A 61381-nucleotide genomic window follows, 5' to 3' on the forward strand; every position below is an offset into this window, starting at 1 on the left:
GCGGATGTGTGAAGCCGCCTCCACAATGAGCATTTCTTGCTCTTGAAGGAGCGCCCTCTTCCTGTCTTCCAGACCGCGAATGCGGTCCCGGATCAATTGCATCATTCTTCCTACGGCCTCCGGATCGAGAGCAGGCGGATGCTCCCAGAACAGACCGAGCATTTGCTCCCGTTGGAGCTTCTCGTTTTCTACACTTTCTATTGATTGTTGAATTTCAGCAAGTCTTCCAGCGATATCCATGGCTAAAGCTCTTTCTTGCCGACTTCTAAGTCACCGTCTCCCTTTGCAAAATAGAGACTGAAAGAAGCTTCTATTTATAGACGTTGGAGACCCTTAACCCTTTCTTATTATTAGTAAGAATTCTTGTCTTAGTTCCGTAACATGGTTCACCCCCGGCTTTTCATGAACCACTAGATTTTAGTGCGCTGAATAATTCTCCCCGTACGGATTGGAGTACGAAAGGCCCACCCCAAAGAGCGAATAGTCCTTTGTTTTTCGCGGGTATCGCCACGCGGCTTAATCCCGATCACTCCCTCAGGAATAGGCCGCAATAATAGAGCGAATCCATCAGAGAGTACTCCACCACGAGCTGACAAAGCACGCTCAGCCAATCGTCAATCTCCAGCCCAAAGCTGACCAGTACAACCATGTGTCACACCCCGTGGGCTTTGTCGTACCCTGCCTACTCGTCTTTAACTGGCCTATTTGTACTGATGAAACTCCCATCGGCCAATCTTCAATCTCTTAGAGCATATACGGATTGTAGATCATCCAAATGGAGACTCCTTTCTCTATGAAGCTCTTGTTTGATAGAACTCTGAGGTTCTGTGGTTAGGAGGTAGATCTTGTGCGAGCTAATGAATTCAAAGATGCGTATCCAACGTGCTCGTTATGAAACATTTATAATCATTTTTTTCTACTTTATTAGGAATGCTTTTATTTAGCAAAATTCATCTATTATTTCTTTAAAAATAGATTTCCGGTTATAGGAATCCCCTTAAACAGAAGAAAAGACCGGTTTATTCATCTGCACCGGAAAGCAGGAAACATAACTCCTCATTACTACTTATTCTGTGGTTTCGACTTCTCTTTCACAGGCACAGTTTCATCGAGGTATGAAAGGATTGAACCAGAGCCGAGGTTTCTCGAGCCTTGTTAACTTCCAACTCCTTCTTAATGCTTTGAAGTCGGCCAATCCGCTCTTAGAGTTAGAGAAGATTCGGTCTTTGCCATTTTTGATCCGCACGCTTTGGTGGACTAGGACTCTTTTCACGCTAGTTCTGTGATCCGAGGAAACTAGTGTTGTTAGCCTTTACCTTTGGGTAAATATTATACCTTAATTTCTTTCTTGGATGGGACGAAGGGATGGGAAATAGGAAAGGACTGCTCTTAGTTCGGTTCGGTCTTTAGGTTTCAGTTTTCGTTGGTACCTATGACTCGTGCCCTTGTGCCTCGATTTGCTATGTAGCACATGATGCGGTTTCGATTTACTTCGTGTCGAGTTACTACGTACCTAGTTCTATTCGATACTGGTAGCAAATACTACCGTCTTGGGTTCAGTGAATAGGTAAATTAGGTTAGTCTTATTCCCTAGCTGAGTAAATAGGCCGATCGAAGTAAAAGGAAGCCTCCCATGTGGCGCACCCTCAGACCAATAGAAGGGGATTTCGAACTAAGCTAACGAAGGTGATTCGCTCCAAGCCGAAAGAAAGCGCTCAAGGGATTATGTCGAGATCAGGTTGTGACAGTGGAACAATCCATGCAGCAAATCTATTTGTGATGGTCAAATAAAGAAATTCAAAAATTGGCTCCGATACAAGAGATCGGCCCCGAAGCAAGGTATGGTANTTATGGGTGTCACAAATAAGAACAACGTACCTCAGGCAAGGCCGAAAGGCCAACGGGAAAGACCATCCAATCATCTTTTGATAATACATATAATCTTCCAAACAATACTGCCTACAAGGAGCATAATCTTTTTTCTTTTAATAAAGACACTTCTCAGCACATACAGATTTCTGCCGATCCTTCAACCAGTACTGCTTCTCATGATTCTCAGTTAAGGGTTTCTTCTTCTCATCAGGTAATAGTAGATGCCTTTTACTCATCTCTGGCTGCTAACAATTCCCATTTTTATAATTATGGTATTAAGGCTATTTTTCCTATTATCTCTCAGCCTGATCATGAACTCATAAACAAGATGGAGTCTAATATATCCCTTGTTTGACTGAAATCCAAAGATGATGCCAACGTTCCAAAGAAACAAGCTGCTCAGCAGACTAAGGGAGACTTATCGGACTCTGAACCTATGAGAGAAGCAAACACTTCTTTGCAGGAATTTTTTACCATGTGTAAGGAATTCTCTCAAGTGTTATCTACAGCTTCGATATTCAAGAACACTGACTGTGCCCAGAAATCTAAAGCTTCTAAATCCTACAAGGAGCAGCCAGATACATCTGTCAAAGTACAAGAATCGAACTTGAAGAGCTCCAGAAGGGTTACTAGAGCGTTGGCTCATTCTTCTCATCTTCCATTGTTAGCTATGAATAATACACTTTTGTGTAATTTCAGAGGCATAGGCAACATCAAATCGAGAAGGAGGGTTGCCGTTGCCAAGCTTGTAAAGATGTATAATAAATCGTTGATTGCTATTCTTGAACCTCTTCACCATGCTAATAAGCTTCAAAAATTCTCCAACAGAATTGGTTTCCACTTTTCATTGGCAAATCAAGAGGCAGATGACAATGGCTCTGCTCTGTTGGAATCTTGAAGTGAATCTAGTGCTTGTCGACGCGATTGAACAGTGTATCACAGTCGACATCAGCTTCCTTAATTCTGATCTGGTAAGGCTTACCATTGTTTATGCAAAGTGCTCCATTCGGGAGAGACGGCTTCTTTGGAAAAAACTTCAATTACTGTCCTAAGACATACAAGGTCCATGGATGGTTTCGGGTGATTTTAACGCGATTTCAGATGTGTCTGAAAAACTTGGTAGCAGACGGTTCGGACGATGGTTGTGTCCTGAACCCAGTCAGCGGCACATCTCCTATCTCCTAGAGAAGCGGCTCAACAACTGCGAGCCGCTAGTTTCCTGGAGAACGGCGGTACCATGGGCGGGTTTCTGATACTCTGGAGCAAAAAGCAGAGGCAAAAGAAGTAAAGGCACGACCGAGACGGAACCGATCATAAGTTCCAGGTGGGAGATCGACTGTGGTTAAAGTTGCCTAAGGAAGGGTACCAACCGCAAGCTTAAACCATTGCGGGACCATTCACTCTGCAAGAGAAGGTCAGGGAGAATGCATTCAAACTAGAACTGCCCGACACCCCTCAATGTTGATCAGCTGAGATTGAAAGAGCCCTCCATCTTGGATGAGGCGGCTGAAACTGAGGTTGAGTTGGAGATCGACGACCTCATTCCTAATCGACGGTGTTAACCGAAGACCGGCCAAACTAAAGAGAGCCCGAAGAAGAGGGAAAAAAGCTCTCTCTACAGAGTGGGGTGGGAAATGTTCTCGCCACAGAAGCCAAGTGGTTCACGGCTGAACGAACAGGTACGGAAGGAGTTAAAACAGACAATGAAGTCAAAGTCGTGTTGGGCTGCGAGAAAAGGGAGGTTCGGAGGGTCTACCGCGTCCAGTCTATTCCGAAGGTGCAAGATAGGTTCCCGATCAACAAGAGGCTCGAGAGACCTCGCCCAATAGAGATTTCAACTACATTGAGCCCAGGGGAGAGTTTCTAGTTTCCCGACAGGTCGATTACAACCACCTAGTCTGAATCCTATATGCTATAAATTGTATATTTTAAAAGGCATCGATTTACTCGCCTTCCCGGATCGTCGCCGGGTTAAGCACTTAAGCTAAGGCATAGGGCGTAGCGAGTAAAAGAGGCAAAGTCAAGCAATCAGGAGCATAGCGGATAATCTGTGCAAGAAGTGACTTACCCTTTTGAAAGCAATGGAAGATCCTGAAATTTAGACTTTCTTTTATAGATGCTTGACACCTCCAATTGCTCATTTTCGGATGACTGTCCCATTCCATTACTGCTAAATAAAGATAAGCTTAAGTTCGTCCCCCCTACTATATAGGGGTTAAGTATGCTGTTAGCAAGGAGGCCAACATTCATAAGAACTCAAGGGAATGTTCCATTTCCATTATCATTATCGCATATGTGATGGGCGGCAGGCCAGATTTGAAGGCCTTGACTGAAAGATTGCTTCGTGTCTGGTAGCCATGGAGCTTTTTACTCACTCCAAAGGCTTTTTCACAATAAGGTTCCAGTTGGTGGGGGAGAGAGACCGGGTCCTAAACTCGGGCCCTTGGTTTGTTGGTGGTAGACCCGTTATCATCAAATCAAAGTCGTTGGGATTCACAAATAGAAGGAGCCCCTCCAAGAGATCCCGAAATTGATAAGATTCTCTGGGCTGGGTGGGGAACACTGGTGTGATGATGAGTTAAGCAGCATTGAAAGCTTGGTTGGCTCCCCTCTTTACATGGACGAACAGACACTCCTCAAGAAAGGGTCAATATCTCTATAGGGTGTGAGGAATGATAGGTGCAGAATCCAGATTAGTGGATTCGGTAAAGATACTGCGGGATAATGGAAAAGAGTTTTAGCAAGAGGTTTGCAATGAATGGCGTCCTCCCCATTGCATGGGGTGCAAGGTCTTTTGACACTCTGATAAAGCTTGTGAAATGCACAAAAGGGATTGAAGCTTACCCAACCAAGGGGCGTAGCAAGAAGCATCCAATATCATTGAGATTCCGGTGGATGTAGACCCGATAGGGGGAAGGGGCACAAGCGACTCGCCCTCAGTCTCTTACTGGCGCTGATTAGGGGTTGAACCGGTCAATTATTGCTAACAGTACTCCGGTCCCAACCAGTCATGCTATTCACCGCAAGGAAATGCAGGTCCTGTTCAGGTTAATGAAGAGGCCCGTAGGCAAAAAGAGATCGACGACCCAATGCCAACCATTACTCTTTGATGGTCCTGATCCTTTAGAGAAGGCCTATGTGTAAATCAAGACCTATCCTTGCGGAAAAGCCCCTCTATTGAGCAGCTGCAAATGGTTTCTTTTCAATCCTCGGGGGAGGAAAGGGTAGAGATTGGTGACAGGAGGTTAGTTTCTGCTTCAGCCGAGATAAATAGAGTTCAAGATTCATGCTGGGGATTTTTATGACTCAAAGCGCGACAGTGGGGGTAAGAGTTCTTCGCTTAAAAAAATTCCAATACACATGGTAGCTTTTTACCCGTATAAAAACTGAAGACCTCTAAGAGCAAAGAAGACTCAGTGAAGGCAACTGCTGGTGGGTCATGATGAATGTGGGTGCTTGGAATATAAAAGGGGCCTCAATAAGGAGGTGAAGTGGAGAGAGATTTGTTGAGTCATTCAGAAGCACAGCATTGGTTTGCTGGGCCTATTGGAGACGAAAGTCCGTGCTGATAACTCCGCGAACAGGCTTGTTCCCGGTTGGGATGCCCTTTTCTAATGAGATGTGATCTGTCTTGGGCTTTTCAGCGCCTCATCTGAGGAGGAAAGATTTGCTGCTTTCTTAGAAAAGGAGTTACCTAGCTAGTGGAGGGAGGGGAGTCTTCCTTTTCACTAGTGCTGCGGCTATTCAAAACCACTCTTCCTACGCACGTGCGTGCATCTCTTCTCATTGCTGAGTTTCCATCTCTTGCCGATTCTGATCAGGAGGCTAAGAATCGTTTAGCTGACTGACCACTCAGACTTGTATGCTCGGAGGGATGATGTCTGTTCTGCCCTTTTGCCTAACATCGCCCACGGGACGTCCAGGCAAAAAGGGATTGTATTAGTGCTTTTGATGCCGAAGCGAAGCTATCTCGTCTCAGGGAATTTTGCTCTTTCTTGGGGTTGAATGTGAGTTTCATTCATTCTTATCACCTTAGGAAATGAGCACAAAGGAATAGAGGAGGGAGGATAGTTGATGGAAGCAGAATAAAGTGAAAATTCTAGTTTTTCAGAAACCATTTATTGGGCCTGGCCATTTTGAGAGTCTCATCCAGGACAGGAAATGCAATGATGACCAATAGTACAGAGGCAAATGCCAGGTAGAGTCCTTATGCCCGGGCCTCTTGGAGGCCGGGTGGGGAGAAAGTGGCCGTCGCACTGATAGGACTGTAATCTATCTTTCCTGTCCTTGAGGAACTGTTTAAAGAACTTTTTTTGGCAAGAGAAGCTTCAAGGTCTTCGGCAACGAGTTCAACTGCTGACCCAAGTGGAGATCAAAGAGCTGCATCTCATTCTTCGTTATTTTCCGAAGAAAGGGAAGAATTAATACAAATACAGATTAAACTAATGATATTAAGCATAACAGACATTTTTGTGTTCTTGGAGATAATTACATTTTGGTTGGGTTTTTGATATAAGGAAAAAGGAAGAAAGTCAGTTACGGTAGACAAAAAATCTTTCTTCTTTTTGAAGCCACCCAATTACAAAATCCTCCAATTCTCAACTTAAAGGAGAATAGAAGAAATCATACTTTCATACAATATCTTACTTGAATTCTATGTAATGATCATTAAATTGAGTTGAATTCTATGTCTATATGTATCAACATCCTACTACCCGTTTATTCTATAGATATATATATATATTTGGACTGGAGTTGACAAACAACCAATACCAATTTTATTCTTTCTTAGTTTAGATTATAAATGGAAATGGGGCGTGGCCAAGTGGTAAGGCAACGGGTTTTGGTCCCGCTATTCGGAGGTTCGAATCCTTCCGCCCCAGAGGGTTTTTATGCTATTCACTTTATGACAAGATTTTATTATTGAAATATTATTCAACCCTATCCCTATGTTAAACAAAATACATATAAATAAATAAACATATAAAATGAGGAAATATTTAACTTATATGGTATGTGGTATGTATGTATCGTTCTATTTCAATGCAAATGAATTTTATATTTTTATTTTCGTAATCAGATGAAAAGAATAAAGATTCAAATCTTTATCTTTACTTATATCATTTTTTGATCCACTTGCGAAAAAAAATTGGATTATTTCTTCTTTAGCTTTGATCTATTTTAAAATTAAATCAGTGATGAGTCAAGGAAAGACTTATCGGATTAAACATGCTGCTTATTGGCGAATTTCCTTCAAAGAAGATAGTATTTCTAAATAGGAAACTTTTTCAATTATAGATATTTTTTTTATAAATACTTTATTTTTATTAATATTAATGATTTCTTTTCAGTTGAATCTTTGGTATTGAAAAAGTAGGAAATAGGATAATCTATCCTATTTAGTCACTTGAAGATGCAGAGTCAATAAGTAATTCGTTTATATATAGTTATAATTATATACTTTCTATTATTTTGTATTATATAGATTATGTATGTTAAAATGTATGTTAAAATAGATTTATGGATGTTAAAGATATTGTCTTGCTAAAACTTTTTCATAAAAATCGTTCCACATACAGATATCACATCATATTCTTATTTTAAAATAAGAATATAAAAAGTCTAGATTACGATGTTTATGTACAACTGAACCAATGACTATTCATGATTCCATAATTGAATCAATTCCATACTGGTTCCAAATTAGAGGAATGTGATGGTAAAACTTCGTTTGAAACGATGTGGTAGAAAGCAACGTGCGACTTGAAGGACTCGATCCGTTGTGGATTTTTAGATCCACCATCTTATTTTCGATTTATCGAGGAATGAAGATGCTCTTGGCTCGACATCGTTTGTTCTGTTACACCTGAATCCTTTGTTTTTTTGTTGGGTTGTAAATAGTCTACGATGGAGCTCGAGTCGAAAAGTCGAAAGGATTAATTCATTTCTGGGGGGCAAGGATCTAGGGTTAATGCCAATCAATCAATTGGAACAACTTCGTAAACGTATCTTCTATGATATAATAATAATATAGAAATCAAAAGGATCCAATCCAATTTCAACAAGTTTTGTTTTTAAATTGGAAACTTGTTGTAATTGATCAAACTTTTTCGATTCAAAATGTATTACGCGGGAATCAACTGTCCATCGGATTCTTTGATAGAAAGAAATCAAATTTCAAATATTTCCAATTCAAAGGTATGTTGCTGCCATTTTGAAAGTATTAAGAAGCACCGAAGGAATGTCTAAACCCAATGATTTAAAATAAAGATTAAAGGATCCAAGAACAAGTAAACCCATTTTAATTGTCTCGATAGTCTCAATAACTGGATCATCCAAATCTAAGTTTAAACGAGACAAAAAAGCGGGTAAAGACAACTCAATAAATGAAATTGACTAAAGAGAAGAATTTACTTTTGAGTTATTTGAGAGTTATTCAACTTGAGTTATGAGTACGAATGGTTTCTTTTAAATTTTCAGGAAGGACAAAAAACGAATGAAATTAAAGTCTAATTGATTTTCTAGGTTCATTCGAATCAAATCATTTTTTCTCGAGCCGTACGAGGATAAAACTTCCTATACGGTTCTAGGGGGGGTATTGTTCATCTACATCTATCCCAATGAGCCGTCTATCGAATCGTTGCAATTGATGTTCGATCCCGAAGAGAAGGAAAAGATCTTAGAAAAGTGGGGTTTTATGATCCAATGAAGAATCAAACTTATTTAAATGTTCCTGCTATTCTATACTTCCTTGAAAGGGGTGCTCAACCTACAGGAACTGTTCAGAATCTTTTAAAGAAAGCAGAAGTTTTTAAAGAACTTCCGTCTAATTAAACAAAATTCTTTTAAATTTAAAGAAATACCAAGGGGGGGTAGCGACTTATATATAACTTTGTATAATTTTTCTTTACTAGTTTTCCCCCCTTCTTGCTCGATTCGTATCTATTTATCATTCCTTCCGTCGAATCCGATGGTGGTGGTCTAGAACGACAAAACGTTAGTTTATTGATTAAAAAATCANAAAGAATGATACTAGGTTAATAGAATGGTCGGGGATAGAGGATCAAGATACTGTGTCATTTCTCTTAACGCCTTCACTCCTCAGACCAACCAATCCAGAAACCACTCTCTGATAGAGGCCATTGGCATATCCGTCTTGTTCCCAACCGTGAGGAGGGATGAAGGAGTGAAAAAGAGAGGAAGAGGCTGGCCCAACCAATTACGATAGAAGAGGAATTCCCACTATAGAATAAAAGAGAAGCGATAGCCGCTCAAACAAAAGAAAGTGAGGGGTGCGAAGTGCGTGCAGAAAGCAGTGATTCATGGGAGGGAACAGCTTCAATAGCTTTGGCTGTGAAAACTCTCGGTCTTGGAGCATCAGTGTCATCAGTTCACCCAAGATCGGCAGGACAAAAAACTACTAGGTTTGTGCCAGAAAAGCGTCTTGCGTGACAATCAATGGAAAGAGTTTCAAAAGAAAGAGATTCATCAGCTATGGAATCTGACAGGTATCGGTATTGAACAGAGGGGGCTGTTCACAAAGCATCTCGTGGTGCGCTCCGATCCGAGGAGAAAAAGTCTCGGGCTTAGAGGTTTGGATGGTCCCCACTAAGGCTTGCCTACTGCTTTGTTACCAGAGCTGGATTGATTCAATCTTTTCCCAGTGCTAATGCTCCTACTACTCCCCTTCTGCTGCTAGTCTGACTCCCATGGATGGTTATGGTGGTTCCCCAGCTGCTGCTCCTACTCCTTTGGCTGGGTTTTAGAGAGAGCGTGAGATAGTTGGTAGCTAGTCTAACTTCCTTTTATCTGAAAGCGATGACAGGATGTAAGGTATAGTAAGGAGAGTTTTTTGAGAATGTCTGGTTCTTCCGCGAATAGACTCTTAGGCTAAGAAGAATAGGTTTTGATCCCACCTTTGAAATTGAAAGAGTGGCTCAATACAGCAACTCGAGTTTTCAAGCTGAACTGCCTTCTGTAATGAGCTTGAATCGTTCGTTGACTCGAAGTCTTATTAGCGACTTTGTGAATCGCGAGGGATTGCTCTTTTCAACTAGTCTTAGAGTGGGAGATTGAAAAGGCGGATTCGTCCTTATTTAGTAAAAGTAAAGGCTCAACCCAAGCCTTACAGGGGAAGGATCAAAGAGGTAGTTCAAGTTCAACTCTGCGGGTCAAGTCAGCATCAAAGAAAGCGGATTGAAAGAACTGTTATTCTTATTACAGCTTGAAGCGAAGGAAAAAGCTTCTCATTTCAACTCAGACAGTGAGGGGGAGGGGGGCTCTCTCTCCCTTCCTTCTACGCCTGTGGTTCTTGCACAAGCTAGCCCAATAATTGGACAGGTGCCAGGTACTAGCAATACGAGGAGAGGACTTTGAGGTTGGGCTTCAGAACATAGATGGATTCTTTAGATAAGTCATTCTTTACCTTTCCGCCCTAAGCCTTCGATCTAAATGCAGGAGTCTCGGTTGTATTCTGTTCTTCAAGAATCGTTTTGATTCGAATTATCGTATTTTAAATGACCGATCGGTCCGGTTTACTTTTTTCACCAAAAACGAGGGGGCATGAGAGCCCAAGAGAGAGAGGGGCGTAGGGATCTTATATTTCTCTTTTTCTTTGCTTTGGCCTAGGCTTTTATCATGTACCCGCATAGGAGTTGATTACGATTCTATAGGCTTCTGCGCCCAATAAAAGAATTCTCTCTCCGGTCTTACCATCAGCGGGAACATCCGCCAGAGCGAGCTAAAAATGGGCATTTCCGGCCAGTGAATAGTTTAGGAGTCGGAGTTTCAGACTCGGCAAAGGCATCCGCCTATCTAGGAACTTAAGGAGCTTAAGTAAAAGAGTGAACCCCGAAAGAGGTTGGTAAGGCCTAGAGCTTATCAGAGTTTGACCGAATAGCGGACTTAGCTTCAAAGCTTGAAGTGAAGGCTTTACCTTCAATCAATGCCGGAGAAGTTTCGACATCGGAAGCTAATTAGCGCGTAGGCAGCGCTGCGCCGTCTCTTGTAGCCTTTTATAGAGAGAATTTTAGTGTTGACTAATCCAAAAAGGAAGTAACCAATCGACCAGACCAATCTTTCTGTGGAGGCGGCGAAGGGCAGGTAAGGCTTTGAAGCCAAGCAAGCAGCTATAGGAAAGAAGTTGAAGCTATAATGTAGAAAGAAAGAGAAAAACAGGTGCCATCCTTCTTTGAGGTCAAGAGAGCAGGCACAGCACAAGGTTTGGAACCCTCTCCCTGACAAGTCCCTTTTTAATCCGCTCGCTAACCTGCCTACTTAATTCTTCATGCTCCGATGGACTCATCCGAGTTGCAGCTTGATTCAGAAGAACAAATCCTGGGATTAGATCGATCTGATGTTGAATGTCACATCTTGTCAAAAAAAACCCCGTATTTTTCATTAAAAAAGAGAGATTTAAGCATTCACAAACTAGTTGCTATGAGGACTTCCTTACTCAACTAGAATAGAGACAGTAAAGCTACCATCCCACAGGTAAGATTGAAGACATCTCTTCCCTCTTCGAGCCAACCATTCACTTCCTCTAACGAGCGAGTAAACAAAGTTCACCACTTACTACGTTCTTTCAGAACCTTAGATTCCATGAAATCAAATTATGATCCTCAGGAGCAAGAAGATGCTCCCAAGCGACCCTGGGGATCCAATAGAGCTCACTATNACATCCAACAGGTAAGATTGAAGACATCTCTTCCCTCTTCGAGCCAACCATTCACTTCCTCTAACGAGCGAGTAAACAAAGTTCACCACTTACTACGTTCTTTCAGAACCTTAGATTCAATGAAATCAAATTATGATCCTCAGGAGCAAGAAGATGCTCCCAAGCGACCCTGGGGATCTAATAGAGCTCACTATCCGCCGTTATCCCTTTCCATTCCTACCCTATTCTCCATTATTATTAGGCAGTCGCCATCACAATCAGAGTTCAGTTCCTCCTTCTCGCAATTAGAATCTAACTCGGAACCGTAAATCTCAACTGGAAGACTATATGACATGGAAGAGTCACTGCCTAGGCGGACAATAATCTCCTTATTGTGCTCCTATATCTTCCTACTGATCTTTTTAGCGCACTGACGGTGATATGCCTTGAACTTTTGGAAATGATACGCCACGACTGGAAAGGGGCTTGCTAAAGCCCATAGGCCTGTGCAGACGTGAGGAATGTATTCTTTCTTTCTCAGGTGGGGCGGAAAGACTCCGAAGTTGCCGATAATCGTCCGCTATTAGATAGATGCGGCTTATCCGGTGTTAGCGGAATAACCGCTGTTTGAGAGATAACTAGTAGAATCAAGACAAAAGCGAGACAGGAAGGAAAGCACAGCACAGTAAGAACTAGCGTAGCGGGACATGACAGCGGTTGGGGAGAGGGAAAAGCTATCAGACACCAATCCAATGAACAGACAAAGCGGCTTGGCCGAAGGGTCAGGAAGAGAAAACGACTATACTTTCTGAGTTAGAACATTAGGAACCTTACACCCATATGAAAGAAAGCAGCCAAAACAGTAGAGAAGATCAGAGACGGGTTTAGCGAGAAAAGTCTTTAGCTCACACCTATGCCTTCCTTGCTTGCTTTCCCTTCCAGTCGAATAGAAACTATTAAAGCAAAGGCAAGCAATAGCTCGCTGGTCGCTATTACTTCATTCGTTCGTTTCGTACACTTTATTTAGTGCTCGCTCCGGTACACTGTTGGGTTGGTTCCTCCTGCTTCGCCTTCGGGGACAGAAAGAATGCCCGCAGCTCCAACTTTGACAAGCTAGCGAAAAGGAAAGGTGGTCCTGCCTTAGGCGCATCTGTTTCCGAATGATATCATTCACCAGACCTCCCGTAGGGACTTGAATACTCCTTTATGGGTGGTAATCGGTAGATAAAAAAAAAGAAACATTGGTCCAAGAGGAGGAGATCACGGGATATGGTTTTGTTGGTTCATACCAGGGGAATTCTCTAAGCAGATCGTACTTCATCTGTCGAAATGCTTTCCGTAGCTCATGCTGTACAACCATCTGTACTTCTTATCCGGGCTTGTCGAGGTGGGTGGGCATAGTTGAACATAGCATTTGCCGGAAAAGGCGGGAGGAGCAATGGAAGTTTCATTCCTGACAATCTCATGCTGATCCGTCGATCTTGGAAAGCCAACTAGAGGCTCAACGCCCTCTGTTGTATTCAGAGCGGTCTCCCTCTCTTTTTCTTTTTAAGGTAAGGTAAAGGGCCAGGCATGGTGGGGTAGGAGCATCCAAAGATGCATATGAATCTAGAACCAGGGCTAAGTTTGGTAAGTAATCTTGAACAAAAGAAACAGCATACACAGAGGGCCGGAATCATTCCCTCCTGACGACTAAAAGACTACAATAGAGCTTTCAGCTAGCTTTTTTTCATGGGCTAGGTTGGAAGGCTCAACTTTAAAAATGCTCGAGACGCTCGAAAGAAGTCCACGTTGATCACGTTTTTCAGGAGAGAGGCGCATTAATCACGCTTTGAAGGAGGGAAGTAGTGGAGTAGGAGAGGTAAAGATGGACGATAGATAACAAAGGATGATAAAACTATCGTCCGTTCCTATCCTAGTAGCTAGATTGTTGCTGTCTTCTCTTTGGCAGTGGGATGGGGCAACTGTGAGGATTGCCCATTAACTTCCTTACCTGCACTGGTAGTTTAGTAAGGACTTCTTAGCTTGTTCTATTCCCTAGCAGCCCTTCTCATCGCGGGAGTTGGGCTGGGGCGTTAACTAAGTACTAAAGCTGCTGGAGCGGCTGCCTTCGTTGATTAAAGTAAAGGAACAGGGGTCTAGCGCTTTTGTTTTGTGGGAATACCCGCCTTTTCATTTTGAATAAGGATATCAATGACTAAAGTATCTTCCCACGGGCGCCCGAAAGAAAAAGAAAGAGAGTTAGATCCGAGAGTGAATTAGAGACATTATCTCACCGATGAAAGAAAAGAGGTCACTTGTTTAAGTCACAATCGTAGAGACCGAGAAGAGTTTGCAGTGAAAATTATCCGTCTGATCGTACACCTTATTTTGATAGTAAATAACCCAAGCACTTGCACTGGCACGAAATATTGGCCTCGAGCACTCTTCACTCAACTAAGACTTTCCCTTTCTCGGGATTAGGTGGTATGGGTAGGATTTTTGAAAAGAAAATTGATCCAAGGATTGTTCATACACCCTTGCTACTTCCTGGTCGGCTATGACAACATCGTCGCCAAGAACCGTGTATTTAGTAAACTTCTCACCTGTTCTGCACACCGCCATATCAATATATGGTGGGTAAGTGCGAAGAGAGGCTATGAGGACAAATAGCCTAGTGGTTGACTAGCCACGGTCTCCATATGGCTCCCTTTGGGAAGGGAAGAGGACTAGCTGTTTAACTAATTTGTTTCCACATTCTCAACATCTGGTTGATGCAATCCTTGACTAGATCTTTCACTAAAAAGTGATTCGATCAATGAGATTGATATATTCAAATCTTTCATTGAAAGACAGAATCCAGAGATGGGCATACTATATTATACAGTGGATTCATTACATTCCGCCTGAAGGAGATACCCGACTTCTTTGGCTTTCGTTTAGCCAACTAGTGAATCCCTGAGAAGGGGGGGCTCTCGTGCTTCACTGGATAAAAGTACTAGTCTACCGCTTTCAATACAGCGAGACTTCGCCGATTGAGAATATACTTTGAATAGATAGTAAGAATAAGGCATTTTTACTCTCTATGTAGTGGGCTTGGAAGGAAGCAGAATATCCTTCGGTTTACCAGATGGTTAGTAGGCGGTATAGGTTAATTTGAAGGGAAAGGGTATAGGAATTCTCTTAAACAGAAGAAAAGTCCCTTTCATTGGTAGTAAGCCATGTTAGGAGGGGAAATGGGTATATAACTCGAATCGATAGGATCAAAGGGCTTTTTTCCCCATGAGCTAGAATATCAAAGAAAGAAGGTTGGGCTTTGGCTAGAATAAAACTGAAACTCCAACTTATCAAACCCCAAGGACTGCAACTCCATCAAAGGCGGAAGCAATTGAAAGGAAAGCTACTCTTGCAACTCAAACCTCAAGGAAGGCAGGAGGTTGCAGAGTAATGGAAGACAGAAGGATTGGAACTTGATTAGATGGGATTGTTTCCTTTAGCACCCCAACAGACTCAGGGATGAAAAAAAAAAAGAAACATCATTACTTGCTGCGGGAGAGCAGTTAGATTAACTCAAAAAGGAAAAGGGATTAGGCGCTTACTGATAGGAGTAAGATGCTTGAGACGGATACGATTTCACTCAACTCATCAGTATTATTCCTTAGGGTGAAAAACTCGAATCACCATTCCATCAAACAGGAATGAAAGACTTGGCCGACAGACTGGATGAAAGGAAGCAAAGAGGAATTGAATTCCGCCCTCAAGGAGGATTGATTCCCTCAGGGCACTTCTCTCTCTTACAAAACGTTAACAGCTGAGTCAACAAGACTTGTCTTCTCTCCCTCTCCTACTCTTTCACTTAGCTACGAAACTATGCCCCTCTCGAAAGAAAAAGAGATTTTCCTCCAATAGCTGAAATAGCTGCGCTTTTTCCTAGTCCGACAACAAGGCATTCTTCAACACTTCAACATAAGACATTCCCCGCTCAGTCTTCTCTAAGAGCTAGCGAAGCAATTGCGACTCTACCTATTGAATTGCTTTTCCTCAGCTCACTTCGCTACCGTTAGGGGAAGCGGTACTTCCTTTCTCAAATCAAGTTCAAGCGGACAACTTGCCAAAAACTGTCTTTATTGCCCCGGGGCTTGGGTACGAAAGAAAGTAGGTGCGGTTGGTGTTAAGAGGGACAACGGGCCTAGTTTAATGCGATCTTCTATTTCGAAAGTTAGAATTTTCTACTCTTAATAGAGAGCGCAGTTCCAGCAGAGGCCTAATCAGACCGAGAGTCTGGACTTATGCCCGGACCAGTTTAAGTTCCAGGCCCTGCTCCTAAAGCCTTTGCAGCATTTAAAATGCCTACCTCTGGGCAGGAGGTGTCCTAATTTCCTTCGCTAGCTACTTGCTTTGCAACCTTTCTCGGTGAAGCAGAGTGAGCAGCTTTTTTCTTTGCTACTGCTGCCATACCACAAAGAAGTCCAATAGCTGCGCTTACTTATTCCTTAAACCCTGAAAAGAGCATATGCATCCCGGGATTCTCTCACTCTCAGAAGTGGATTCCTCTGCAAGTTGACTACGACTACGGCTATGAAAAGCTTATCGAAAGAGGAGGAAAGAGCGTAAGGGCGAAGTCTTTGAAGCCATCTCCTTGGCCTTCAAAGTACTTCTTTCTACTTCCGTCGAATCTAATTGGCCTGGCCTATCTGGTTCTATAGATTATACTGCCAAGCTCAAAGCTTAAAGGCAAAGATCACATTCAAGCTAAAGGCAAAAAAGTGGCTAATCTTAAAAGCTCCTCTTTATAGACACATAGGCGATCCAAGAATTAGAATCAAATAAATCTCTCCTTCGAATTCGTGAAAACAGAAAGAGAAGTACTTGCTATTTCTTTCTCCCTCTCGCCACGTGAAAGCTAGCCTTCCTCCATCCCAGTCGCATTCGATCTAGAATTATTCCCCAGTGATGTCACCCTCGGCGGAACTACCTTCATTTCATTCCAGCTTCACTAAAAATGGGCTATGCCTCGAACTCTCAACACTGGCCAGGGGGTTTAAGATCTTCTCCGCATCAAGGAAAAGAGCAGTTGTTGAAGACAGCACGGCAATGCGCAATCTCTAAACAAGACCATAAAAACTAGATCACAAAGATCAGTCTAACTAATCGGCCTAAGGAGTGTGCTAGCACTATCAGTATTAAAGACGAAAAAGTCGGGCGGGCTAAGGACTCTTTCTTTACCCTCGATTCTTAGCATCTCAAAGAGAATATCCTCTGGCAAAGAGTTCCACATCTGAAACTCCATCTCTTGAAATGAATGCTATCTTTCTAAATACCATCTTGCCTTTCCTAATCCTCATGGAATGAATTACCCTAAGCAGTTGGAGTGTCCTGTGATTAAGAGGCATTTTACAACCAGTTTTAAATCAAGCTGGGAAGTGAAATAGACAAGGAGAAGAACGACAAATACAATTGCACCAAAATAGTTGCTCTGTCATCCTTCCGTAATATAAATCTTCTATGGAAAGATGGGATGATACGAGGGTAACCGCTCCTAGTGAGAGACACTGGCACTGGTAGCAATTCGGGTTTCACCTTATCGCCAGCATAGGCCTTCTGTAAAGAGGCCGCACACTGCTTTAAATACAAAGCAAGGTGCAACCACCCTAATTTCCAACCTAGCCCCTCCGGTCTTGCCAATGAGCTTGTCAACCGAGTCTCAGTGCTATCACTTGGATATTGAAAGAATCTACTCTCTTTAAAGAGATTCAGTACTTGCTTCCGGGGAACAAGACCCTACTTCGTCCTAAGGCTCTTCCATCTATCCTAAACTATTGCCCCTGTCCTGTCTCTGTAATCGATCGAAGGAATTCTTTTAAAGATCTACGTTGGACCAGGGATTCATTCTGATTCTCCCGTTCTGATGCATACCGCGGTAACAAAGAAAGGTCCCTCTTGGAAAGTTGCAAAGAAAGGTAACCGAAAATCCTTCTGCCGTATCACCTCTAAAGGCAATACGTGATGGTCGTGTTCCTTTAAATTGAAAATGAAAGAGAAGGCCGGTTAGAAAGCCATGCTAGCCGTTTACGGCCGGCTAAAACTAAAAAAGGTGGGCAAGGCATTTCACCTCTTCCTTCCCCAGGTTACTGGACTGGTATTTCTCATAGCGGTGCTGTAGACCTTGCTATGCTATGGGGGTTCGTAGTTATGGCTTCCAAAAGAAAAGAGCCACGGACTTGTAAAGGTGAAGCTTTCTGAGTTCTATTTCCAGTCTGGAAAAACAACAGACTGAACGCAAAGCAGCCAATCGAAACCATCATTAAAATGATACCAGTTTCGTAGTTTGGCAGCTAGCTGTTCTCTTCGTTCTCTTAACTCGATCAGATGCTGCTCTAGTTCATTCCACTGGATATCCTGTGGAATTGCCTGAGCATTATGTGGTTCTACGATATTTTACCCAATATTTACATGAGCAGCATGTGGTTGTGCCAGGTTAGGTAGGGAAGATGCCTCCCCCTGGGAGCGATAATTTGTATCGATCACGATAGTGGGCTGGTCAACCGATTGCTCTCTCTCATTAAGAAAACCCTCGTTTACTGAGGGTATGTTTTCTAATAACGACGAATGTACCGACGGACACGATGTCGAAGGGGGAGACAACGGAATCCCTGAGGAACCAGCTCCAACAGAAACCCTGTGGGGTGTTGTTGACTTACATCCATAAACATCGGCCCGTTGCATGCGACGAAGGAGAAGCTCCTATTATATAGCCATTCAACTATAACCTTTAAAAAAGAAAAGATAATTGGATATTGCAAATAGTTAGTTATAATAAAAACATATATATGTATATATTTATACATAAATAGCTTATAAGTGTATTTTAGTTCTATATATATAATGGATAATAAACTATTTCTATTTTTTAGAAAAAAGTATCTTGGAATTTTTTCATTACTGTTACTAGATAAATACCTACAAAAGTGAAAATTTCTTCCTACATGGTAGAATAATGAGATAGAAACTGGAGTCTTTTCGTAAGGTGCGGAGTCTTCTTCTTTTATAAGAATTCATTCCGAAGAAAGTAAGGCGGGCGGGAGAACTTACTCCGCTGTTGGTGGTTGAGTCGGTAGCTGCGATTGCTCAAGTGGAATCCGTTTAGTTTGCTGCTAAAGTATATAAAGAAGTAGTAGTTCCCGGTTTAGGACCATGAATCAAATAAGAAAGGATATTTTCCTGACTTCCATAGGGAGGAAGCAAGTCTAGAGAGAAGCAGAAAAGAACATAAAGAAGGTAGTGCCAGACTTCTGAAATGTCATCGATCGCTGGACCAGCTATTTCATCTTTCATTTCTGGTCTCTTGTCTTTCCAGCAAAAGAAAGGAATTTCGTTTACGAATATAAAAGTATGTTCTCACGAATCACTAATTCGAAATATCGTAAGAGAAGAACTGCTTGGCAAGTCAAGTAGTACGGGTTCACCAGGTTCTACTACTGCAAGGACAACGATCCTCAGAGAGGAGACACGCCATTTATGATTCCAGCCTAGAAGACTAGTAAAAGGAAGGATCAAGAATGTTATATATTTCAGGAGCTAGATTAGTTGCCGATAAACAAGTAAGAATTGCCTCAACAAAAATTTATGGAATTGGACTTAAAAAAGCCATTCAGGTTCGTTATCGATTAGGTATCAGTGGGAACATAAAGATAAAAGAATTAACTAAGTATCAGATCGACCAAATTGAACAAATGATAGGTCAAGATCATGTTGTTCATTGGGAATTGAAGAGGGGAGAACGAGCAGACATCGAACGATTCATTTCTATTTCTTGTTATCGTGGAATTCGTCATCAAGATGGATCGCCCTTACGCGGTCAACGAACTCATACTAATGCTAGGACTTGTCGCAAGCAAATTCGGAAATGAAAGAAGTTTACCGAAAGCCCTTGGTACTTGTCTGATCAATGACACTGATAGCTTCAATAGTTCACTGAAATTTTTTGTTTTGGTATTTCGCTGCTTACTAATCCAGTATACGTATAGTAGGCCTCCTTCGCCACGACATTAGTCGCTTAGCCCTTCGCCCGCGTCTCTAGGCATGAGTGATAGCTTATGACTGGTATATGGATCTCTCTATGTAGTGGTCGGCTTTCTAGAAGCTTCGCTAGAAGCGACTAGTCTCTTCCCGAATGCTTCGTGACTTTAGTTTAGTATAGTCTAGTTTGTTTTTGCCGCCAACGTATGCTACTAGGAGAGTAAGCAAGCTAGCTTGCTTGCATTCTAGAAACGGTAGCTTCCTGCCTGCTTCAATTTATGTGAATGATCGTGACAACTCTTCAAATCCTATTCGTCATAAAGATATAGAAACCAGGGAAAGGGGCTGCTCCTCACAAGAATACACGGAATAGATAGACGCTAAACGATTCCAATCTTAAGGTAAGGAGTTGTTTCAAGCATAGACACCTTCTCCACCCACAATTGGACTCAACAATCTCTTTTATCATAAGAAAGGGAAGAGAGGACTTAGGGTTTCAGTGTGCCAAATCCCATCCCTTCTGCCATAGAGTAGAGTACCCGTATCCTGTCTTTCTGGCATATCTCTCTTTTTGTTTTGTGCCTAGACATCTGATAATGGATGCCCATTCCCGGGATTTCTGCTTGAATAGAATAGCGAACTTTCTTTATGAGGTGTGGTCTATCCGAATAGCTAGAAGCAGAGCGATAAGAAGAAAAGCGGTGGGTTTCCAAGAACCGGAGATGGTGTTCTATATATACGGAACAGCACGAACAATCCTTGACCTTTCGATTGAGGGTCTTCTTTTTATAGTGTTCTTACTCTTAGGATAGAGCTTCAGTGTCCGAGCCCAATCTCTTCCTCTTATTTATTTCTTCCTTAGTTAAGAATTGAGATGATATAGGAAAGAAAGAGTTGACTGAAAGAGCTTTCTCTCGGACTGAGTTAGATGGGGCTTCCTCTCTCAGACTTTCCTCCTCCTCCGTCCTCTCTTTTTGTTTTCCCTTGTCCGGCTTTCATACCAGAGTGGATAGCCCTAGGGACTTTCTTTATAGGCCTTACGGGAGATATTTGATCAAATTGCTTATTGATTTCCGGTGTTATATCTATTCATCAAAACAAGAAAAACCGTTATTCCTTCCTCGCTTGATGCGCCGATCTTAGTCCACTTTAACGCACGAGCAAAAGCAGAAACCGAGATTACCATAGATAGGCCGATCCAAGGGGGCATCTTTCAGCTTTATATCCATATAATATAAAGGAAGGCAAATGCAGCTTTCAGTTCAATCCAGTCTTGTTGGTGAAAGGCGAAAAAGGGGAAAGGTTCTTTCCGGAGAAGCGGGAAAGTCGGTGAACGCAGCACCAGCTGAGTGACTCCACCTAAAAGAAGAAATTTCGGGACCCTAGAATGATAGATAGATCTATATAGATGGAACGGACGGGGAAGTGATTATTCGAAAGTGGTATTGTTGCTCCTTTTCGGGGGTAGACTCTGCGGACACAATAGCTCGAACCTCCAGAACTGGAGAAGGCTTCGCCACCTTCGAAGTCCCCATTTGCTCAAGAGAAGCTCCCTCCTAAAAAACGAGAGGTTGTATTGACGCAGAGATATATAAAATCCTCGGGAGGAGCACATCTAAGATATCTGGGGAATTGCAACTGCAGAAGGTGCTACCGTCTCTTCAGAAGCTTGAGATTGAGCAGTTTGTTTGGAGCCTGTGCCCTGGGGTGGGGCTATCAAGGTCGTTTTAATAGACGACAAGGAATTGACTCGAACGAAGTGTTAAGGTGGATGGAATTGAGAAGAGCCCTCGAAAATTCATGACAATCCAGGCGGTCGACAACAGCTCGGTCTAGAGGTAGCTGGGTAAGTTAATGGAGTTCGTCGCTTTTCTCACTGCACCGATGGTCCTAATGGCTTAAACCGCTCTGACCATTTTTTTCCTATCAATCATTGGATCGAGAATGGAATGGGCACATTCTGGGATGGGAGTCCCTTCCATTTCTGTACAAACAATGGTTTTTTGAAAAGATGAATTTGCACTAATAAACTCTTTTTTTTCGTAAAATACGAGATAATCAGTCTTAGAAGTCTCAAATCCCCTCTCTCCTTGCCTTGTCCAATAGGCTGTTTCCAGGATAGGCTTACTACAGCTCGTGACAACCACAAAGCCTGTGCCCTACTTGCTTCCTCTTTATTGAAGGCGGAGTCATCCCATTAACTCCACTGAATTTGGGGCTCTCCCCCGCCATGACTCTGATTCTTATCGCACGAACTCAATCTTCTCCAACTCCCCGGCATTCTTTGGAGTCGATCTGCTAACATTGATGCCAACCCACTAGAGGGCGTAGAACTTTCTCTGGATTTGCCGTCTCCGTAAGCAATGGAGGGAAGGACTTTAGATTACTCCTAGAGCGCTTTGAAAATCCCAGATACTGCATTCTAGATCGAAGCTTCTGCCAAAGAAATTAGTGATCACTAGCTCGAAACTCTATAGACGATTAAGAGAAAACATCCTAGTAAGCGACAACATCCCATTCAGTGGTAACCACCGATGGCGCGGAGGAGTCTTCTGTTAGTTTCCTTTCATCGTCTTATGTTATGAATTGTCTTCTAAAACTGAGACTGTGGAATCATTTTCAACAAATTATGTCCCGGAATCAGAGGGTGTAGTCCTTTTTGGTTTCATCATCGGAAATCGCAAGATTGGGTCGAGCGGCAAGTCAACTTGGTGCTGTCAAGGCGGTTGAGAAGTTTCGTAACGGAATGGCTAGAAAGAGAAGGGTTCTTTTCCGGGCGATGAATCAATCTTTTTTCCTTCAAGTTTAGTGAAAAACTCTCCTCGACGAATTTGTAGAGATGCTGGCGTGCCTCCTGCCAATGGGAATGACTTAGATAACGACAATCACTTTCTTAGTGATGGAAGACAAGTATCACTGCCCACGTCGATGGTTACTACGCTAGTAGGTCGCCACCCAAACGCTATAGGCAGGTCCTGGTTGGTCGATGACGCATGGCTTCACGGCTTTGACAAGGAGTTTGTTCGGTGAGATTGATTGGTATTGCCAATCCACTTCGGACAGGGGAAATCTGCGAAGAAGCTACCCTATCAGGACAACAAGCAGTCAGTGAGTGAGCGCACTGCTTTGTCCCAGGGAGAAAGTGAGAGCGCACCGTTCACTCCGAAGTACCCTATGAACTGCTCATTCAGACAGGGACCTTCATATACTATTGTAGGGTTGATAAAGCGGGAAAGTGGGATTGACAAAGAGCACACGGTCTTTGTGTCCAGGCGGTTGCAGTCAGGAACCTATAAATCAGAGACACGCAATAAGTGACACAAACATTTGGATTTTGCGCTAGAAATGAGCGAATCATAAACATAAATAGTAAGTAACAAGCAACAACGGCACAATATACTTACATTATCTTTTTTAAAAGCAGGATATTCTTGACTAGCATGCATTTCTTGCATGCAATTCTTTATTAGCTATCATCACTGATTGACGATTTACATGTTTCATATCGATATCTAAATAACATAATCTTTGAACATCTAATTCTCTAAGACGAGCGCATTTGCTCAAAAAGTGTAAACGCTTCACGTTCGTATTCATTTAATGGATCTTTTGACCATAAGATAAGCTCGCAAGGATAAATTCCTTGCCTTAAGTAATAAAAATGATGTAAATGTTCTTTCCATACCTTATCAAATGTAGTAAGGATAATCCGTTTAGATGCATCTTTCATCAAATCTTCACCATAATTCTATTCTTTGGAGAGGCGGAGGAAGCGAAGAGATGATTGACAAGAGAGTGACTTGTTAACGATTTGCTATAGTTTACCCTTTTCCCTTTTTTCTTGGAAAATGGCTCAGTGGGAGGAGCGCTTGGGTATGCAAGAAGAAGGGTGGATGGTTATATTGAATCTTGTCAGTAATTGTCTTCAGGAAGCAAGCAACCTACTGATACCTACTCACTAGCATTCTTCCCTTCCTTTCGTTTAGTTACTACCAGAACTGATCGGGTACTTTCACTTGCAACACAAGGATCTAGTGCGGACATCAGAAAGAAACTGCAGGCAAAACACAAGTGGCTGGGTCTTTCGCTTCCTCCCATAGCGGTTAGAGATCTCTGCCTTTATCATCCATAGTTTTCCCCGCCCTTGGCTTCATAGCTGTGAAATACCGAATCAAAGGTTTTTTGTCGGTCCGCCCATTCTTGTCTTCGAAGTCAGTGGATAGTACTTGCGTGGCTTTCATTCATGCTATTCTCGCTCTTACTCCCCATTCCGCCCTTCTTCGGCAACATTTTTCCACCAACTAAGGAGGCCGGGTCACTATAGATTCTTATATTATATAAAGGGTACACGACCCAGGCATCCTCCACTTAATGCTGATACTCTAGACAAACCCATCCCGTGGCACTAGTGATAGCCCTGATCGGCGCATTCATCAAATAAGTCAATCACAATGGAAAGAAGTGGTAGATGTGCAAGCTTTCTCTTCCGCATAAGTCCTTCTTCTGCAGAACATTGCTATACAAGAAAGGGAGCGGAGCGTAGTTGAAAGCACATCAGGGAGTTTGAGAAAAACTTCTATCATCCAGGGGACATCCTTTGTTATCCAGATTAACTTGTTCTAGTCTAATGAAAGAAAGAAGATAAGCCACTGATTATTCAGTAAGCAAAGCAACCTCTACTCGTGCACGGGATTCGTAGTAAGGTCAAGGACAGGGCTGGTGCGCAGATATTGGTTGGATGATGGATTGCTGTATGCCTGAGATGCCCAGACCTTGCGTCTTCCTAGTGGTGGGGGACTGCGGCAAGATTTTTTGAGGGAGACACATTACCCTCAACGGGCTGGACATCCGGGAATTGAACGAATGCTGGCATTGTTGACAATCTTGTCTTACTGGACTCGGCTCATTCCCTTCCTTTCCTATTATCCGACTTGAATGTAAAGGTAGGACTGGATGTCCTACTTACAACCCTACTCTGGGCAGATTGTTAGGATTGCTGGCCTTCCCACGGCTAATCTTTTCACTTCTCCACCTTGTTGACATCTGAGATTGAAGATGATGTCAACAGTTAGCCAAGAAGGTTTATGGCAAACTGGAAGGAGGGATAAATGATCTACCTTAGGTAATGCTCTGCTTTCAGTGGGAACCGGTGGAGATTGAGATGAAGGTCTTGTAGTCTCCGGATTGGTTGGAGGAGAGCTAGTAGATCAGATACCTTCGCCAAGCCTGAAGAAAGGAGCAACTTAGATACCTCTTTGGTCACTATATTCCTGGTTTGCTAAAAGGGTCCTTGGGCCCAATCAATCTCTATACTCTTGATGCAATGGACTCCCCAAAGCCACTAAACCCCTCTCTTCCTAATCTTAAAAAAAAAACTCTTGGCTTAACAAACATTCTTGTCCCAAAGCGCTTTCACGAAGCATATGAAATTGTAGATCAAAAAAGGTATGGCGATTGGGCCTCTTATTCATTCAGAGATGGTCCTTACTCAGCGGGACTCGTCGGCACCAGACTTTAGGGAAGAGGGTCTGGGGGAAAGATCTGTTGGGGTATTCGTACTCTCTATTGTTGGAGGGGTCTCCCGTGTGACCAATGTCACAAAGGCGATGATGCGAACACGGTTGTTCAAGCCCCAAGGAAAGCATGGGACCCTTTAGAGCTGCCGGATGGACCAATCACGAGGGGACGTCTGAAGAGGTTCAAAGAAGCATTGACTGGGTTTATGAGCAAAGAAGGCGGATTGACAAGCGAGATACCGAGTGATGAAAGGTTCGTGATGCATGGGGATCATGTGAACATTATTCAAGCATCCATGCAAAACGGAGCGCAAATCTGGACAGAAGATCTCGCGCACATGCGTGAAGACAGGGCGCGCATATGCGCGAGCTCGCGCACATGCGCCGCGAAGGGGCGCGCATCTGCGCGAGAAGTACTGGACAGCGAAGAGTTTAAAAGTGGGCTTCGCGCATATGCGGCAGATTAGGGCGCGCATATGCGCGACATGGGCAGAGACTTGCGCGCATATGCGCGAGTCGGGGCGCGCATATGCGCGCGACACAGATTTTTTCCTAAGTTAGTGTTTTAATTATTTTGGCAACTAGATTTCATATCTTGATTATGTAAACATATTGGACGAATTTTGGGAACATTATTCAGATCATTATTCATTGAATATCAAAAACTTTTGAGAACTTTTCTCTCAACTTTCAAGGCTTTTGCTTTGTAAACAAAAAAAATCAAACTTATCAAAGTTTTAACTTTGTGGCGTTTGTCAATCGTTTTGTGCGGATTGTCATTGACTGGTTCTTTGAAGGTTCGTTCTAAATTTCGATTGTTTTCATCGTGATTCTTTATTACTAAACCTCGTAGTTTAGGGGTGAAAATCACACCATACTTGATTCAAAAGATCGGGACACAACAACGAATTCCTTGTTCGTTTTTAAATTGAGGGCGCGATTCAATGTTAATCGTGTTTGCTTTTTATTCGTACTTGGATTCATATCATTTGGTATCAGAGCTTTTGGTTAATTGAATTCAAGTAAGTTTATCCTTCGTTCTATTTATCAGATCTAATTATCCTTTAGTTCTGCTTTCAAATCTGTTTGGTTCTATCATTCTTCGTCGTTCGTGAATCTGTGATACACGAAATTTTGTGTCTTATTTATTTTTCTTTGAATTTTCGGAATTCTTAGAGNATTTTCTTTGGAGTGAACGGTGAGTATTTGTTGTGAGAAAAAAAAAATTGAGAGGAGTGACGAGCGACTTTCTTTGGAGTGACCGTGAGCATTTGGGTGAGGAACATATTGTTTTCTACTAACGTTTTCTTGCAGGTACAAACTGAAATTAAATGGAGAGGGAGGTAGGAGATAGTTCGAACCCGGGGTTATCTAAAGTACAAATGGAAGCGTTATTTGGGCATTTTAGTAGGATGATGAGAACCGAGTTAGAGCCATTACATGAGCGGTTGGATAGGCTTGAAGTTAGTACTAGTGGAGATAAATCTAAGCCTAAAAATATGGGTAGGGGAGAAGAAGAGGAAGAGTATGATTTGGGAGGAGATGAGGAGAGCCAAAACGAAAATTGGGGTAGGATTGGAAGAGGTAGAGGATTTGGTAGAGGGAAAAGAGAGGCCGTAAGGGGTAGATATGATGGGAATAGGGAGGATGGAAACATGGGTAGTATTAAGATGAAAATTCCATCGTTCCATGGGAAATCTGACCCGGAGGCATACTTAGAGTGGGAAAAGAGGGTAGAGTTTGTGTTTGAATGTCACCACTACTCCGAGCAAAAGAAGGTTAGGTTGGCGGTGGTGGAATTTCTAGACTATGCTCTCATTTGGTGGGATCAACTAGTGACCACTAGGAGGAGGTATAATGAGAATCCCAATGAAACTTGGGATGAGATGAAGAGGGTCATGAGGAAAAGGTTTGTGCCAAACCACTACTATAGGGAAATGTTTAATAGACTACAAACTTTGAGGCAAGGGGTGAAGAGTGTTGAGGACTACTATACAGAGATGGAAGTAGTCATGATTAGGGCCAATATTGAGGAAGATAATGAGGCGACCATGGCACGTTTTCTTTTTGGTTTGAACAAAGAAATCCAAGATCAAGTTGAGCTTCGGCACTACTTGGGTCTAGACGAGATGGTGCAAATGGCCATAAAAGTGGCGCAACAACTCAAAAGGCGTGGAGTTGGCCGCACCACTCCAACTGGGGGTTCATCATCTTCATGGCGATCAAATGTGGTGAAACGTGAGGAGAACAAGGTGGTGACCAAGCCCAAATTTGAGACCAAACAAGAGACGCCTAAACAATGAGTGCAAGGTAAATCTGAAACTCCAGGTGGGAGATCGACTGTGGTTAAAGTTGCCTAAGGAAGGGTACCAACCGCAAGCTTAAACCATTGCGGGACCATTCACTCTGCAAGAGAAGGTCAGGGAGAATGCATTCAAACTAGAACTGCCCGCCACCCCTCAATGTTGATCAGCTGAGATTGAAAGAGCCCTCCATCTTGGATGAGGCTGCTGAACCTGAGGTTGAGTTGGAGATCGACGACCTCATTCCTGATCGACGGTGTTAACCGAAGACCGGCCAAACTAAAGAGAGCCCGAAGAAGAGGGAAAAAAGCTCTCTCTACAGAGTGGGGTGGGAAATGTTCTCGCCACAGAAGCCAAGTGGTTCACGGCTGAACGAACAGGTACGGAAGGAGTTCAAACAGACAATGAAGTCAAAGTCGTGTTGGGCTGCGAGAAAAGGGAGGTTCGGAGGGTCTACCGTGTCCAGTCTATTCCGAAGGTGCAAGATAGGTTCCCGATCAACAAGAGGTTCGAGAGACCTCGCCCAATAGAGATTTCAACTACATTGAGCCCGGGAGAGAGTTTCTAGTTTCCCGACAGGTCGATTACAACCACCTAGTCTGAATCCTATATGCTATAAATTGTATATTTTAAAAGGCATCGATTTACTCGCCTACCCGGATCGTCGCCGGGTTAAGCACTTAAGCTAAGGCATAGGGCGTAGCGAGTAAAAGAGGCAAAGTCAAGCAATCAGGAGCGTAGCTGATAATCTGTGCAAGAAGTGACTTACCCTTTTGAAAGCAACGGAAGATCCAGAAATTTAGACTTTCTTTTATAGATGCTTGACACCTCCAATTTCTCGTTTTCGGATAACTGTCCCATTCCATTACTGCTAAATAAAGATAAGCTTAAGTTCGTCCCCCCTACTATATAAGGGTTAAGTATGCTGTTAGCAAGGAGGCCAACATTCATAAGAACTCAAGGGAATGTTCCATTTCCATTATCATTATCGCATATGTGATGGGCGGCAGGCCAGATTTGAAGGCCTTGACAGAAAGATTGCTTCGTGTCTTGCAGCCATGGAGCTTTTTACTCACTCCAAAGGCTTTTTCACAATAAGGTTCCAGTCGGTGGGGGAGAGAGACCGGGTCCTAAACTCGGGCCCTTGGTTTGTTGGTGGTAGACCCCTTATCATCAAATCAAAGTCGTTGGGATTCACAAATAGAAGGATCCCCTCCAAGAGATCCCGAAATTGATAAGATTCTCTGGGCTGGGTGGGGAACACTGGTGTGATGATGAGTTAAGCAGCATTGAAAGCTTGGTTGGCTCCCCTCTTTACATGGACGAACAGACACTCCTCAAGAAAGGGTCAATATCTCTAAAGGGTGTGAGGAATGATAGGTGCAGAATCCAGATTAATGGATTCGGTGAAGATACTGTGGGATAATGGAAAAGAGTTTTAGCAAGAGGTTTGCTATGAATGGCGTCCTCCCCATTGCATGGGGTGCAAGGTCTTTTGACACTCTGATAAAGCTTGTGAAATGCACAAAAGGGATTGGAGCTTACCCAAACAAGGGGCGTAGCAAGAAGCATCCAATATCATTGAGATTCCGGTGGATCTAGACCGGATAGGGGAAAGGGGCACAAGCGACTCGCCCTCAGTCTCTTACTGGCGCTGATTAGGGGTTGAACCGGTCAATTATTGCTAACAGTACTCCGGTCCCAACCAGTCATGCTATTCACCGCAAGGAAATGCAGGTCCTGTTCAGGTTAATGAAGAGGCCCGTAGGCAGAAAGAGATTGACGACCCAATGCCAACCATTACTCTCTGATGGTCCTGATCCTTTAGAGAAGGCCTATGTGTAAATCAAGACCTATCCTTGCGGAAAAGCCACTCTATTGAGCAGCTGCAAATGGTTCCTTTTCAATCCTCGGGGGAGGAAAGGGCAGAGATTGGAGACAGGAGGTTAGTTTCTGCTTCAGCCGAGATAAATAGAGTTCAAGATTCATGCTGGGGATTTTTATGACTCAAAGCGCGACAGTGGGGGTAAGAGTTCTTCGCTTAAAAAACTTCCAATACACATGGTAGCTTTTTACCCGTATAAAAACTGAAGACCTCTAAGAGCAAAGAAGACTCAGTGAAGGCAACTGCTGGTGGGTCATGATGAATGTGGGTGCTTGGAATATAAAACTTAGGGGCCTCAATAAGGAGGTGAAGTGGAGAGAGATTTGTTGAGTCATTCAGAAGCACAACATTGGTTTGCTGGGCCTATTGGAGACGAGAGTCCGTGCTGATAACTCCGCGAATAGGCTTGTTCCCGGTTGGGATGCCCTTTTCTAATGAGATGTGATCTGTCTAGGGCTTTACAGCGCCTCATCTGAGGAGGAAAGATTTGCTCCTTTCTTAGAAAGGGAGTTACCTAGCTAGTGGAGGGAGGGGAGTCTTCCTTTTCACTAGTGCTGCTGCTATTCAAAACCACTCTTCCTACGCACGTGCGTGCATCTCTTCTCATTGCTGAGTTTCCATCTCTTGCCGATTCTGATCAGGAGGCTAAGAATCGTTTAGCTGACCGACCACTCAGACTTGTATGCTCGGAGGGATGATGTCTGATCTGCCCTTTTGGCTAACATCGCCCACGGGACGTCCAGGCAAAAAGGGATTGTATTAGTGCTTTTGAGGCCGAAGCGAAGCTATCTCGTCTCAGGGAATTTTGCTCTTTCTTGGGGTTGAATGTGATTTTCATTCATTCTTATCACCTTAGGAAATGAGCAAAGACAGCTCGCCATGACGCATGACAAAGGAATAGAGGAGGAAGGATAGTTGATTGAAGCAGAATAAAGTGAAAATTCTAGTTTTTCAGAAACCATTTATTGGGCCTGGCCATTTTGAGAGTCTCATCCAGGACAGGAAATGCAATGATGACCAATAGTACAGAGGCAAATGCCAGGTAGAGTCCTTATGCCCGGGCCTCTTGGAGGCCGGGTGGGGAGAAAGTGGCCGTCGCACTGATAGGACTGTAATCTATCTTTCCTGTCCTTGAGGAACTGTTTAAAGAACTTTTTTTGGCAAGAGCAACTTCAAGGTCTTCGGCAACGAGTTCAACTGCTGACCCAAGTGGAGATCAAAGAGCTGCATCTCAATCTACGCAATTTTCCGAAGAAAGGGAAGAATTAATACAAATACAGATTAAACTAATGATATTAAGCATAACAGACATTTTTGTGTTCTTGGAGATAATTACATTTTGGTTGGGTTTTTGATATAAGAAAAAAGGAAGAAAGTCAGTTACGGTAGACAAAAAATCCTTCTTCTTTTTGAAGCCACCCAATTACAAAATCCTCCAATTCTCAACTTAAATAAGAATAGAAGAAATCATACTTTCATACAATATCTTACTTGAATTCTATGTAATGATCAATAAATTGAGTTGAATTCTATGTCTATATGTATCAACATCCTACTACCCGTTTATTCTATAGATATATATATATATTTGGACTGGAGTTGACAAACAACCAATACCAATTTTATTCTTTCTTAGTTTAGATTATAAATGGAAATGGGGCGTGGCCAAGTGGTAAGGCAACGGGTTTTGGTCCCGCTATTCGGAGGTTCGAATCCTTCCGCCCCAGAGGGTTTTTATGCTATTGCTATAGTATTCCTAGTTATTGCTATAGATAATGGAGTGGTCAGGAGTAAATTAGTATTAATTTAAATATCTCTTCGAATCTCATTAACAAATGATCAAGTTCCATAACATATGTTTTATAACATATTTTTTGGAGCCAATGTATCTTTTTCTATTTCATTTTTTTAGGTCTTTCGTGGTTGACTCTAATGAAAAATTGGAAATCTAGGGAACGCTTGAGGCAGGGATGGTTTATCCTATTCTTTTTATTCACTTTAATGACAAGATTTTATTATTGAAATATTATTCAACCCTATCCCTATGTTAAACAAAATACATATAAATAAATAAACATATAAAATGAGGAAATATTTAACTTATATGGTATGTGGTATGTATGTATCGTTCTATTTCAATGCAAATAATTTTTATATTTTTCTTTTCGTAATCAGATGAAAAGAATAAAGATTCAAATCTTTATCTTTACTTATATCATTTTTTGATCCACTTGCGAAAAAAAATTGGATTATTTCTTCTTTAGCTTTGATCTATTTTAAAATTAAATCAGTGATGAGTCAAGGAAAGACTTATCGGATTAAACATGCTGCTTATTGGCGAATTTCCTTCAAAGAAGATAGTATTTCTAAATAGGAAACTTTTTCAATTATAGATATTTTTTTTATAAATACTTTATTTTTATTAATATTAATGATTTCTTTTCAGTTGAATCTTTGGTATTGAAAAAGTAGGAAATAGGATAATCTATCCTATTTAGTCACTTGAAGATGCAGAGTCAATAAGTAATTCGTTTATATATAGTTATAATTATATACTTTCTATTATTTTGTATTATATAGATTATGTATGTTAAAATGTATGTTAAAATAGATTTATGGATGTTAAAGATATTGTCTTGCTAAAACTTTTTCATAAAAATCGTTCCACATACAGATATCACATCATATTCTTATTTTAAAATAAGAATATAAAAAGTCTAGATTACGATGTTTATGTACAACTGAACCAATGACTATTCATGATTCCATAATTGAATCAATTCCATACTGGTTCCAAATTAGAGGAATGTGATGGTAAAACTTCGTTTGAAACGATGTGGTAGAAAGCAACGTGCGACTTGAAGGACACGATCCGTTGTGGATTTTTAGATCCACCATCTTATTTTCGATTTATCGAGGGATGAAGATGCTCTTGGCTCGACATCGTTTGTTCTGTTACACCTGAATCCTTTGTTTTTTTGTTGGGTTGTAAATAGTCTACGATGGAGCTCGAGGGGAAGAGTCGAAAGGATTAATTCATTTCTGGGGGGCAAGGATCTAGGGTTAATGCCAATCAATCAATTGGAACAACTTCGTAAACGTATCTTCTATGATATAATAATAATATAGAAATCAAAAGGATCAAATCCAATTTCAACAAGTTTTGTTTTTAAATTGGAAACTTGTTGTAATTGATCAAACTTTTTCGATTCAAAATGTATTACGCGGGAATCAACTGTCCATCGGATTCTTTGATAGAAAGAAATCAAATTTCTAATATTTCCAATTCAAAGGTATGTTGCTGCCATTTTGAAAGTATTAAGAAGCACCGAAGGAATGTCTAAACCCAATGATTTAAAATAAAGATTAAAGGATCCAAGAACAAGTAAACTCATTTTAATTGTCTCGATAGTCTCAATAATTGGATCATTCAAATCTAAGTTTAAACGAGACTAAAAAAGCGGGTAAAGACAACCCAATAAATGAAATTGACTAAAGAGAAGAATTTACTTTTGAGCTATTTGAGAGTTATTCAACTTGAGTTATGAGTACGAATGGTTTCTTTTAAATTTTCAGGAAGGACAAAAAACGAATGAAATTAAAGTCTAATTGATTTTCTACGTTCATTCGAATCAAATCATTTTTTCTCGAGCCGTACGAGGATAAAACTTCCTATACGGTTCTAGGGGAGGTATTGTTCATCTACATCTATCCCAATGAGCCGTGTATCGAATCGTTGCAATTGATGTTCGATCCCGAAGAGAAGGAAAAGATCTTAGAAAAGTGGGGTTTTATGATCCAACGAAGAATCAAACTTATTTAAATGTTCCTGCTATTCTATATTTCCTTGAAAGGGGTGCTCAACCTACAGGAACTGTTCAGAATCTTTTAAAGAAAGCAGAAGTTTTTAAAGAACTTTCGTCTAATTAAACAAAATTCTTTTAAATTTAAAGAAATACCAGGGGGGTGGGCTTGAAGTAAAAGAAAGAAGCCCCTACGATGACTCATCGAATTTCCTAGCCTGGAGAGAAAGCTATCAGAAAGAAAGCCAATGAGCTAATGATGACTATTGAAGGCCGTGCCAAGGCAAGGAATGCGAGAACTAGGGAAGTCCTGCTTTGACTGTATTCAAAAAGCAAGCTCAGATTCAGATCAGTTACTAGCTGTCGGAGATGAAGAATGATACTAGGTTAATAGAATGGTCGGGGATAGAGGATCAAGATACTGTGTCATTTCTCTTAACGCCTTCACTCCTCAAACCAACCAATCCAGGAAACCACTCTCTGATAGAGGTCATTGGCATATCCGTCTTGTTCCCAACCTTGAGGAGGGATGAAGGAGTGAAAAAGAGAGGAAGAGTCTGGCCCAACCAATTACGATAGAAGAGGAATTCCCACTATAGAATAAAAGAGAAGCGATAGCCGCTCAAACAAAAGAAAGTGAGGGGTGCGAAGTGCGTGCAGAAAGCAGTGATTCATGGGAGGGAACAGCTTCAATAGCTTTGGCTGTGAAAACTCTCGGTCTTGGAGCATCAGTGTCATCAGTTCACCCAAGATCGGCAGGACAAATAACTACTAGGTTTGTGCCAGAAAAGCGTCTTGCGTGACGATCAATGGAAAGAGTTTCAAAAGAAAGAGATTCATCAGCTATGGAATCTGACAGGTATCGGTATTGAACAGAGGGGGCTGTTCACAAAGCATCCCGTGGTGCGCTCCGATCCGAGGAGAAAAAGTCTCGGGCTTAGAGGTATGGATGGTCCCCACTAAGGCTTGCCTACTGCTTTGTTACCAGAGCTGGATCGATTCAATCTTTTCCCAGTGCTAATGCTCATACTACTCCCCTTCTGCTGCTAGTCTTACTCCCATGGATGGTTATGGTGGTTCCCCAGCTGCTGCTCCTACTCCTTTGGCTGGGTTTTAGAGAGAGCGTGTGATAGTTGGTAGCTAGTCTAACTTCCTTTTATCTGAAAGCGATGACATTATGTAAGGGATAGTAAGGAGAGTTTTTTGAGAATGTCTGGTTCTTCCGCGAATAGACTCTTAGGCTAAGAAGAATAGGTTTTGATCCCACCTTTGAAATTGAAAGAGTGGCTCAATACAGCAACTCGAGTTTTCAAGCTGAACTGCCTTCTGTAATGAGCTTGAATCGTTTGTTGACTCGAAGTCTTATTAGCGACTTTGTGAATCGCGAGGGATTGCTCTTTTCAACTAGTCTTAGAGTGGGAAATTGAAAAGGCGGATTCGTCCTTATTTAGTAAAAGTAAAGGCTCAACCCAAGCCTTACTGGGGAAGGATCAAAGAGGTAGTTCAAGTCAGCATCAAAGAAAGCGGATTGAAAGAACTGTTATTCTTATTACAGCTTGAAGCGAAGGAAAAAGCTTCTCATTTCAACTCAGACAGTGAGGGGGAGGGGGGCTCTCTCTCCCTTCCTTCTACGCCTGTGGTTCTTGCACAAGCTAGCCCAATAATTGTACAGGTGCCAGGTACTAGCAATACGAGGAGAGGACTTTGAGGTTGGGCTTCAGAACATAGATGGATTCTTTAGATAAGTCATTCTTCACCTTTCCGCCCTAAGCCTTCGATCTAAATGCAGGAGTCTCGGTTGTATTCTGTTCTTCAAGAATTGTCTTGATTCGAATTATCGTATTTTAAATGACCGATCGGTCCGGTTTACTTTTTTCACCAAAAGCGAGGGGGCATGAGAGCCCAAGGGAGAGAGGGGGGTAGGGATCTTATATTTCTCTTTTTCTTTGCTTTGGCCTAGGCTTTTATCATGTATCCGCATAGGAGTTGATTACGATTCTATAGGCTTCTGCGCCCAATAAAAGAATTCTCTCTCCGGTCTTACCATCAGTGGGAACATCCGCCAGAGCGAGCTCAAAATGGGCATTTCCGGCCAGTGACTAGTTTAGGAGTCGGAGTTTCAGACTCGGCAAAGGCATCCGCCTATCTAGGAACTTAAGGAGCTTAAGTAAAAGAGTGAACCCCGAAAGAGGTTGGTATGGCCTAGAGCCTATCAGACTTTGACCGAATAGCGGACTTAGCTTCAAAGCTTGAAGTGAAGGCTTTACCTACAATCAATGCCGGAGAAGTTTCGACATCGGAAGCTAATTAGCGCGTAGGCAGCGCTGCGCCGTCTCTTGTAGCCTTTTATAGAGAGAATGTTAGTGTTGACTAATCCAAAAAGGAAGTAACCAATCGACCAGACCAATCTTTCTGTGGAGGCGGCGAAGGGCAGGTAAGGCTTTGAAGCCAAGCAAGCAGCTATAGGAAAGAAGTTGAAGCTATAATGTAGAAAGAAAGAGAAAAACAGGTGCCATCCTTCTTTGAGGTCAAGAGAGTAGGCACAGGACAAGGTTTGGAACCCTCTCCCTGACAAGTCCCTTTTTAATCCGCTCGCTAACCTGCCTACTTAATTCTTCATGCTCCGATGGACTCATCCGAGTTGCAGCTTGATTCAGAAGAACAAATCCTGGGATTAGATCGATCTGATGTTGAATGTCACATCTTGTCAAAAAAAACCCCGTATTTTTCATTAAAAAAGCCAGATTTAAGCATTCACAAACTAGTTGCTATGAGGACTTCCTTACTCAACTAGAATAGAGACAGTAAAGCTACCATCCCACAGGTAAGATTGAAGACATCTCTACCCTCTTCGAGCCAACCATTCACTTCCTCTAACGAGCGAGTAAACAAAGTTCACCACTTACTACGTTCTTTCAGAACCTTAGATTCCATGAAATCAAATTATGATCCTCAGGAGCAAGAAGATGCTCCCAAGCGACCCTGGGGATCCAATAAAGCTCACTATCCGCCGTTATCCCTTTCCATTCCTACCCTATTCTCCATTCTTATTAGGCAGTCGCCATCACAATCAGAGTTCAGTTCCTCCTTCTCGTAATTAGAATCTAACTCGGAACCGTAAATCTCAACTGGAAGACTATATGACATGGAAGAGTCACTGCCTAGGCATACAATAATCTCCTTATTGTGCTCCTATATCTTCCTACTGATCTTTTTAGCGCACTGACGGTGATATGCCTTAAACTTTTGGAAATGATACGTCACAACTGGAGAGGGGCTTGCTAAAGCCCATAGGCCTGTGCAGACGTGAGGAATGTATTCTTTCTTTCTCATGCGGGGCGGAAAGACTCCGAAGTTGCCGATAATCGTCCGCTATTACATAGATGCGGCTTATCCGGTGTTAGCGGAATAACCGCTGTTTGAGAGATAACTAGTAGAATCAAGACAAAAGCGAGACAGGAAGGAAAGCACAACACAGTAAGAACTAGCGTAGCGGGACATGACAGCGGTTGGGGAGAGGGAAAAGCTATCAGACACCAATCCAATGAACAGACAAAGCGGCTTGGCCGAAGGGTCAGGAAGAGAAAACTACTATACTTTCTGAGTTAGAACATTAGGAACCTTACACCCATATGAAAGAAAGCAGCCAAAACAGTAGAGAAGATCAGAGACGGGTTTAGCGAGAAAAGTCTTTAGCTCACACCTATGCCTTCCTTGTTTGCTTTCCCTTCCAGTCGAATAGAAACTATTAAAGCAAAGGCAAGCAATAGCTCGCTGGTCGCTATTACTTCATTCGTTCGTTTCGTACACTTTATTTATTGCTCGCTCTGGTACACTGTTGGGTTGGTTCCTCCTGCTTCGCCTTCGGGGACAGAAAGAATGCTCGCAGCTCCAACTTTGACAAGCTAGCGAAAAGGAAAAGTGGTCCTGCCTTAGGCGCATCTGTTTCCGAATGATATCATTCACCAGACCTCCCATAGGGACTTGAATACTCCTTTATGGCTGGTAATCGGTAGATAAAAAAAAAAGAAACATTGGTCCAAGAGGAGGAGATCACGGGATATGGTTTTGTTGTTTCATACCAGGGGAATTCTCTAAGCAGATCGTACTTCATCTGTCGAAATGTTTTCCGTAGCTCATGCTGTACAACCATCTGTACTTCTTATCCGGGCTTGTCGAGGTGGGTGGGCATAGTTGAACATAGCATTTGCCGGAAAAGGCGGGAGGAGCAATGGAAGTTTCATTCCTGACAATCTCATGCTGATCCGTCGATCTTGGAAAGCCTACTGGAGGCTCAACGCCCTCTTTTGTATTCAGAGCGGTCTCCCTCTCTTTTTCTTTTTAAGGTAAGGTAATTGGCCAGGCATGGTGGGGTAGGAGCATCCAAAGATGCATATGAATCTAGAACCAGGGCTAGGATTGGTAAGTAATCTTGAACAAAAGAAACAGCATACACAGAGGGCCGGAATCATTCCCTGCTGACGACTAAAAGACTACAATAGAGCTTTCAGCTAGCTTTTTTTCATGGGCAAGGTTGGAAGGCTCAACTCTAAAAATGCTCGAGACGCTCGAAAGAAGTCCACGTTGATCACATTTTTCAGGAGAGAGGCGCATTAATCACGCTTTGAAGGAGGGAAGTAGTGGAGTAGGAGAGGTAAAGATGGACGATAGAGAACAAAGGATGATAAAACTATCGTCCGTCCCTATCCTAGTAGCTAGATTGTTGCTGTCTTCTCTTTGGCAGTGGGATGGGGCAACTGTGAGGATTGCCCATTAACTTCCTTACCTGCACTGGTAGTTTAGTAAGGACTTCTTAGCTTGTTCTATTCCCTAGCAGCCCTTCTCATCGCGGGAGTTGGGCTGGGGCGTTAACTAAGTACTAAAGCTGCTGGAGCGGCTGCCTTCGTTGATTAAAGTAAAGGACCAGGGGTCTAGCGCTTTTGTTTTGTGGGAATACCCGCCTTTTCATTTTGAATATGGATATCAATGACTAAAGTATCTTCCCACGGGCGCCCGAAAGAAAAAGAAAGAGAGTTAGATCCGAGAGTGAATTAGAGACATTATCTCACAGATGAAAGAAAAGAGGTCACTTGTTTAAGTCACAATCGTAGAGACCGAGAAGAGTTTGCAGTGAAAATTATCCCTCTGATCGTACACCTTATTTTGATAGTAAATAACCCAAGCACTTGCACTGGCACGAAATATTGGCCTCGAGCACTCTTCACTCAACTAAGCCTTTCCCTTTCTCGGGATTAGGTGGTATGGGTAGGATTTTTGAAAAGAAAATTGATCCAAGGATTGTTCATACACCCTTGCTACTTCCTGGTCGGCTATGACAACATCGTCGCCAAGAACCGTGTATTTAGTAAACTTCTCACCTGTTCTGCACACCGCCATATCAATATATGGTGGGTAAGTGCGAAGAGAGGCTATGAGGACAAATAGCCTAGTGGTTGACCAGCCACGGTCTCCATATGGCTCCCTTTGGGAAGGGAAGAGGACTAGCTGTTTAACTAATTTGTTTCCACATTCTCAACATCTGGTTGATGCAATCCTTGACTAGATCTTTCACTAAAAAGTGATTCGATCGATGAGATTAATATATTCAAATCTTTCATTGAAAGATAGAATCCAGAGATGGGCTTACTATATTATACAGTGGATTCATTACATTCTGCCTACAAAAGATACCCGACTTCTTTGGCTTTCATTTAGCCAACTAGTGAATGCCTGAAAAGGGGGGTTGCTCTCGTGCTTCACTAGATAAAAGTAATAGCCTACCGCTTTCAATACAGTGAGACTTCGTCGAATGAGAATATACTTTGAACAGATAGTAAGAATAAGGCATTTTTACTCTCTACGCAGTGGGCTTGGAAGGAAACAGAATATCCTTCAGTTTACTAGATGGTTAGTAGGCGGTATAGGTTAATTTGAAGGGAAAGGGTATAAGAATTCTCTTAAACAGAAGAAAAGTCCCTTTCATTGGTAGTAAGCCATGTTAGGAGGGGAAATGGGTATATAACTCGAATCGATAGGATCAAAGGGCTTTTTTACCCATGAACTAGAATATCAAAGAAAGAAGGTTGGGCTTTGGCTAGAATCAAACTGAAGCTCCAACTTATCAAACCCCAAGGACTGCAACTCCATCAAAGGCGGAAGCAAGTGAAAGGAAAGCTACTCTTGCAACTCAAACCTCAAGGAAGGCAGAAGGTTGCAGAGTAATGGAAGACAGAAGGATTGGAACTTGAGTAGATGGGATTGTTTCCTTTAGCACTCCAACAGACTCAGGGATGAAAAAAAAAAGAAACATCATTACTTGCTGCGGGAGAGCAGTTAGATTAACTCAAAAAGGAAAAGGGATTAGGCTCTTACTGATAGGAGTAGGATGCTTGAGACGGATACGATTTCACTGAACTCATCAGTCTTATTCCTTAGGGTGAAAAACTCGAATCTCCATTCCATCAAACAGGAATGAAAGACTTGGCCGACAGACTGGATGAAAGGAAGCAGAGAGGAATTGAATTCCGCCCTCAAGGAGGATTGATTCCCTCAGGGCACTTCTCTCTCTTTCAAAACGTTAACAGCTGAGTCAACAAGACTTGTCTTCTCTCCCTCTCCTACTCTTTCACTTGGCTACGAAACTATGCCCCTCTCGAAAGAAAAAGAGATTTTCCTCCAAAGGGAAAAAGACTTCGAAGATGAACCTGTTCCCATGCAATAGTCAGGAATTCTTGACGATATCGAGCTGGAACCACCTGTTCTTCCTGAATATCCCGATTCAACGCTAAAGAATTTCCTGCCGCTAACATATAGTATTCATCTCTACCTGGTGATAAATAAAGCAATCGTAACCCTTCTCCGAAATTTCATAAAACGGACTTTATAGAGATCCCCAATGACCCATCCTCGCATGAATTGCTAAGGATCCAATAAGCCCAACATTTATTCCCTCAGATGTGTCAATTGGGCAAATACGACCATAGTGACTAGGGTGGATATCTCGTATCCGAAAACTAGCAGTTCGCCCTGTTAGTCCTCCAGGACCTAAATAACTCAATTTTCGCCCATGAACTCTTTGTGTCAATGGATTAGTTCGATCTAAAACTTGAGATAAGGGGTGTAAACCAAAAAAAGATTCATAAGTAGTTGTTAATGGAGTTGAAGTTAACAAATTCTGAGGAGTCGGTATCAATTTATGCCGAATTGCTCCACATATAGTTCCGCGAACCACATTTTCTAAACGAACCAGAGACAATCCGAATTGATCTTGTAAAAGATCCGCTACAGAACGAATACGTTTATTTTTCAAATGATTCATATCGTCAAGTGCACCCATTCCAAACTTCAGTCCAATCAAATGATCAGCGGCTGCCAATATGTCTCGTGGTAACAAAAATGTATTGTTCTGGGATATATCAAGGTTCAGTCTTTGGTTTATATTTCGTCGACCAATCCTTCCCAATTCACANCATAGGCGATCCAAGAATTTAGGTTCTAATAAATCTCTCCTTCGAATTCATGAAAACAGAAAGAGAAGTACTTGCTATTTCTTTCTCCCTCTCGCCACGTGAAAGCTAGCCTTCCTCCATCCCAGTCGCATTGGATCTAGAATTATTCCCCATTGATGTCACCCTCGGCGGAACTACCTTCATTTCATTCCAGCTTCACTAAAACTGGGCTCTGCCTCGAACTCTCAACACTGGCCAGGGGGTTTAAGATCTTCTCCGCATAAAGGAAAAGAGCAGTTGTTGAAGACAGCACGGCAATGCGCAATCTCTAAACAAGACCATAAAAACTAGATCACAAAGACCAGTCTAACTAATCGGCCTAAGGAGTGTGCTAGCACTATCAGTATTAAAGACGAAAAAGTCGGGCGGGCTAAGGACTCTTTCTTTACCCTCGATTCTTAGCATCTCAAAGAGAATATCCTCTGGCAAAGAGTTCCACATCTAAAACTCCATTTCTTGAAATGAATGCTATCTTTCTAAATACCATCTTGCCTTTCCTAATCATCATGGAATGAATTACCCTAAGCAGTTGGAGTGTCCTTTGATTAAGAGGCATTTTACTACCAGTTTTAAATCAAGCTGGGAAGTCAAATAGACAAGGAGAAGAACGACAAATACAATTGCACCAAAATAGTTGCTCTGTCATCCTTCCGTAATATAAATCTTCTATGGAAAGATGGGATGATACGAGGGAAACCGCTCCTAGTGAGAGACACTGGCACTGGTAGCAATTCGGGTTTCACCGTATCGCCAGCATAGGCCTTCTGCAAAGAGGCCGCACACTGCTTTAAATACAAAGCAAGGTGCAACCACCCTGATTTCCGACCTAGCCCCTCCGTTCTTGCCAATGAGCTTGTCAACCGAGTCTCAGTGCTATCACTTGGATATTGAACGAATCTACTCTCTTTAAAGAGATTCAGTACTTGCTTCCGGGGAACAAGACCCTACTTCGTCCTAAGGCTCTTCCATCTACCCTAAACTATTGCCCCTGTCCTGTCTATGTAATCGATCGAAGGCATTCTTCTAAAGATCTACGTTGGACCCGGGATTCATTCTGATTCTCTCGTTCTGATGCATACCGCGGTAACAAAGAAAGGTCCCTCTTGGACAGTTGCAAAGAAAGGTAATCGAAAATCCTTCTGCTGTATCACCTCTAAAGGCAATACGTGATGGTCGTTTTCCTTTAAATTGAAAATGAAAGAGAAGGCTGGTTAGAAAGCAATGCTAGCCGTTTACGGTCGGCTAAAACTAAAAAAGGTGGGCAAGGAATTTCACCTCTTCCTTCCCCAGGTTCCTGGACTGGGATTTCTCATAGCGGTGCTGTAGACCTTGCTATGCTATGGGGGTTCGTAGTTATGGCTTCCAAAAGAAAAGAGCCACGGACTTGTAAAGGTGAAGCTTTCTGAGTTCTATTTCCAGTATGGAAAAACAACAGACTGAACACAAAGTAGCCAATCGAAACCATCATTAAAATGATACCAGTTTCGTAGTTTGGCAGCTAGCTGTTCTCTTCGTTCTCTTAACTCGATCAGAGGCTGCTCTAGTTCATTCCACTGGATATCGTGTGGAATTGCCAGAGCATTATGTGGTTCTACGATATTTTACCCAATATTTACATGAGCAGCATGTGGTTGTGCCATGTTAGGTAGGGAAGATGCCTCCCCCTGGGAGCGATAATTTGTATCGATCACGATAGTAGGCTGGTCAACCGACTGCTCTCTCACATTAAGAAAACCCTCGTTTACTGAGGGTATGGTTTTCTAATAACGACGAATGTACCGACGGACACGATGTCGAAGGGGGAGACAACGGAATCCCTGAGGAACCAGCTCCATCAGAAACCCTGTGGGGTGTTGTTGACTTACATCCATAAACATCGGCCCGTCGCATGCGACGAAGGAGAAGCTCCTATTATATAGCCATTCAACTATAACCTTTAAAAAAGAAAAGATAATTGGATATTGCAAATAGTTAGTTATAATAAAAACATATATATGTATATATTTATATATAAATAGCTTATAAGTGTATTTTAGTTCTATATATATAATGGATAATAAACTATTTCTATTTTTTATAAAAAAGTGTCTTGGAATTTTTTCATTACTGTTACTAGATAAATACCTACAAAAGTGAAAATTTCTTCCTACATGGTAGAATAATGAAATAGAAACTGGAGTCTTTTCGTAAGGTGCGGAGTCTTCTTCTTTTATAAGAATTCATTCTGAAGAAAGTAAGGCGGGCGGGAGAACTTACACCGCTGTTGGTGGTTGAGTCGGTAGCTGCGATTGCTCAAGTGGAATCCGTTTAGTTTGCTGCTAAAGTATATAAAGAAGTAGTAGTTCCCGGTTTAGGACCATGAATCAAATAAGAAAGGATATTTTCCTGACTTCCATAGGGAGGAAGCAAGTCTAGAGAGAAGCAGAAAAGAACATAAAGAAGGTAGTGCCAGACTTCTGAAATGTCATCGATCGCTGGACCAGCTATTTCATCTTTCATTTCTGGTCTCTTGTCTTTCCAGCAAAAGAAAGGAATTTCGTTTACGAATATAAAAGTATGTTCTCACGAATCACTAATTCGAAATATCGTAAGAGAAGAACTGCTTGGCAAGTCAAGTAGTACGGGTTCACCAGGTTCTACTACTGCAAGGACAACGATCCTCAGAGAGGAGACACGCCATTTATGATTCCAGCCTAGAAGACTAGTAAAAGGAAGGATCAAGAATGTTATATATTTCAGGAGCTAGATTAGTTGCCGATAAACAAGTAAGAATTGCCTCAACAAAAATTTATGGAATTGGACTTAAAAAAGCCATTCAGGTTCGTTATCGATTAGGTATCAGTGGGAACATAAAGATAAAAGAATTAACTAAGTATCAGATCGACCAAATTGAACAAATGATAGGTCAAGATCATGTTGTTCATTGGGAATTGAAGAGGGGAGAACGAGCAGACATCGAACGATTCATTTCTATTTCTTGTTATCGTGGAATTCGTCATCAAGATGGATCGCCCTTACGCGGTCAACGAACTCATACTAATGCTAGGACTTGTCGCAAGCAAATTCGGAATTGAAAGAAGTTTACCGAAAACCCTTGGTACTTGTCTGATCAATCACACTGATAGCTTCAATAGTTCACTGAAATTTTTTGTTTTGGTATTTCACCGCTTACTAATCCAGTATACGTATAGTAGGCCTCCTTCGCCACGACATTAGTGGCTTAGCCCTTCGCCCGCCTCTCTAGGCATGAGCGATAGCTCATGACTGGTATATGGATCTCTCTATGTAGTGGTCGGCTTTCTAGAAGCTTCGCCAGAAGCGACTAGTCGCTTCCCGAATGCTTCGTGACTTTAGTTTAGTATAGTCTAGTTTGTTTTTGCCGCCAACGTACGCTACTAGGAGAGTAAGCAAGCTAGCTTGCTTGCATTCTAGAAACGGTAGCTTCCTGCCTGCTTCAATTTATGTGAATGATCGTGACAGCTCTTCAAATCCTATTCGTCATAAAGATATAGAAACCAGGGAAAGGGGCTTCTCCTCACAAGAATACACGGAATAGATAGACGCTAAACGATTCCAATCTTAAGGTAAGGAGTTGTTTCAAGCATAGACGCCTTCTCCACCCACAATTGGACTCAACAATCTCTTTTATCATAAGAAAGGGAAGAGAGGACTTAGGGTTTCAGTGTGCCAAATCCCATCCCTTCTCCCATAGAGTAGAGTACCCGTATCCTGTCTTTCTGGCATATCTCTCTTTTTGTTTTGTGCCTAGACATCTGATAATGGATGCCCATTCCCGGGATTTCTGCTTGAATAGAATAGCGAACTTTCTTTCTGAGGTGTGGTCTATCCGAATAGCTAGAAGCAGAGCGATAAGAAGAAAAGCGGTGGGTTTCCAAGAACCGGAGATGGTGTTCTATATATACGGAACAGCACGAACAATCCTTGACCTTTCGATTGAGGGTCTTCTTTTTATAGTGTTCTTACTCTTAGGATAGAGCTTCAGTGTCCGAGCCCGATCTCTTCCTCTTATTTATTTCTTCCTTAGTTTAGAATTGAGATGATATAGGAAAGAAAGAGTTGACTGAAAGAGCTTTCTCTCGGACTGAGTTAGATAGGGCTTCCTCTCTCAGACTTTCCTCCTCCTCCGTCCTCTCTTTTTGTTTTCCCTTGTCCGGCTTTCATACCAGAGTGGATAGCCCTAGGGACTTTCTTTATAGGCCTTACGGGAGATAGTTGATCGAATTGCTTATTGATTTCCGGGTGTTATATCTATTCATCAAAACAAGAAAAACCGGTATTCCTTCCTCGCTTGATGCGCCGATCTTAGTCCACTTTAACGCAAGAGCAAAAGCAGAAACCGAGATTACCATAGATAGGCCGATCCAAGGGAGCATCTTTCAGCTTTATATCCATATAATATAAAGGAAGGCAAATGCAGCTTTCAGTTCAATCCAGTCTTGTTGGTGAAAGGCGAAAAAGGGGAAAGGTTCTTTCCGGAGAAGCGGGAAAGTCGGTGAACGCAGCACCAGCTGAGTGACTCCATCCTAAAAGAAGAAATCTCGGGACCCTAGAAAGATAGATAGATCNATCTGATTTATGTTTTATGATTTTGTATTTAATTGCATGATATGCATGTACATATGTTTTATACTGGGATTTGTTCTCACCGGAGATTCCGGCTGTTGTTGTGTCTGTATGTGTGCATAACAACAGGTGGGGTAGGATGAGGGTCACACAGAGGATGAGAGATCGAGATAGCGTGGAGATCACGGGCGTAGAAGATCACTAGTTGTTGTTACTAGACATGTACTGAATTTCTAAACACTAGTATGTTGATTGTAGTTGAACATGGGAATGTTATTTGCAGCTACATAAGATGACAGTATTTTATATGATGTCTTGTGCTTGCTCATATACATTTGAATAAATGTTAAAAGCAAAATTTTGACCCAATTTTTCTAGCAAAGATCCAATTAATCCCAAAGATAATCGAGTTAGAGCCCGGGTCCCCACAACAGGTGGTATCAGAGTGATAGATCCTTTAGATTGAGATAGAATAGAATGAGCGGGGTAAATTGAGTCTCTTCCTTGCTTTTGTTGTGCTAGCATGATTTATTGCTTTCCCTATTACATGTTGTCTTGTTATCTGAGTTGATTACAGCATGTAATTGCAAAGACTGAATCAGAACCGATTCTGGATTAGAGGTATATGATCAGAGGAGGGCTGAGACAGATTATATAGATTGTGTACTAATCCGTTTGATAATCAGATATGCCTCCTCGACGAGTACCGCAACCAGTAGCAGGTCGGGCACCAGAACAGGGCAGTACTTCCAATGATCCGATGGATGTGACCGCTACACCGATGGAGACCTTGTTAAAGCGGTTTCAGTCGTTCCGACCACCTGCACTGAAGGGCACAGAGAATTCAGTTGAGTGTGAAAGCTGGTTAGATGACATCGAGATGTTATTTGATTCGCTTGACTACACCGATGAACGACGAGTTAAACTGATTGGGCATCAACTGCAAGAAGTTGCCAAAAATTGGTGGCTTACCACAAAGAGGGCCTTGGAGCATCTTGGTACAGAGGTCACTTGGAAGGTGTTCAAGACAGAGTTCTATCAGCGATTCTTTCCCGTCTCCTATCGAAAGGACAAAGGTGCAGAATTTGCCAACCTGAGACAGGGACAGCTGAACATCGAAGAATACGTCGCTAAGTTCTCCACCTTGCTCCGATTTGCTCCCCACATTGCTGGGAATGACGAGGCCGTTGCGGATCAGTTTATCAATGGCCTGAATCCTGAGATATTCACCTTGGTGAACACGGGACGACCCAACACTTTTTCTGATGCCTTGAACAGGGCGAAGGGAGCAGAAGCCGGGTTGCTTAGGCAACGAAGCACTTCTTATACCACTCCGACTCCTAGACCACCCCAGCCCTCGGGTCAGTATCAGCAACCACCTCCCAGATTCGAGAGTGGTGGTAGCAGCAGCGGGAGAAAAGACAGTTTGAAAGTGAAGGGGAAGCAGTTTAAGAAATCAAGGAGCAGTTCGTTGAGCTCCAGTGGGCCGAGACAGACAGGGTCGGGCCAGAGATCAGAGTATACAGGGGTTTACTGTAGTTCTTGTGGAGGTAGACATGCCACCGAGTAGTGTCAGGGCGTGATGGGTCGCTGCAACATTTGCAGACAGCAGGGCCACTTCGCCAGGGTCTGTCCACAGAGAGGTGCACAGCAGACTCAGAGTGTAGGAGCATCTGGCTCTGTAGCTCAGCCTGAGAGGCAAGCTTCATCTGTTCATTCATTCCAGCCAGTCCCTACATCGACACAGCCCCGAGCCAGAGGTGGTCAGACAGTGAGCCAACCTCCCAGACAGCAGGCTCGAGTGTTTGCATTGACAGAAGAGCAGGCTCAGGATGCCCCTGATGACGTGATAGCAGGTAATTGTTCGCTTTGCGGTTACCCTGCTTATGTACTGATAGACACAGGTGCATCACATACATTCTTATCTGAGCATTTTGCATTGACACATGCATTGCCTATGGAGTCGTTGTCTACTGTAGTGTCTGTCTCTTCTCCTTTGGGGACAGGGTTGATATCAGTGACATCTGTTAGATCGTGTTTACTCCAGTATGATGGGCATGAGATAGATTTAGACTGTATTGTACTTGGATTATCTGATTTTGATTGCATTATTGGTATCGACATGCTAACCAAGTACAGAGCGACAGTAGATTGTTTCCACAAGATTGTTAGATTCAGACCAGAGATGGCTGAAGAGTGGAAGTTCTACGGCAAAGGGTCTAGAGCTAGGATTCCTTTGATTTCAGTATTGTCTATGACTCCATTACTACAGAAAGGAGCAGAGGGGTTCCTTGTCTATTCAGTTGATTTACTGAAATCGAGTCCTGCCTTGGCAGATGTGCCAGTGGTTCGCGAGTTGCAGATGTGTTTCCCGACGAGATTCCGGGATTGCCTGCAGTCAGAGAGGTAGATTTTAGCATCGACCTAGTACAAGATACGGTTCCTATTTCTCGAGCTCCTTATAGAATGGCACCGATAGAGTTGAAAGAATTGAAAGAACAGCTTGAAGATTTGCTGGCCAAGGGATATATCAGACCGAGTGTATCTCCTTGGGGCGCACCAGTGCTATTCGTACGAAAGAAAGACGGTTCGATGAGATTGTGTATCGATTACCGGCAACTGAACAAGGCAACAGTAAAGAACAAGTACCCATTGCCTCGTATCGACGATTTGTTTGATCAGTTGCAGGGATCCTCTGTCTATTCCAAGATCGATTTGAGATCTGGATATCACCAGCTGAGAGTTAGAGATGTTGATATACCGAAGACAGCATTCCGAACCAGGTATGGACATTATGAGTTTATTGTCATGCCTTTTGGTTTAACGAATGCGCCAGCGGTGTTTATGAGTCTGATGAACCGTGTCTTTCAGAGGTATCTGGATGAGTTTGTGATTGTTTTTATAGATGATATTTTGGTTTACTCGAGAAATGAGACTGATCATGCTGAGCATTTGAGAATTGTGTTGCAGACGTTAAGAAATGAGCAACTGTATGCTAAACTGTCAAAGTGTGAGTTTTGGCTGAGACAGGTTGTCTTCTTGGGTCATATCATATCTGGAGACGGTATTTCTGTTGATCCGAGTAAAGTGGAAGCTGTGATCAGTTGGCCGAGACCGACTTCTGTGCCAGAGATACGCAGTTTCATGGGTTTAGCAGGGTACTATCGACGATTTATTAAAGATTTCTCCAGTATTGCGAAACCGATTACCCAGTTGACACAGAAGAATACTCCATTTGTGTGGTCTGAAGATTGTGAGTCTAGTTTCTTAGAGTTGAAGAGACGACTAACCAGTGCTCCAGTGTTGACGATACCTTCAGGTACAGGTGATTTCGTTGTATATTGTGATGCATCGCACAGAGGGTTAGGATGTGTTCTTATGCAGCGACAGCATGTTATTGCCTATGCTTCGAGACAGTTGAAGCCACACGAGACTCGATACCCAATTCATGATCTTGAATTGGCGGCTATCGTATTTGCACTGAAGATATGGCGACACTATCTGTATGGCGAGAAATTTGAGATCTACTCTGATCACAAGAGCTTGAAATATCTGTTTTCTCAGTCAGAATTGAATATGAGACAGCGTAGATGGCTTGACCTACTGAAAGACTTTGATTGCGAGATCAAGTACTATCCAGGGAAGTCAAATGCAGCAGCGGATGCCTTGAGTCGAAAGGTATGTTCCCTATCCTTATCGACGATAGGTGTTTCGAATTTAGTTGAAGATTGCTGTTTGTCTGGATTAGAATTTGATACAGATAGTAGACCGTTGCGACTTGCCAATATTCAGTGTGAACCAGATTTGATTGTTCGCATCAAAGAGGCACAAAGAAACGATCAGAGTGTTCAGAAGTCGATTGATATGGTCAGATCAGGACATATTTCTGAGTATCAGGTACGTGATCATGTTTTGTATGTGAATAACCGTCTTGTAGTGCCAGATGTTTCAGATTTGAAACAACAGATACTGTCAGAAGCGCACTGTAGTCGGTTCAGTATTCATCCTGGTGGCAGGAAGATGTACAATGATCTGAAAACACAATTCTGGTGGAAACAGATGAAGACAGATATTGCAGAGTTTGTGTCTAAGTGCTTGAATTGCCAACAGGTGAAGGCCGAGAGAAAGAAGCCCGGAGGGTTACTTCAGAGTTTAGCTATTCCTGAATGGAAATGGGATCACATTTCCATGGATTTCGTCACGAAGTTACCACGATCATCCCGAGGCTGCGATGCGATTTGGGTTGTGATAGATAGATTGACCAAATCCGCATGCTTCATTCCGTACAAGATGACGTACAGATATGATCAGATGGCCGAGATATATGTCCGAGAAGTGGTCAGATTACATGGTGTGCCGAAGTCGATCGTATCAGATCGTGATCCACGATTCACTTCACACTTTTGGCACAGTCTACAGCAGGCTCTAGGTACGACTTTACACTTGAGTACTGCTTACCATCCCCAGACAGACGGACAGTCAGAGCGGACTATCCAGACTTTAGAAGATATGCTGAGAGCTGTAGTACTAGATTTTGGTACTAGTTGGCAAGATTCACTAGCTCTTTGTGAATTCTCGTACAACAACAGCTACCAGACTAGCATCGAGATGGCACCGTTCGAAGCTTTATACGGAAAGAAGTGCAGATCTCCGTTGTACTGGGATGACATCTCAGAGGTACCAGAACTTGGGCCTGATATGATTCGTGAGATGACTGAGAAAGTCAAGATAATTCAGAAGCGAATGAAGACGGCACAAGATAGACAGGCAAAGTACGCGAACATCCGACGTATACCGTTAGTGTTTGAGCAAGGAGACAGGGTATTCTTGAAGATTTCTCCTTTCAGAGGCGTTATCAGATTTGGCAAACGTGGGAAATTGTTTCCTCGATACGTCGGTCCGTACGAGAGTCTTGAAAAGATTGGCGATCGTGCGTATAGACTTGCTCTTCCTCCTTCTCTATCTGGGATACATGATGTCTTCCATATATCGATGTTGCGTAGATATATGCCAGGTAGTTCTCATGTCCTTCAGCCTGAAGAAGCCGAGTTAGATCAGACTTTGAGTTATGTTCAACAGCCGATTCAGATTCTTGATCGGAAAGAGAAACAGCTCAGAACGAAGATTATTCCATTAGTGAAAGTTCAGTGGAGTCGTCATGGCATTAAAGAAGCGACTTGGGAGACAGAGCCCGAGATGAGACAGAGATATCCTGATCTATTTCCATGATGTGAGTCTTTCTTTGGTTTTGATTATATTGCTTCTCTTATATGTATGCTTTGATTAATTGCCTGCGATTTCGAGGACGAAATCATTTCTTAGAGGGGGAGAAATGTAAGGTTTGAGATTTATTCGTATTCATTGACATGATACTTGAAGATATGAGAATGCATGAATTGATGCAAATATTGACGACAGCAGAAACGATGTTGCGATTTGAATTGGATTGCAAACGATGGTGGTGAAACAGCCAAGATAGTGCACCTGCGGTCCAGGAGAGAGTGCACCTGCGCTGGTCTTGCCTTTGAAATGGTGAAAAATTACAGAAGCCAGACCGCACCCACNAAGACTTTGAGTTACGTTGAGCAACCGATTCAGATTCTTGATCGAAAAGAGAAACAGCTCAGAACGAAGACTATTCCATTAGTGAAAGTTCAGTGGAGTTGTCATGGCATTGAAGAAGCGACTTGGGAAACAGAATTAGAGGTGAGACAGATATCCAGAACTATTTGCATAATGTGAGTTTTATTCGGCTTTTGATCATATTGCTTCTTTTCTATCCCATTATTTGATTACCTGCAAGTTCGAGGACGAACTCATAATTAAGAGGGGGAGAAATGTAATGCCCGAGATTTTAGGTGGATAAAATGAAATGATGAAGTGTTGCTTGAAGAATATACCGCACCCGCGCCCCAGTTTCTACCGCACCCGCGGTGTAAGGACAGAAAGTAGACTTTTGACTAAAAGAGAGACCGCACCCGCGGTCAAAGACATACCGCACCCGCGGTTGTAACTCATGAAATGTGGAGAATTACAGTAGGGTCACCGCACCCGCGGTCAGAAGTGAGCGTACCCGCGGTCGTCGAGTCCAGAATTTTGGATGGAATGCCGTAGCCTGAGCGCACCTGCGGTGAAAAGCTACCGCACCCGCGGTGCGACGTGTTGAGTGAAAAATAAAACATGTGTCCTAGCCATGCAGTTTGATGTGCTGAGTCTTCATTTCAGCTGTTGATCACCGAGAAAAAAACTTCAAAAAACGTCCATGGAAGCCTCAAGAATTCTCCTAGCTTAGAATTGAGCTTGTGCAAGAGTTAGCTATCCAAATTTCGATCCGGATATAGATTCATGCTCGTCATGCCATAAGCTTCAAAAGGATGTAAGTTTCATTCAATTCTTGCATGATTTACGATATTGGTGTTGGGGAAATTCTGATTTTCGGTAGATTATGTGTTCTTGAAATTATAAGCCACGTTTATTCGCAACCGGATCGAAGAACGGATACAGTATATGTTATTATCGGTTTTTGCAGCTATGTATGAGTTAGATTATTCAGATTTGTATAGATGTAATATGATCTTGCTTATAAGTTGTTGAGCTTGTTCTTGGCATTACCGGTATCGAAAGATTACGTCGTTATGCCGTCGAATTGTACCGAGATTGAATAATGATTTGTACAAGACTTGTTTGAGTTGTATATTGATAGAATACATCTATACATTGCCATTTCAGATTTAAGATTGACAGAGTTGATATTCCGGCTTCGAGACTTCAATTTCTTTCACGACAAGAAAGGTATAATTCATGTTGATTCGGGAAGACATAACTCGAATTAGATCTGATTTGAGTTTCCCAAAATCACATACTAGATTGTTACCTTTTATATGTTGATGCTTTGTTTATAGATTTATATTCAAGCATTTAAGATAGGAGAGTCATTGGCAGACTTGCCAAGCTAGACGTTCGGTGATATCGACGCATAGGAGGAGATTTCCTCCGATTGTAGACACTTGATACAGACAGGACCGAAGTCTAGGAATAAGACGTACCGCCACCACGATTGGGAAAGTAGGTGGGAGACCTGTTACGTCTTATTCACACCGGGATCCCTAGACTTAGATATGAGTCGAGTCAAAGAATAAGAGTCGAAGAGTTTTATCTGTAGTCACTAATGTGTCATAATTACTGATTTATGTTTTATGATTTTGTATTTAATTGCATGACATGCATGTACATATGTTTTATACTGGGATTTGTTCTCACCGGAGTTTCCGGCTGTTGTTGTGTCTGTATGTGTGCATAACAACAGGTGGGACAGGATCAGGGTCACGCAGAGGATGAGAGATCGAGATAGCGTGGAGATCACGGGCGTAGAAGATCACTAGTTGTTGTTACTAGACATGTACTGAATTTCAAAACACTAGTATGTTGATTGTAGTTGAACATGGGAATGTTATTTGCAACTAAATAAGATGACAGTATTTTATATGATGTCTTGTGCTTGCTCATATACATTTGAATAAATGTTAAAAGCAAAATTTTGACCCACTTTTTCTAGCAAAGATCCAATTAATCCCAAAGATAATCGAGTTAGAGCCCGGGTCCCCACAAGCGATAGCTCATGACTGGTATATGGATCTCTCTATGTAGTGGTCGGCTTTCTAGAAGCTTCGCCAGAAGCGACTAGTCGCTTCCCGAATGCTTCGTGACTTTAGTTTAGTATAGTCTAGTTTGTTTTTGCCGCCAACGTACGCTACTAGGAGAGTAAGCAAGCTAGCTTGCTTGCATTCTAGAAACGGTAGCTTCTTGCCTGCTTCAATTTATGTGAATGATCGTGACAGCTCTTCAAATCCTATTCGTCATAAAGATATAGAAACCAGCGAAAGGGGCTTCTCCTCACAAGAATACACGGAATAGATAGGCGCTAAACGATTCCAATCTTAAGGTAAGGAGTTGTTTCAAGCATAGACGCCTTCTCCACCCACAATTGCACTCAACAATCTCTTTTATCATAAGAAAGGGAAGAGAGGACTTAGGGTTTCAGTGTGCCAAATCCCATCCCTTCTCCCATAGAGTAGAGTACCCGTATCCTGTCTTTCTGGCATATCTCTCTTTTTGTTTTGTGCCTAGACATCTGATAATGGATGCCCATTCCCGGGATTTCTGCTTGCATAGAATAGCGAACTTTATTTCTGAGGTGTGGTTTATCCGAATAGCTAGAAGCAGAGCGATAAGAAGAAAAGCGGTGGGTTTCCAAGAACCGGAGATGGTGTTCTATATATACGGAACAGCACGAACAATCCTTGACCTTTCGATTGAGGGTCTTCTTTTTATAATGTTCTTACTCTTAGGATAGAGCTTCAGTGTCCGAGCCTGATCTCTTCCTCTTATTTATTTCTTCCTTAGTTTAGAATTGAGATGATATAGGAAAGAAAGAGTTGACTGAAAGAGCTTTCTCTCGGACTGAGTTAGATAGGGCTTCCTCTCTCAGACTTTCCTTCTCCTCCGTCCTCTCTTTTTGTTTTCCCTTGTCCGGCTTTCATACCAGAGTGGATAGCCCTAGGGACTTTCTTTATAGGCCTTACGGGAGATAGTTGATCGAATTGCTTAATGATTTCCTGGTGTTATATCTATTCATCAAAGCAAGAAAAACCGGTATTCCTTCCTCGCTTGATGCGCCGATCTTAGTCCTCTTTAACGCAAGAGCAAAAGTAGAAACCGAGATTACCATAGATAGGCCGATCCAAGGGAGCATCTTTCAGCTTTATATCCATATAATATAAAGGAAGGCAAATGCAGCTTTTAGTTCAATCCAGTCTTGTTGGTTAAAGGCGAAAAAGGGGAAAGGTTCTTTCCGGAGAAGCGGGAAAGTCGGTGAACGCAGCACCAGCTGAGTGACTCCATCCTAAAAGAAGAAATCTCGGGACCCTAGAAAGATAGATAGATCTATATAGATGGAACGGACGGGGAAGTGATTATTCGAAAGTGGTATTGTTGCTCCTTTTCGGGAGTAGACTCTGCGGACACAATAGCTCGAACCACCAGAACTGGAGAAGGCTTTGCCACCTTTGAAGTCCCCATTTTCTCAAGAGAAGCTCCCTCCTAAAAAACGAGAGGTTGTATTGACGCAGAGATAGATAAAATCCTCGGGAGGGGCACATCTAAGATATATGGGGAATTGCAACTGCAGAAGGTGCTACCGCCTCTTCAGAAGCTTGAGAGTGAGCAGTTTGTTTGGAGCCCGTGCCCTGGGGTGGGGCTATCAAGGTCGTTTTAATAGACGACAAGGAATTGACTCGAACGAAGTGTTAAGGTGGATGGAATTGAGAAGAGCCCTCGAAAATTCATGACAATCCAGGCGGTCGACAGCAGCTAGGTCTAGAGGTAGCTGGGTAAGTTAATGGAGTTCGTCGCTTTTCTCACTGCACCGATGGTCCTAATGGCTTAAACCGCTCTGACCATTTTTTTCCTATCAATCATTGGATCGAGAATGGAAAAGGCACACTCTGGGATGGGAGTCCCTTCCATTTCTGTACAAACAATGGTTTTTTGAAAAGATGAATTTGCACTAATAAACTCTTTTTTTCGTAAAATACGAGATAATCTTTCTTAGAAGTCTAAAATCCCCTCTCTCTTTGCCTTGTCCAATAGGCTATTTCCAGGATAGGCTTACTACAGCTCGTGACAACCACAAAGCATGTGCCCTACTTGCTTCCGCTTTATTGAAGGCGGAGTCGTCCCATTAACTCCACTGACTTTGGGGCTCTCCCCCGCCATGACTCTGATTCTTATCGCACGAACTCAATCTTCTCCACCTCCCCGGCATTCTTTGGAGTCGATCTGCTAACATTGATGCCAACCCACTAGAGGGCCTAGAACTTTCTTTGGATTTGCCGTCTCCGTAAGCAATGGAGGTAAGGACTTTAGATTACTCCTAGAGCGCTTTGAAAATCCCAGATACTGCATTCTAGATCGAAGCTTCTGCCAAAGAAATTAGTGATAACTAGCTCGAAACTCTATAGACGATTAAGAGAAAACATCCTTGTAAGCGACAACATCCCATTCAGTGGTAACCACCGATGGCGCGGAGGAGTCTTCTGTTAGTTTCCTTTCATCGTCTTATGTTATGAATTGTCTTCTAAAACTGAGACTGTGGAATCATTTTCAACAAATTATGTCCCGGAATCAGAGGGTGTAGTCCTTTTTGGTTTCATCATCGGAAATCGCAAGATTGGGTCGAGCGGCAAGTCAACTTGGTGTTGTCAAGGCAGTTGAGAAGTTTCGTAACGGAATGGCTAGAAAGAGAAGGGTTCTTTTCCGGGCGATGAATCAATCTTTTTTCCTTCAAGTTGAGTGAAAAACTCTCCTCGACGAATTTGTAGAGATGCTGGCGTGCCTCCTGCCAATGGGAATGACTTAGATAACGACAATCACTTTCTTAGTGATGGAAGACAAGTATCAGTGCCCACGTCGATGGTTACTACGCTTGTAGGTCGCCACCCAAACGCTATAGGCAGGTCCTGGTTGGTCGAAGACGCATGGCTTCATGGCTTTGACAAGGAGTTTGTTCGGTGAGATTGATTGGTATTGCCAATCCACTTCAGACAGGGGAAATCTGCGAAGAAGCTACCCTATCAGGACAACAAGCAGTCAGTGAGTGAGCGCACTGCTTTGTCCCAGGGAGAAAGTGAGAGCGCACCGTTCACTCCGAAGTACCCTATGAACTGCTCATTCAGACAGGGACCTTCATATACTATTGTAGGGTTGATAAAGCGGGAAAGTGGGATTGACAAAGAGCACACGGTCTTTGTGTCCAGGCGGTTGCAGTCAGGAACCTATAAATCAGAGACACGCAATAAGTGACACAAACATTTGGATTTTGCGCTAGAAATGAGCGAATCATAAACATAAATAGTAAGTAACAAGCAACAACGGCACAATATACTTACATTATCTTTTTTAAAAGCAGGATATTCTTGACTAGCATGCATTTCTTGCATGCAATTCTTTATTAGCTATCATCACTGATTGACGATTTACATGTTTCATATCGATATCTAAATAACATAATCTTTGAACATCTAATTCTCTAAGACGAGCGCATTTGCTCAAAAAGTGTAAACGCTTCACGTTCGTATTCATTTAATGGATCTTTTGACCATAAGATAAGCTCGCAAGGATAAATTCCTTGCCTTAAGTAATAAAAATGATGTAAATGTTCTTTCCATACCTTATCAAATGTAGTAAGGATAATCCGTTTAGATGCATCTTTCATCAAATCTTCACCATAATTCTATTCTTTGGAGAGGCGGAGGAAGCGAAGAGATGATTGACAAGAGAGTGACTTGTTAACAATTTGCTATAGTTTACCCTTTTCCCTTTTTTCTTGGAAAATGGCTCAGTGGGAGGAGCGCTTGGGTATGCAAGAAGAAGGGTGGATGGTTATATTGAATCTTGTCAGTAATTGTCTTTAGGAAGCAAGCAACCTACTGATACCTACTCACTAGCATTCTTCCCTTCCTTTCGTTTCGTTACTACCAGGACTGATCGGGTACTTTCACTTGCAACACAAGGATCTAGTGCGGACATCAGAAAGAAACTGCCGGCAAATCACGAGTGGCTGGGTCTTTCGCTTCCTCCCGTAGCGGTTAGAGATCTCAGCCTTTATCATCCATAGTTTTCCCCGCCCTTGGCTTCATAGCTGTGAAATACCGAATCAAAGGTTTTTTGTCGGTCCGCCCATTCTTGTCTTCGAAGTCAGTGGATAGTACTTGCGTGGCTTTCATTCATGCTATTCTCGCTCTTACTCTCCATTCCGCCCTCCTTCGGCAACATTTTTCCACCTACTAGGGAGGCCGGGTCATTATAGATTCTTATATTATATAAAGGGTACACGACCCATGCATCCTCCACTTAATGCTGATACTCTAGACAGACCCATCCCGTGGCACTAGTGATAGCCCTGATCTGCGCATTCACCAAGGAAGTCAATCACAATGGAAAGAAGTGGTAGATGTGCAAGCTTCCTCTTCCTTATAAGTCCTTCTTCTGCGGAACATTGCTATACAAGAAAGGGAGCGGAGCGTAGTTGAAAGCACATCAGGGAGTTCGAGAAAAACTTCTATCATCCAGGGGACATCCTTTGTTATCCAGATTAACTTGTTCTAGTCTAATGAAAGAAAGAAGATAAGCCACTGATTATTCAGTAAGCAAAGCAACCTCTACTCGTGCACGGGATTCGTAGTAAGGTCAAGGATAGGGCTGGTGCGCAGATATTGGTTGGATGATGGATTGCTGTATGCCTGAGATGCCCAGACCTTGCGTCTTCCTTGTGGTGGGGGACTGCGGCAAGTTTTTTTGAGGGAGACACATTACCCTCAACGGGCTGGACATCCGGGAATTGAACGAATGCTGGCATTGTTGACAATCTTGTCTTACTGGCCTCGGCTCATTCCCTTCCTTTCCTGTTATCCGACTTGAATGTAAAGGTAGGACTGGATGTCCTACTTACAACCCTACTCTGGGCAGATTGTTAGGATTGCTGGCCTTCCCGCGGCTAATCTTTTCACTTCTCCACCTTGTTGACATCTGAGATTGAAGATGATGTCAACAGTTAGCCAAGAAGGTTTATGACAAACTGGAAGGAGGGATAAATGATCTACCTTAGGTAATGCTCTGCTTTTAGTGGGAACCGGTGGAGATTGAGATGAAGGTCTTGTAGTCTCCGGATTGGTTGGAGGAGAGCTAGTAGATCAGACACCTTCGCCAAACCTGAAGAAAGGAGCAACTTAGATACCTCTTTGTTCAATATATTCCTGGTTTGCTAAAAGGGTCCTTGGGCCCAATCAATCTCTATACTCTTGATGCAATGGACTCCCCAAAGCCACTAAACCCCTCTCTTCCTATTCTTAAAAAAAAAACTCTTGGCTTAACAAACATTCTTGTCCCAAATCTCTTTCACGAAGCATATGAAATTGTAGATCAAAAAAGGTATGGCGGTTGGGCCTCTTATTCATTCAGAGATGGTGCTTACTCAGCGGGACTCGTCGGCACCAGACTTTAGGGAAGAGGGTCCGGGGGAAAGATCTGTTGGGGTATTCGTACTCTCTATTGTTGGAGGGGTCTCCCATGTGACCGAGGTCACAAAGGCAAAGGACTCAAACCTATTTTTCCACAACAGGAGCTGTATCAGAGACTGAGTAAGTTATAGCAGTCTCTGTTTCATGAAGTGTCAGCGCGAACTCTTGTCCATCCTCTGACTCAGTAAGAGAACGAAAATCAATTCAATGGCAACTTGAAGCAGAATGTCCGTATTTATGCTATGTAAATTCAAGAATCTCAGGCCTCCTAGCAAAGACCCTTCCTCGAAATATTTTATCTATTCTCTTAATGAGTCTGTCGTAAGACTTGCTAACAAGGAGTATATTTGAAGGTCAGTAACAAAGGCCACGCCTAGTAGTTAAGGCTAAATTTCAGAGAGGCGAAGGATGAACCCTTTAAGGCAAGTTTCAATACTCAAGAAAGCATTTATTCCTGAGAATAAGGGTAGCTAAGCACAGGGGAAGGCAGAAGCTAAAAAGAGCGAGCAGGAAAGAAAAGAGGTAGGTTCATCAGTTTAGTACCTTTAAGGCTTAGGGAAGGCTTGGCTTGAAGAAGATAAGGGCATGGAGATCTTCCTTACCGATAGGTTCCTATCTTTCTTGCCGACGATGCTTGTCTTGCGCCAGTTGATCTTTCGGGGATGAAGCCTAGACCAGTCGAAGGGAAGACAGGACATCTGAGCGAGTGCTGTCTCATTCGTTTAAGAACATAGCGAAGGGTGCGATGCGCCCCAAGGGGAGGCTATAGAATAAATAGTTTGATTTTCTATAGAAGTACAAGTGAAACGCTCTAGCCTCTGCGGGTCACTTCTTTCCACTACTTTGAAGTAAGTAGCCAAGAGTCCGCCTCACTAGGAGTTTCAGGTTTTTTCCTAGAGCCAAGCTAGAGAGGAATGTCTCTTAAAATAGTCAGTGAAGAGGAATCTGAAAGAACTCAAAGTTAGCGTTTCCGGCTAGATTCTTTTTGAGTTTAGGAGTTGGTTTAAGTTGATTCGTCCCTTGTAGTTTCAGACTCCGCAATTTAACCAGGAGCTTCAGCGTAAGAGTGAACTTTTAGCTGACTCCGGCGGTGTTCAATTCGTTGGGCAAAAAGGTCATCTCCTAGGTCAAGGGTCTCTGTCTAAGCTAGCTGCCGTAATAAGAACTCAAAGCCTCGTCATCCACGTAAAAGAAAACTCTTGCGTAGCCTTCATACCCGGACTGACTTTCCCTTCATGCACAACAAAAAGCAAAGGTTGGCAACCCAGGCTCTCTTCCATCAACAGATGAGTATGAACTTTATGCATAGCTTCATATATAGGCATAATTTTCACTTGTTTTTTTCAATTTTGCTTTCCGAGTGCTTGTACTGCTGTCTAGACAAAGCGATGACCCTCTGGAGAAGCCAACTCAATGAAGAGCAGGATCTGAGTGAACCAGAGCGATTACACCCAATGTATTTTTCTAGCCTTAAACCAAAGTGCGTCAGGTTTATTTCGGTGGGCCCGACAGGGGAAACGCATCCCTTTCTTGACTTAGTTAAGGGTAGTCGCTGTTGGTTAGGTAGATGTTAGGAAAGAGCAGTGCTAATAGTCGTGGGGTTCTGGGTAGGAGCATCTTAGAGCGATCAGGTTACCGGCTCTACGCCCACCCTTAGTAAATTCTTTGACTAAATACTAGAGTGCTGCTACATTTGTAAAAGCCTTGACTCTGCTACTTTTAACGCTCGCGCTAAACGCCCTGCAAGAGGATTAGCTCAAAGGAAAGCACTTGAACTAACGGATGAGCGCCCTAGCGCATAAGGAATAGACTTCTCTATAGACGTTGTTAACGAGCTACCCTAACTAATAGAATCTCTTCCCTAGGTAGTTTGTAATGGGCATTCCTATCTGACCGAGTTGCTAGTAGGAAGCTAGGCTATTGAACTAACAGAAGATAAGCGCAGCGGATGATATGCAGCGGACGATCTTCTTCTTTCTTTTTATCTAACATCGTCCGGTAGTTCCCTTTAGTATCTTTCTAAGAAGCTAGGAAAGAACGAATTAGCTNTGTTCAAGCTCTCAGATAGAGTTTTTTTCCTGTAAGCCCTTTCGATATGAGTCCCTTATTTTCCCCTTACCTTAGGAGCGAATCTCTTCTTGAAAGCCTTCTTCCCTTATTCCTCAACCTAGGATAGATCAATTGACTGTGTAAGCTCTCTAAGGTAGCTATCTATCTTTAACGAGGTTCCTAGTGAGGTCATTCAAATCTTCCCATGGTTTCTAACCGGACGCTTATCCTAGTGACATTCTATCATCCTGTGTCACTATATCAAGATTAGTAATACCTTTCATCCTAGTTGTTCTCTTTCCTCTAGGCTAGAGAATATCTTCTTTCTAGATGTATTTATTACTTACTGTACTGGGAGAGGAAAAAGGATTGTAAGCATCTACTAGTTTGTGATAGCTAGTATGCGAATGTATCTTTCCTGCCTTGATAGTAAGGGAACGAGGTTGATGGTATTTAGTTTTCTTCCTCAATCAAGCTCCTTCTTTTTCTTTAAATAGATAAAGTGGTGGCTACATTCGCGGTTCCTTTCCAGACTAGAAAGGATTTCAAAGAGCTTTCTGGGATGGAACTCAGTATTCAAGTGAGTCTTTAGGAACTTAGCCCCACCAGAAAGCCAGCCTCCCACTAATCCGAAGAATAAGGAAGGATGGTATCCCCCTGCTACTTACCGTCAGTCATAGGACTGGGGAAGCTACTTCCAAGGAGAAAAGAAAGCGACTTCTAAGGAGGCTCGCAACTTGATTAGAGAAGGGCCGCTCGCGGGTTCATTTTCTATAGTGAAGATCAGAAAGAGATTAAATAGCCGACAGGTTTTATTTGATGCTAGTATAAAATTCAATCAAGGTAGACACCATTCTAAATCGTTCTTGTTCATTCTCCTATATTTATTTTATATTTATTTAATAAATAAAGTTTTGCACTCGGGAGAACCCATCCCAAATAGGTTGAAGTGGATGCTGATATAGATGCATTTGAATGAATTATGGTCTTTTGAATAAATAAAGGAAACTACGGAACGAAGCCCAACATTTACGCTAAGGTGCGAAAGCCTAGCGAACAAAGAAGCGGTGCCCCTTTCTTTTCTTGCTTAGTAAGACGCATCCATTTTCTTGTTCCTGCGTTAAGGACTATA

At 42.5% G+C, this 61381-nt stretch overlaps 1 pseudogene; it reads right to left on the reverse strand.

Annotated features, from left to right (window-relative positions):
- Positions 1 to 39673: 39673 nt before the first annotated feature.
- On the reverse strand, positions 39674 to 54898 carry LOC140988355 (DNA-directed RNA polymerase subunit beta-like; annotated as a pseudogene).
- Between the last annotated feature and the right edge of the window lie 6483 nt (positions 54899 to 61381).

The sequence above is a fragment of the Primulina huaijiensis genome, chromosome 11 (genome assembly GCF_012295235.1).
Source record: "Primulina huaijiensis isolate GDHJ02 chromosome 11, ASM1229523v2, whole genome shotgun sequence".
NCBI lineage: Eukaryota > Viridiplantae > Streptophyta > Magnoliopsida > Lamiales > Gesneriaceae > Primulina > Primulina huaijiensis.